Source organism: Alosa pseudoharengus, unplaced genomic scaffold (genome assembly GCF_046254945.1).
Source record: "Alosa pseudoharengus isolate Yale_2024_CS ecotype anadromous, Long Island Sound unplaced genomic scaffold, YU_APseudo_1.1 YU_APseudo_1.1_scf_14, whole genome shotgun sequence".
In the NCBI taxonomy this organism is placed as follows: Eukaryota; Metazoa; Chordata; class Actinopteri; order Clupeiformes; family Clupeidae; genus Alosa; species Alosa pseudoharengus.
The window spans coordinates 21,212,802-21,284,890 of NW_027468609.1; the positions used below are offsets into that span (position 1 = coordinate 21,212,802).

A 72,089-nucleotide genomic window follows, 5' to 3' on the forward strand; every position below is an offset into this window, starting at 1 on the left:
AGCACATGGGTGGCGTGCGATGGCAGGCACGCCACCTCGATCTGGTTCGCCCGACAGAAGTCGACCACTCTTGTCCCAACATGAGTGTCATGTTGGTCCATGAAGAGGAGGAGTGGTCGCTCCTGCCGGGCATATTTCACGAAGTGCTCCAGCCACTTCAAAAACAGCTCACTGTCCATGTACCCCGTATCCGACACACCGTAGAGCGCATTCGTGGGCCCCTCCAGACCGTAGGCTGTGCTGGGGAGGCACTTTGCGAAGATGACAAATGGTGGTATGGCCTCCCCAGCAGCGTTTACGCAGCAGTGCACCGTGACGTGTTCTCGGGTTGTCACCTGCTGCGCATACACGGTCTTCTGGCCTTTACCGCAGAGAACACGCTTTCTGGAGGAGCCCTTGTCGCCGAATCCGGTCTCATCGCAGTTATAGATGAGCTCCGGGGTCCCGCGGAATCCGAACCGATCGTACAGGGCCTGGCAGATGTGGAATAGCTCGTCCACCCGTGCCACCGTAGCCCCGTGAATCCTCTCCGTCTCGATGTAATTTGGTCTTCTTGAGGCTACGGTGGGGTGGCGAGCTCGGAAGCGGCTCCACCACATCTGGCTCAGGCCCTTTTCCATGTTCAGGAACGGATTCGTCCGTCCCGACGCCTTGCATACTTCAAAGGCCAGCACTAACGCCACTGATTTAGTTATTGGGAAGGCGTGTGCTGCCATCCAGAAAATATACGCCGTCAGGGCCATCTCCTCACTGGGCAGCAATGCCCGGTTAGGGTGGGGGAGGTGGGAATATTTCCCCTTCCTCCAATCTTGCAGGGTGGTGTGGGGGATGCCGTATTCGGCCGCCACCTTACGGAGGCTCCCTCCCTCCTCCAGGGCCAGCAAGGCCAGCCATAGGTCCTCCTCCGTATATGTCTTGGCACGTGGCATTTTCTATAAAAAGTATTATTTGTTATTTTATTACTATTATTAGATTATATTAAATATATTATGAAAGAAAAAAAAAAGTATAGTTAATTTCCTTTCACTGATTAGTGCACAAAGCAGCACAATAGACACAAATGTCAAACCTGCCTTTTGAAGACAATAATGGCTCTCCCTGGTGGCACTTTTATTTATTCACAGCCTAGAAAACTTGGTCTAACACAGGGGTCGGCAACCTTTTCTTTCCAAAGGGCCATTTTTTGATGGTAAATACAACATTAAATCAGTCTGGGGTCACAAAGACATCAGAGACGTTTAAACACAGATAGTCAGTCCCTAGACTTTACTAAACTACCATTCTATGCTATTATCGTCATGGCTATACTGTATTTTCCATTAATTGCTATCATGAAAATATAAATATAGCCTATTAGTCCGTATACTTCAAGTAAAGCTTGACAATTAAATAAAATTATATAAAAATATTTTATTCATTTTCATATTAAGAAAAAGCTGGGGCCCCTGGTCTAATAGTTAATATAGGCATACTGAAACAGAATAGTTAACTGTGTAGTTTTGGTTCACAGTTTATATTTTAAACTGAAAATATATACTTCTGTGTAACAATATATGGCTATCAAACGACGCTAGTTCAGTCTCTCGTCTCTTCTCGCGACGTATTCTGAAGGACCGTTACAAAAGTAAAAAAACCGTCCTTTAATTTTCACGCTAACATTCTAAACACAACGGAAAAAGTGAATTCAACATGTCTACTCGACTTTTCATCTGTTTGCACTAACACATTTTGCCACAAGTCGTCGCTATAGTTGTTTTAACTCTTCCCCACTTTATTTGAGGACAAACGCCAAACCCGCCCCCGTGGCCATTTTGAGAAGTGTTCAATGTAGAAAAGGTATGTCGCCATACTTACTTCTCTAGTGCAGTCCGTTCTCGTCGGTAGTCCTCCAAACGAAGTCCAGCAGAAAGATGACAAATCAGGGTTTCCAACGGTATTTAAGTTTTTTGTTGACCCGGAAATGATTAATTACATTCGCTGAAAAAAGTAAACTGTACGCAACTGTGTGTTCACGTGAATATCAAAGAATGTTCAGAGACAGCTGTACGTAACACTGTTATAAATTCCTAGTAATATAACGTTGTCTGTAAGCTCCACAGATCGTGGCAGGACAATTGAATTGAGTGTGGACTTCTTGCCGGGCAATAATGAGTAACTTAACTTGAATAGTGATGCGTGGATGTGCATAGTGTCTGTATGAATGCGTGTTTCTCAATGTAATAATCTATACAACTGTACACATGACTGTGTTTGAATGGAGCTAGCTGGGCATAGAACTGGGCTGAATGGATTGGGAAAATACTTTATTTATTTATTTTTTTAATGACCTATATGAACATGGTTTGGCTTTAAAAAAAAGAGGAGACAGCGCTTCGTGCTGGCAAGGCATTGAACTGGGCTTCATTCGAGGATTCCAACGGTACCTCATTCATGAAAATCGGACATACTGGTCAAAAGTTACATGCACACACCTTCATATACACAGACAGCCCAGCCCAGCCCATTAGAGCTCTGCCAGGTGGCTTAGAACTCTTCCAGGTGCAAGCTTAAGCAATTAGAGCTGTGATGTCACAATCGAAATTTGAATTCTGAACATTCCGCCATTCATTTCAATGGGCCCAAAAAACGCAGAAAAACGGGAATACCGCGAAAACGACAAGGGCCAGCGACACGAAATCAACAAGCAAGTTACACCGGTTCGGGCCTGAATTTTTGGAGTTCGAACCGCGTCGATAGCTCAAACGGTCTAGGAGCAGTAGTTCGACCAAAAAGTGGGTGAACAGGAATAATAAATAACTAGAATTGCGGTTCCGAGGACCTGCAAGAGTGGGTTTGATCAGGGGCATGGAACTCGGCCTTATCCAAGGATTCCAACGGTACCTCATTTATGAAAATCGGACATACGGGTCAAAAGTTACATGCACACACCTTCATATACACAGACAGCCCAGCCCAGCCCATTATAGCTCTGCCAGGTGGCTTAGAACTCTTCCAGGTGCAAGCTTAAGCAATTAGAGCTGTGATGTCACAATCGAAATTTGAATTCTGAACATTCCGCCATTCATTTCAATGGGCCCAAAAAACGCAGAAAAACGTGAATACCGCGAAAACGACAAGGGCCAGCGACACGAAATCAACAAGCAAGTTACACCGGTTCGGGCCTGAATTTTTGGAGTTCGAACCGCGTCGATAGCTCAAACGGTCTAGGAGCAGTAGTTCGGCCAAAAAGTGGGTGAATAGGAAGATATAATAACTAGAATTGCGGTTCCGAGGAACTGCAAGAGTGGGTTTGATCAGGGACATGGAACTCGGCCTTATCCAAGGATTCCAACGGTACCTCATTTATGAAAATCGGACATACGGGTCAAAAGTTACATTCACACACCTTCATATACACAGACAGCCCAGCCCAGCCCATTATAGCTCTGCCAGGTGGCTTAGAACTCTTCCAGGTGCAAGCTTAAGCAATTAGAGCTGTGATGTCACAATCGAAATTTGAATTCTGAACATTCCGCCATGCATTTCAATGGGCCCAAAAAACGCAGAAAAACGGGAATACCGCGAAAACGACAAGGGCCAGCGACACGAAATCAACAAGCAAGTTACACCGGTTCGGGCCTGAATTTTTGGAGTTCGAACCGCGTCGATAGCTCAAACGGTCTAGGAGCAGTAGTTCGGCCAAAAAGTGGGTGAACAGGAATAATAAATAATAAGAAAACTTAAGAAGAACAATAGTGGGCTTGCTCCGCAAGCCCACAGCATGGCAAAGCCATGCTGTGGTCTTGCTGGATCAAACCCACTAATAAGAAAACTTAAGAAGAACAATAGTGGGCTTGCTCCGCAAGCCCACAGCATGGCTTTCAGCCATGCTGTGGGCTTGCTGGATCAAACCCACTAATAATAAGAAAACTTAAGAAGAACAATAGTGGTCTTGCTGGATCAAACCCACTAATAAGTAAACTTAAGAAGAACAATAGTGGGCTTGCTGGATCAAACCCACTAATAATAATAATAAGAAAACTTAAGAAGAACAATAGTGGGCTTGCTGGATCAAACCCACTAATAAGAAAACTTAAGAAGAACAATAGTGGGCTTGCTGGATCAAACCCACTAATAAAGAAATAAAGAAATAAAGAAAACTTAAGAAGAACAATAGTGGTCTTGCTGGATCAAACCCACTAATAATAAGAAAACTTAAGAAGAACAATAGTGGGCTTGCTGGATCAAACCCACTAATAATAAGAAAACTTAAGAAGAACAATAGTGGTCTTGCTGGATCAAACCCACTAATAAGAAAACTTAAGAAGAACAATAGTGGTCTTGCTGGATCAAACCCACTAATAATAAGAAAACTTAAGAAGAACAATAGTGGGCTTGCTGGATCAAACCCACTAATAATAAGAAAACTTAAGAAGAACAATAGTGGTCTTGCTGGATCAAACCCACTAATAAGAAAACTTAAGAAGAACAATAGTGGGCTTGCTCCGCAAGCCCACAGCATGGCAAAGCCATGCTGTGGTCTTGCTGGATCAAACCCACTAATAAGTAAACTTAAGAAGAACAATAGTGGGCTTGCTGGATCAAACCCACTAATAATAATAATAAGAAAACTTAAGAAGAACAATAGTGGGCTTGCTGGATCAAACCCACTAATAAGAAAACTTAAGAAGAACAATAGTGGGCTTGCTGGATCAAACCCACTAATAAAGAAATAAAGAAATAAAGAAAACTTAAGAAGAACAATAGTGGTCTTGCTGGATCAAACCCACTAATAATAAGAAAACTTAAGAAGAACAATAGTGGGCTTGCTGGATCAAACCCACTAATAATAAGAAAACTTAAGAAGAACAATAGTGGTCTTGCTGGATCAAACCCACTAATAAGAAAACTTAAGAAGAACAATAGTGGGCTTGCTCCGCAAGCCCACAGCATGGCAAAGCCATGCTGTGGTCTTGCTGGATCAAACCCACTAATAATAAGAAAACTTAAGAAGAACAATAGTGGGCTTGCTGGATCAAACCCACTAATAATAAGAAAACTTAAGAAGAACAATAGTGGTCTTGCTGGATCAAACCCACTAATAAGTAAACTTAAGAAGAACAATAGTGGGCTTGCTGGATCAAACCCACTAATAATAATAATAAGAAAACTTAAGAAGAACAATAGTGGGCTTGCTGGATCAAACCCACTAATAAGAAAACTTAAGAAGAACAATAGTGGGCTTGCTGGATCAAACCCACTAATAATAAGAAAACTTAAGAAGAACAATAGTGGTCTTGCTGGATCAAACCCACTAATAAGAAAACTTAAGAAGAACAATAGTGGGCTTGCTCCGCAAGCCCACAGCATGGCAAAGCCATGCTGTGGTCTTGCTGGATCAAACCCACTAATAATAAGAAAACTTAAGAAGAACAATAGTGGGCTTGCTGGATCAAACCCACTAATAATAAGAAAACTTAAGAAGAACAATAGTGGTCTTGCTGGATCAAACCCACTAATAAGAAAACTTAAGAAGAACAATAGTGGGCTTGCTCCGCAAGCCCACAGCGTCTTGCTGGATCAAACCCACTAATAAAGTAAACTTAAGAAGAACAATAGTGGGCTTGCTGGATCAAACCCACTAATAATAAGAAAACTTAAGAAGAACAATAGTGGGCTTGCTCCGCAAGTTGCTGGATCAAACCCACTAATAAGAAAACTTAAGAAGAACAATAGTGGTCTTGCTGGATCAAACCCACTAATAAGAAAACTTAAGAAGAACAATAGTGGTCTTGCTGGATCAAACCCACTAATAATAAGAAAACTTAAGAAGAACAATAGTGGTCTTGCTGGATCAAACCCACTAATAACCAGCTTACCTGTCAACATTTAGCTTTCCAAAAACGGGAGATTTTTTTCGGGGGGGGGGCGGGGTTTACCGGATCTGTGGTTGCACATTTAATACGTTTCATACACGTGTTTCAACACTGCATTTCGGTCGTTGTTTTACCTTACCATTACCTTACGCATGCCAGTTATGTATCCACCAGCTGCCTGCCTGCAGCCTACTTCCAAAACTCCAAAGCTGCTGTCAGATTTGGTTCAGAGGGAACAAGTTCAGTGTATCAACAACAATCAATAACAGTTTATGTGATGTGTTAATCAATTAAATTCCCAACAATTTCACAACAGCTAGTTCTGGAGTAGGCCATTCAACTAGCCCGCTTGCTTACAACGAGACGCAGTTGGCACCCGCTTCCTTATTTGGGTTTTGGGTTGCCAGGTTTTGGCCTATGACAAAACGGTTGAAATTGAAACTAAGTGATCGTGTATGTGTAGGGTGTATTTCATACACAATCTGGCAACCTGAATGGATCAATGATTTTAAAATGAAGTTTGATGGCCATGCAAATTACGGGAGTTTTCCGGGAGAAATAACAAAACGGGAGGGTGCTGGGAGATGACCTTGAAATATGGGAGAAACCCGGGAAAAACGGGAGTGTTGACAGGTATGATAACCAGACCTGATAGTGATTCTTTAAATATGCATGTAATTTCAACGAGATTGTGTTATACGTGGCATAGGCATTCAGATGTACTTAGTATTGCAACATCAATGTTACAGGAAGATAACTTTGATATTTAAGACTTAGGATGAACTTCAAGATGAAGACTGAACTCATTCACTCTGAAAGTATCTTGGAGGAGGCAGAACAGCGGCTGGGACTGGAGCGAGACAAGGAGCCGAAACTGGAGCCTGTGAGGAACCAGAATGGGCGCCAAGGCTGGTACTCAAGGGCATCAAGAGGGTCTGACCTTCAGTGTCCCACTTGTCCTCCGTCAACCACTTATCCTCTGACAGGAAGAACATGAACCATCTCAAGCATCGGAACCACCTCAGACATGGGCTAGACATGGTACAAGGCTGTAATATCTCTATGGCAGAGGGCTACTGGGCACAATATTGGCGGTTTTGATCACCAACTGGGTTTCCAGAATGGAAACAGTGACAGGAGCTGGAGACCCAGAAGCAGGCACAGCCTGGAGAGAGCACAACAAGTGCTCTTTCCATTCACTACAGCCAACAAGTGCTTAAATAATAAAGTGTATCTAAAGTGTTATTAATCTTATATCAAGATAAAACAAATCTAGTTGGTATTGTTTTCAATATAAATAGACTTACCTTTCTTGTCAAATATGTTTTACCTTTCTTGTCAAATATGTTTTCTTAATTTAATAAAAGTTTGACTCATTTTAAGACGTCTCATCATGGAAACAAGCAAATTTGTTGAGCACATACTGTATGTCTTGATTAAAATCAGTCAATATCAGATTAATAACATTTGGTTAGATTGTATTTGTAAGCTGAAGTAGTTTAGAACACACTGGGAAATACAATCGTCCTTCAAACTGAACGGAACATAATACACAGTCTCATAATAAATATGACAGCATGGTGTTTCAACTATGGAGATGGAGGCTGGTTGCAAATACTTGAGGAGTCACCATAAAAAAACACACGGCTAGCCTGGGAAAGACTCACAAGTATTTAAATAGTGTCACAGTTTGAAAAAGAACACAAGAAATCATAGTGTTATTATTTGTGATACCTAATTTTAAGCTTTAATTTATTTACTGTGTTGTCCATTTTGCACTTTTGCTAGTGTAGTATGTCCAGGCATCTAGGGAGCTTAGAAGAAGACACTTAACACCAGTAATAAAACTAGTGTGCTCTTCACACAGAGTATTGCCCTAAACTTTACTATTTCAATCACTGCCAAAACAAAACATAGTGTTATGTATGTGTAGTGAGCATTTATAGAGTAGCCTACATTAATATTTGATGGAGATATGAATTACATGCAATTTATTTCAGGGATCCTCCTACAAATCAATGGGAAACAAAATTTAGTAAACTGATATTTACAAACCACTGAAAACTCACATAAAGCTGCCACAAACATCTAAAAACAGACAAGAAAGCCCTTGGCCATAAAAGCAAAAAAAATAATATGCAGACGTATGGGGCAGACATTGCACTATAATTATGATATATGATAACAATTCTATTTGTATTATACTGACATCAAAGTATATACCAACTGAACTATTCTATGTGGATAGTGAAAACATATTTATGGGCAACATTGCTCAATGTGCCCCTTCCATTAACTACTTATTCCATATGTTTCTGCTCAGTTAAAAATAACAACAGATTTGTATCATAATGAGCCTCTCTCCAGATATCAAATGTTTTTTTTTATTAATGATTAAATCCTAATGTATCCCTTAAATAAATCGGTTAACATACACACAAAATCATTTCACAAAATGAGTCACAAAAAAAGCACATATTTTGATTATGGCCCTTACTTTGAGGTAAACCATCTATTTTGCCCTTTTAAGTGACAGTGAGTTTGACGTAATGTTTAAATAGATCCAAACACATCAATCAAACACATCTTGCCTTATTAGAACTCTGCTTAGTTGACAGAAGAGTGTCAATAAAAGGACCTGCTGGGACTATGGAAGGGCTGCAGAAGGGGGGGGTTCCAGTGCACAGTAAGTCTTTCACAGACAGACACAGAAAGGAGGTGGCTCCTATTAGAGAATGTGTCAATTGCAAACTGCATCTCTTCATCTCTAAAGCAACTAATACACTTAAGATTACTACATTATAATTACTGATACTAAAATACTTGTTTCTGTATGTTTATCATTTTTAGATACTCAACAACAACTGTTGAAATTCATCTTCTTTTGAAAATCATCTTCTTTTGGGAGGAAAAGGTAAGGTACATCTGACTTACAGTAGCCTACATCTGATTTATCTGAACAGCTAAACGATTAAAACAACCTTCAAGTAAATCTTTTGGGGGGCATTTACTGATTATTGCTATGGCACAGGTGTAGCTCCTTTTAAGGTCTTATTTGTATAGACATATGCAATCTTTGCAGACAATGTCCAATATACCTGGGGGCAGCCGTGGCCTACTGGTTAGGGCTTTGGGCTTGTAACCGAAGGGATGCCGGTTCGATCCCTGACCCAGTAGGAAAAATGTGGGAGGGGGAAGTGGTTGAGCACTCTCCCGTGCCCACATCCACGGCTGAAATGCCCTTGAGCAAGGCACCTAACCCCTCACTGCTCCCCAAGCACTGCTATAGCTCACTGCTCCGGGTTATTGTGTGTTTCACCTCACTGTGTGTTCACTGTGTGCTGTGTATGTTTCACTAATTCATGGATTGGGATAAATGCAGAGACCAAATTTCCCTCACAGGATTAAAAGAGTATATACTTATACTTACCTACACAATTAATTACCTAATGTCACTAGTTAGGACACTAGTGCATTCATGAATCTTGAATGGAAGCTTATGTTTAAACATCGCCACCCTCCACCATAATTCAGTGATATTTTACCACCTAAAAAGCTTCAACAGGGGAAATTAAAAACGTGTAAAAGTCATCATAGTCAATTAATATGCTTTTAATACGTGTGTATATTCAATGTGTATATTACTATGATGGGGATTGGATTAGATTTTAGGACAATAATGCCGTAAATAAATGGGTTCCATTATTAATTAGATATTAAAAAACTGTGTTGTATTTGACTTTTTAATGAATTGTGGTTTGAGTACCCTATGTAAGAAGCTCCATATGGAGGTCTGGAAAACAAATGTGGTTTTGTCCCCTAATGATTGTCAACCAGTTTATTTACAGTACTGTTAATGTCTGATTGTGTAAAGCATTTATGTTGAAACTGCCTGCTCTACATGTTTATGATTAATGCAGTAACTAGCAACTATGGGGGACGGTGAAATGGCCGTGTTTGGCAAGGCTGCCATCTACCTTCGTAAGCCTGAGAGGGAGAGAATTGAGGCCCAAACCAAGCCCTTTGATGCAAAGACTGCTTGCTTTGTGGTTGATAAAGAGGAGTTGTACGTCAAGGGTTCAATTAAAAAGAAGGAAGGTGGCAAATGCGTTGTTGAAACACTTGAAACCAAGGAGGTACTTTAGCAAGGCAATTGAAATTGTTCTGATGTTAAAATAACATTTTCATGACATTTTCTTGAATACATCTCTTTGTTAAAGCTGTTTTCTACATTGGTTTTAGGAAAAGACAGTGAAGGAAGACGAAGTCTTCCCCTTGAATCCTCCCAAATATGACAAAATTGAGGACATGGCCATGATGACCCACCTTAATGAAGCCTCTGTCCTGTATAACCTCAAAGAGCGTTATGCAGCATGGATGATATACGTAAGCATTACACTTTTGAATATATAATGAAAAACAAAATAGAACAGTTGAAAAGCTGAAAAACTAATCCTCTTTATTTCTTCATTCTAGACCTACTCTGGACTTTTCTGTGTCACTGTGAACCCCTACAAGTGGCTCCCAGTGTACGACACAGAAGTGGTGAATGCCTACAGAGGCAAGAAACGTGTGGAGGCCCCGCCCCACATCTTCTCTGTCTCTGACAATGCCTATCAGTTCATGCAACAAGGTATGCTTTCAGTTTTAAAACCAACACTGAAAAAATACCTTATTTGTTTCATTTATGTAAAATGAACCATTCCTGTAAATCTCTATTTTGCCCCACAGACAGGGAGTGTCAGTCTGTCCTGATCACGTAAGTGTCCATGCATCCCTTAAAACTTTTTACATTATTAAAAGGCTAAACCTTTACATTATCTTCTGTATACTCTTCTGGTACACTTTGTAATTGTGATATAGAAAAATGGCAATATCTTCTGTTTAATACAGCGGAGAATCTGGTGCTGGCAAGACTGTAAACACCAAGCGTGTCATCCAGTACTTTGCAACAATTGCAGTGGCTGGTGGCGACAAGAAGAAGGCAGAACCTGCCCCAGCCTCAGGAAAAATAAAGGTAGGAACCCCTTGCATTTTTATAGGCTAAATACAGCAACAGATATGAACTTCAATAACATAATATATGGACTTGCAGGGATCTCTTGAAGACCAGATTATTGCCGCCAACCCACTACTGGAGGCTTATGGTAATGCCAAGACTGTGAGGAATGACAACTCTTCACGTTTCGTAAGTTTAGTCTCTCATATAAACTCTTACCTCGGTTCTGTAATTTTTAGATAGAATCAACTTCTTAGGGTTTTTCTTTAAACTAAAATGTACTTTGTTGAATATTAGTATTTTTACAAAAATGTCCTCTGGTTTCTTCTTAAACCTCTACACTATCATTTTTTACTTTTTGTATTAGTGAAGGCAGTATTTATTGTTACTCTTAGGTCTATTATTGGATATTTGAATATTTATTGAATACTTGAATATTTTTCCTCACTTGTGAAAGTAATTGTAGGTGAATAATTACTTAATATTAATCTTAGACTGGCGAACTTCAGGAAAAACTCAGGAATCAGGTTTATTCTGTTACAAGCAGAGAGAGTACAAAAAAAGGTCTATGTAGGCCTAGCCCAGGCCAGGCCTAGGTTGGCCTGAAGCCAACTATTCTCTTCCGCTCTACATCCTTAGTCCAAGTCTAGAAAATCTGATCTCACAAACATTGCAGTTTAGTTACTTTTAAATGGTTTAAACAAAGAACAAAGTGGCGCCAAGAACAAGCCCACTTGATTGGTTCTACAGTTGGTATCAGACACACCTACTCACACCCACTTCACACCTATGCATTCTTGTCAGAATAGCATGAGGAGAGATATCTTATATATCAGAAATATCACTTATAGAATGTTCCAAACATTCTCACAATCACATCATTACAATCCTTGTAATGAGACTATCAAAATGATACCAGACATGAATACATTTACATTTCATGATACATGGATACATTATATCAAGGTAGCATCCTTTGTCTTGTGTAAGTGATAGGCCTTAAACCAGCACATTAGCATTCCATTGGGGGAGGGGATAGTGTCTTTGTTTAAAACCAAGATGGGTTACATGGCTAACTAAAAGTAGTCTTGAAGTTAAATTATTATCCATTTTAACCATACATTTTATTGCTATCAATTCCCCCTTTTCAAGTCTGAATGACTTGAAGTTTAAAATAAGATTCCATAACATGAGCCTTCTTGAACAATTTTACAATTTTTTTTTTTGTTGTTTTTTTTATAAAGTCCATAATCAGTCCATAATCAATGTAAGTGTGTGCGTGAGCAAGGAAAGCAGCGTTCAGCATACATCCTTTCTTGCGTTTCTCTTCCGTTGAAGAAGGGTCCTCTTATGAAACTTGAATGTGTCTGCATTGTTTCAGTGTAAGTGTATACGAGTGCAAAGGGTGTGCATGCAGGCCGCGTTCGGCGTGCACCCTTGTGTCAGTCCAAACAGTCCATGAACAATGGGCCATGAGTGTCTTTGATGATGCGGAGTGCGAGGCTGCTTTCGGCACCCCCTTTCGTTGCTTTCAGTCAGTCCAGTTTTGTTGCTTCCAGAGTCATGGCAGTTGCTTCTGCCACTGGTTCCGTTGGACCTGTGGTTCCTGAGCCTCGTCCAGTTTCGTCTCATGACATGGCCTAGCCCCGACCGCTGCTGCTGGCTGTACCTGAGCCCAGGGCAGAGTTGTCTGGTCCATCAAGCTCGTCCAGTGGCATGGCCTGGTCTCCACGGCTGCTGCTCTGGCGTGGTAGCTGAGCCTGGTTGGTGGAGCCATTCGCCATCTTGAAAGGATCTTCTGATATGTTTGCTTAGTGGTAGTCGAAGACAAAGGCATGTCACACCTCCCTTTGTCCCTTCTGGCATGAAAGAGATTCTGAAGAGTGGATTCACAACAACTTGGGAGACATTAGCATGAGTGTAAACAGAGTCAAACAGTGTCTCGTGAATGCAGATTCACAAGTCAACAACAGTATGCTAATGTATTCAGTTTCTCAATTGGAGACAGTCACACCTACAGCATGGGTCTTCTAACATAGCAGGGCTATTTATCTCCAAACAGAGACTACACATTTGCATCTATTGGCAAAAGGCCAATATAAAGAAAATAAATAAACTTTGGTTAAGTTTAGATGTTTAAAAGAAAAATAATCCACAGACTCACGTGGGTAGGGTACCCCTGCATGTCTTTTAAAGAGATTTTGCATTAGAAGTGAGGGTCAGTAAAACAAAACAGTAGGCATTTAAAAAATGACCATTTGAGCAATAAAACCAATAAACTTAGATGGTATTTCAAGTCAATACCATCTATCTCCCCCTTTTTATAGTTTCTTAACTATAACAAAAAAATACAAACTAAAAACAAATAAAAGGTAATTTCAAACAGAAAGAAACTCAAGTTGTGGGTATGAATCCATTCAATTGAACATTTGCCCACATCAAACAAGGCGTAAACATGTAGCAAACATTTCCCATTGGCATACAAGCAAAAATAAAAAAAAATATGTCTTAACATGTTAAACCCAAAAGATGTCCCTCAAATGAAAGAAAGAAAATGGTTGAAATCAACAATGGTTTCCCATTATCACTCCTCTTAGGTTCATATCTCCCCAGTGAAGTTCCTTTTGTGTCCATGGGGGAGAAGCTGGGGGGTTGGTTATAGAATACAGTGCTGCTAGGAACAAAGGCAGTGAGATAGGATAGCAAAAGGTTTGAAAACTTTTGACCCAAGAAAACAAAGAAGGACTTGAAACAAAAAATGGAAACAAACACATATAACGAAATAAACAAATTTCACACACACAGGGCCGGCCCACACGCGCATTCATTCATACTGGACACACAGACACACACAGCTCCATGGAGCTGGAGGACAACTTTAAACGGGCTGCAGGAAGAATTTCCTGCTTAAAAGAACAAAGGAAGTTTAGTCAAGCCTTTTCAGTTAGCTCATATTAGCTCACAAAGACATCTAGACGCCCCTAGCGGCAGCTAGTTAGCTCAGGCGTACTTAAAAGAGGCCTAACCATGCTCTCTTGAGGTTATGCTGTTTGAGCTTATGCTGTTTGCACACTTGAAAAAGATTACGACAAAAATCCTGGATTCATCATCTGAGTGTAGATGTAGCCTAAAACAAAACACCACATCTACTCAAAAACAAAACAAGACTAGTGTTAGCTTGGATTCTAGCCGCTCATACGCTCTTGGTGATAAAAACAAAAAGGGCAGCACCAAGTTCTGTCTAATATTCTGTTTTGGTAGTGAAGGAATAAAATGTTCTGTAAACACAAAGGGGCATAAGCTACGTAGCTTGTTAGGACATGATGTCCCTAAAACCCGCGAAAAATAGATTGCACACGAACCACCGTGTTTAATACTGAGCTGCCTAGCACACTCGCTAATCTATTTACTCCTTATATCCAATAAAGAGGCACCATTGGACTTCAATCCAACACATATATAGACGCTTTACAAAATATGGATTAATTCGTCTTGTGCGACGTTTTGCCAAAATCGGGGAAGCACAAATTTATGTCCACTATTAAATTACGGTTTTGCCAAAATATTGCCAAAATCGGGGAAGCACAATTTTGTGTCCACTATTAAGTTACGGTTTTGCCAAAATGTCTACTCACTCAGAATGCCTTTTCCGATATCTTACCGCCCATTCCAAACTGTGGTTAGTAGGAACCGCCCGGATTTACAGATCCACCTTCGTTCATCACCAAAGAAGAAATGCAGATAAAAAGCGTCCTTAACTTGGGAGCTGTCACCAGAGCGATGAGAAAAAGAAAAAAAAAAAAAAACTGCGGCGTCTTAGAATCAGCGACAAAAGTATATTATCTCGGTGGTTGGAACCTCCATGAAAGTAATTGTAGGTGAATAATTACTTAATATTAATCTTAGACTGGCGAACTTCAGGAAAAACTCAGGAATCAGGTTTATTCTGTTACAAGCAGAGAGAGTACAAAAAAAGGTCTATGTAGGCCTAGCCCAGGCCAGGCCTAGGTTGGCCTGAAGCCAACTATTCTCTTCCGCTCTACATCCTTAGTCCAAGTCTAGAAAATCTGATCTCACAAACATTGCAGTTTAGTTACTTTTAAATGGTTTAAACAAAGAACAAAGTGGCGCCAAGAACAAGCCCACTTGATTGGTTCTACAGTTGGTATCAGACACACCTACTCACACCCACTTCACACCTATGCATTCTTGTCAGAATAGCATGAGGAGAGATATCTTATATATCAGAAATATCACTTATAGAATGTTCCAAACATTCTCACAATCACATCATTACAATCCTTGTAATGAGACTATCAAAATGATACCAGACATGAATACATTTACATTTCATGATACATGGATACATTATATCAAGGTAGCATCCTTTGTCTTGTGTAAGTGATAGGCCTTAAACCAGCACATTAGCATTCCATTGGGGGAGGGGATAGTGTCTTTGTTTAAAACCAAGATGGGTTACATGGCTAACTAAAAGTAGTCTTGAAGTTAAATTATTATCCATTTTAACCATACATTTTATTGCTATCACTTGTAACCTGGTTTGGTAAAAGCATCAGCTACATGCATAAATGCAATTTCAAAATGTAATCTCAAACAGGGTAAATTCATCAGAATTCACTTTGGCACATCTGGAAAACTGGCTAGTGCTGATATTGAGACTTGTAAGTATAATTAATCTTTGTGTTTAAAGAAATGTTTCATTGTTGCCTTAAATGTATCAAATGAAAATGCATGCTTCCCTGCTTAAAAAGACCTGCTTGAGAAGTCCAGAGTGACATTCCAGCTTCCTGATGAAAGAGGCTACCACATATTTTACCAGATGATGACCAACCACAAGCCTGAGCTGATAGGTATGGTTAATATTATCAATCAACGTTCAAAAATCAATACATGTAATTTTGAATTCATAAAATTGCTTTTTAACCCCTACAGAAATGTCCCTCATCACATCCAACCCCTATGACTTCCCAATGTGCAGTCAGGGTCAGATCACTGTGGCCAGTATTGATGACAAAGAGGAGTTGGATGCCACAGATGTAAGTTGTTCAATAATGTGTTTCCCCCTCTTAAATTTCTAGAAAAAAACTTTAAAATAATCAAATAATTTATCATTTCAGGATGCCATTGACATACTGGGTTTCAGTGGAGAGGAGAAAAACACCATTTACAAGCTGACTGGTGCTGTGCTCCATCATGGCAACATGAAATTCAAGCAGAAGCAGCGTGAAGAGCAGGCTGAGCCTGATGGCAATGAGGGTAGGTTACAACACTACTGAATCAGTCAGTTCTAGTAACGACACGGACTGGCAATGGTTAAACATGACTGATATCTAAACACATCTATCAAAAATGTCACAGACTGGCACTGGCAGATTCAGAAAGTGAACCCGGGTCTTGTTGAACCCTGTTTAGTGTTTTTTCAATTATGTCAGCTCCTCTTGTGACTTCCTGCTAGCTTTGTTTACTTCCTGTGTCCTGTTCCATGTGCTCCTTTGTTTACCCTTGCCATGTGTTCTTCATTACCTGTGTCGCCGCCCCTCACCTGTCCCTGATTATTGTTTCAGTGTCACCTGTGTCTTGTTCCCCAGTGTATTTAGTCCTCTTGTTCCCTCAGTTCCTTTGTTCATGTTCGTGTTGTGTTCAGTTCCTAAAGATTCTCATAATTCCAGGTTTGCCTTGCCCTGCGTTTGGGTCTGACACTCCCCTATAAACCGTAATGCTGGGACGATTGTCAAGCAGTAACGTTAACGCTGCTGCACCATGCACAAAATTGATATGCCATCATGTTATTTATATCAACAAATGTGTATATTCATGTATATTTGAATTTCCCTCTGGATTAATAAAATACAATGGTCACTCAGATACCTTTATGTTTTTGCCTTTAACCTAACATTATCTTGGACAAATATTTTGATTTAGGGGGAGGAGATTCAGGTGGACAAACTTTCATATGCTATCCCAAATTTGTTTGGAGCATGGAGTATATTAAATTGGTCATTTTAAATGTTAAATCACCAAACTGCTACACTGTTTTTAGATGCTGACAAAGTCGCATACCTCTTGGGCCTGAACTCCGCTGACATGCTGAAGGCTTTGTGCTACCCAAGAGTGAAAGTCGGAAATGAGTATGTCACCAAGGGTCAGACTGTGCCACAGGTATTATTTCATTCACTAAAAATCACAAACCACTTGGCAGTGTCTGGACAGAATTAATTGTTGTGAAAATTAAATGACCTGCTTTTATTGCATAAGCATTTGACTTTATGGTCTCTGAACATAGCATGACCATTGCTTTATTCTGTTTCAGGTCAATAACTCAGTTGCGGCCTTGTCCAAGTCCATCTATGAGAGGATGTTCTTGTGGATGGTCATCCGTATCAATGAGATGTTGGACACTAAACAGTCAAGGCAGTTCTTCATTGGTGTGCTGGATATTGCTGGCTTTGAGATTTTTGATGTAAGCATAAGTTAACTCCATTTTTCACTCATACCACAATGTAGTATACTTCCAGTTGGGAAGTGACGTTGATTGACGTTGCCCAAAAATAACACACCCGCACGGCCTTGAGTAATTGGCGCGAGACCCTACCTGTCTAACTTCGACAATTATATTACAAACTATTTCTCAATCACAGTACAACAGCATGGAACAGCTATGCATCAACTTCACCAATGAGAAACTGCAACAGTTCTTCAACCACCACATGTTCGTTCTGGAGCAAGAGGAGTACAAGAAAGAGGGCATTGAATGGGAGTTCATTGACTTCGGCATGGATTTAGCCGCTTGCATTGAGCTCATTGAGAAGGTCAGTTTCAATCAGTCAAATGAGCCAAATACTATATTTGTATTGTTTTATAATACCCACTTTAAAAAATAAGCTTATTTCCAACAGCCTATGGGAATCTTTGCCATCCTTGAAGAGGAGTGCATGTTCCCCAAGGCCTCTGACACCACTTTCAAGAACAAGTTGTATGACCAGCATCTTGGCAAAACTAAGGCCTTTGAGAAGCCGAAGCCTGCCAAAGGCAAGGCTGAGGCCCACTTCTCACTGGTGCACTATGCCGGCACTGTGGACTACAATGTTACTGGGTGGCTGGACAAGAACAAGGATCCACTGAACGATTCTGTTGTGCAGCTGTACCAGAAGTCGGGAGTAAAACTCCTGCCTGTCTTGTACCCACCTGTTGTTGAGGGTAACAAAAAACCTATACAAGTCTACAAGCTAATGCAAAAAAATATACTATGTATGAATTTCTATATATGTAACTTAATTACTGAATCCATCATTTTTTTTCAACAGAGGCTGCTGGTAGTAAGCAGAAGAAGAAGAAGGGTGGCTCCATGCAGACTGTGTCATCACAGTTCAGGGTATGTATATTAAACCAATAACAAAACAAATCAATCATCCTAAAGAAAGGTGAGGGGATGTTTTAATTGAATTCTTATCTCAACAGGAGAACTTGGGCAAACTGATGACCAACTTAAGGAGCACCCATCCTCACTTTGTGCGTTGTCTGATTCCAAATGAAATAAAGAAACCAGGTAAAGGGTGTTTGGTAGTGAATAAAGATATATATATATATATATATGTGTGTGTGTGTGTGTATGTGTTATATTACATTGAGAATATGAGATCTCATGACCTGTTTTTGACATGCAGGTTATATGCAGAACTTCCTGGTCATCCATCAGCTCAGGTGCAATGGTGTGCTAGAGGGTATCAGAATCTGCAGAAAGGGTTTCCCAAGTAGAATCCTCTATGGCGACTTCAAGCAGAGGTGAACTGTGAAAGCCAATGAAGTATCATATATATTCAATACTGCATTTAGAGAGGAAAAAGTAATGCTCTATGTGTTTATTCTGTTCAGATACAAAGTGCTGAATGCCAGTGTAATCCCTGAGGGTCAGTTCATTGATAACAAGAAGGCTGCTGAGAAGCTCTTGGGTTCCATTGATGTTGATCATACTCAATACAAGTTTGGACACACAAAGGTAGATACATTTCATGCAATCTATTACCTGTTTCACCTTTTACCCGAGTACAAACTAGAGCACAGCTTTCTCTGTGTCAATGCTTATATTCAATGCTTGTATTCATTCTTATATTTTCGTTTATCCCTCAGGTGTTCTTCAAAGCTGGTCTGCTGGGTACCCTTGAGGAGCTGCGAGATGAGAAACTGTCTAACCTAGTCACAATGACTCAGGCTCTCTGCCGTGCCTTCCTGATGAGGAGGGAGTTTCTAAAGATGATGGAAAGGAGGTAAATGTGTATATCAAAAGAACTCAGAAGTCTGAAAGATTGAGTAGGCTAGTATTAATAGTATAGTCCGCCTCTGTATCCATCTGAATTGATAATGCATTGCTGTTTGCTAAAGGAAATGTGTTTGTCTAAAGTATGTCTGAGAAGATTACACTTTACACTATTACACTTTCTATAAGGGATGTAACCATAGACAGTAAAATATATGGACATAGACATCCCATAGACTTCGAACGAGACGAGTGAAGCAAATTTGAACCCATTTCCTGTTGGTCGACTTCAGTTCTCGCGCATACTCAGTCCAGGCGAGTGAGAAACGTGTGACGTTAAGCAACGGACCGAAACGATAGGCTTGTTCGACTTGATGCACATCTGCGCAGATCTGACTTGGTGTGATGCATGCTGGGTTGAACACAATGCATACTAGGATGGACGCAATGCATACTGGTTAGAAATCCTGTCCGATGCGAATGCCCCTTGTGGCTCGAGAGAAACGCAAAAGCACTTGTTGAAATTGAAATAGGCGAAATTGAGTTACTAAAAAAAGTTTTTATTATTAATTCACATTGACCATACCCAACAAGGGAGAATGAGGGACATGTTCTCGTGTTCTAGGCCAATGTCCAGCTGCTGCCCTGGTGGCGTCCATGTTCTTCCCAAAAAGACTACAAACCCCAGCGTTCGCGCTAGCAACTCATTTGTACATGTTGTACGTGTGGGCGTACAAGATTTACGAGTCAAATGGAAAACGCCATCATTGTTATTGTTTTGTGCTACATGTAGCCTCTGGCTAACCTGCTGGATAACAAATCGTTACATTGTATTGCATGCACAGCAAGACCATGCAATGCATGAATTGGTGACCAGGTTGAAGCAGCAATTTAATCTAGTGTGTAAGAGCATTGCATCGACATTAAAATGACCAACACAGTACAAATGCAAAGAAAATACATGTCATCTCATCTCAACTATGGGCGCAGCCATGTTTGTCGTAAGGTCGTACGGCCACCTCGGGGTACCCTCAAGAACTCCGAGGTAAAGGGGCGTGCCTGCATAAAATGCTGCAAGAAAACTGGGTAATTTACACTTTCCAACTTGGGCGGCGGATTTACGAGACAAATAGAAAAGGCCAAAAGTCAGACACAGTTCAATTGAACAAGCCTATTGTTAATTTCACGATATTGTGATAACAAAAGTGTCGGTATCGTCGTGCACATGCAGTGTTGCCATAGTTACCTTGAAAAAGTAATCTGATTACCAGAGGTGGGACCAAGTCACTGTTTGGCAAGTCACAAGTAAGTCCCAAGTCTTAGCAGTCAAGTCCAAGTCAAGTCCCAAGTAAATACAGAGAAGGGCAAGTCGAGTCCAAGTCCAAGTCACATCAAAGCCAAGTCGAGTCCAAGTCCAAGTCCCAATCTTTTTCAAGTCCTAAACAAGTCATCAGGTACTCTTCACTTAATAATGCCATTATTAGACTATCGATCATAATTTTAGCACTTACATCTAATCCACAGTATTTTTTTTATAAATACAGATTAAAACATGTTCAATGTTTCTGTCTTGCAATCTTTTACGACATGCGCATACCTGTGTAATATACACATGTGCATACCTGAGTAATCTGTACAAAACGTATAGCTACATGACACTCAGCACAGCTGCAAATATATATATTGTTTTTCCAAATTGCGTAGCCCACTGTAAGGATGAGTAATAATTTGACTGATGGCATTTCACTGCGCTATGCCACAGATTTGCCTGCAAACAATTATTATTATTATTATTATTATTATATTATTATTATCGGTATTATATTATTATTAGGCTGTCTGCCAGTGGCGACTCATAAGGGAAGCCAAGGTCAACACTTTTATATTATTTAAAAGATAATAATGACAGTAATTTTGTTTTAAAGTATTAATTTATTAAGAAATAATACACATTTGATGCTGTTTATCTCATTTGTAAATGGTGCACTGTCACTTTAAGCCCATTGTGCCACTGTCCACACGTTCTCATAATGATCTTTTTTTACCAGCTCCATTCAGCCTATGGCTAGTCCACAAACTCAAACATTGTTTGTGCCACATGTATAGCACAATATTAACAATGATGAGCATTATATTAAGTTGGCACAAACAACTTTCATTCCTTTGGAAAGAGAAGCATGTATGACATGACGCTTGCTTGACATTTTCTGTTTGCAATTAAAAGTGAATTAGCCTATGAGCCTGGTAGCCAGTAGCCACCTAGCTACAGTAGCTGAGTGGAATGCGTTTCAATCTGCATATCATGTGCTTCATGTAAATAAATTATAGAATACTTCAAGACTCACCAGTTCCATTACACAAAGGCAAAGACAACTCTTCTTGTCCACTTTCCAAATCACAGTGAGTGCAGAGTATGTCATAGTGACCTGGATCTCATAGTTTATAACAGTAGGCTAGTGAGAACCGGATAAATTCGCAATCTCCTCTAATCTCTTATTTGTTGCCTTCACGATTTCCTTTTATACGTTTCTTATATTTAAAAGAAAATATCAATTATCATCAACAATGACAAGCCAGCTGGAACCTACTCGTTTTCTCTCCCTCTCGTGCGTGCTTAGATGCGTTCTCAATTAAATGCAGTAGGCTAGCATAAGTTCAAGTTGGATCTTCATGGAGAGAGGTCTCGAAAGTATCATCTTTATGTAACATGCTGTTGGTACATTTTAACATTAAACGTTCTCTAACAAGAGTGCAAATTAGTTTGCAGTAAAGCTACTATTTATTGGCTAAATGTTGGTCCTTCCTCTGGTGCCCTACACACAGTGCATAACACGTGTGGGGGTAGCGGCAGCACTGAACTGTGCTCTGGCCACTTGTCTCCGCTATTTTTATTTTTAGTCGCGGAGGGAAAGCGTCTTTGGGGTGACTGGTCCACGATCAGGAAATTTAGTTTTTGATTCGAGACATGTCAAGTCATCACAAGTCAAAGAGGCAAAGTCCGAGTCAAGTCTCGAGTGAATAGTATTCAAGTCCAAGTCGAGTCGCAAGTCATGCAGAATTTTATCAAGTCAAGTCTGAAGTCATTAAAATCATGACTCGAGTCTGACTCGAGTCCAAGTCATGTGACTCGAGTCCACATGTCTGCTGATTACTGATTACTTTACTGATTACTTGATTTTAAAAGTAACTAAGTTAGATTACAAGTTACTTTATTAGTTACTTTCAACAGCTGCCGACAACACCCCCACCGCCTCAACATAAAAAGGATAACCGGTTTGGCCAATACTCAGTATACTGGAAGTGCATTTTAACAGTAATGTCAACTATGTATAGCAAACATCCCAACCTAGCCTACTTAGATACTGAAATTCAGATTTTTGTTCAATAATGTCTAGTCAGTACACCAGATAAGGAAGGCCTATTGATATAAATTGTGATAGTAAAATATGTAGATTTTGGTAGTTTGGCCTTTTCATGTAGCCTTGGCAACTAGCCATCTAGTATAAGCCTGAGTAATATGCAAATTAAATTACACTTGTTAAACTCACCTCAACAAGTCTTTTGCAATAATTTAACCCGCTGTGAGCAATGCTAAAGTCACTGTTACAAACAGTGCAGTGTGCAAGACTATCATTATGTTTTACTCTTATGAGACAATTGGGTACACTTTTGTGTAGTCTGATGTGAAATGGGTCTTAAATGTTCCTTTTTGGGGGCACTGACTCTGCCATGACGTTCCTGTTCCTAGATACACTGACTGAACTGATTAATTAAGTTCGGGAGAAAAAAGATATAAGCCCACCTACTCTGAAAACTGATTGGTTGATTTAGCAAAACAAACCAGGATGCTCTCTGTCTTGGATGCGCTTCAGGCACATGCACCACTCCTCTCTCTCTCTCCCTCCCTCTCTGTTCTGTGCGCGTTAAACTCAGATGCACACGCAATTTGAAGTCTGGTCTGGCTTGCGTGCTCTTGTTCGCTCTAGGTTCCGGGAGATTTTATGTAATTTGCGGGCGTCAGGAAGCCGCTAGCAATATGTGGGAGACTCCCAAAACTTCTGGAGACTTGAGATGTCTAGCTAGACAGCACTTTGTCGCCAGCACAGAATGTACAATGTACCTTAATGTTGTCATGTTTAGCTGACACAAACTCAAAATAATGACTGTGTAGTCCCTCCATTGTTGTTTACGTTTGTGTCGCTGCGTGGTTTTACACGTGAGTTGTCCTCATGCTGAAAACGTGAGCATAGCCTACATGACCTTAATCCCCGAGACAAGAAGAAAGCAAAAAATAAATCTTTTTACTAAGAAAAATGACAAAAATAGTAACACACAGTGACTTAGATAAGTAACTTTAATCTGATTACTGGTTTGTAAATAGTAGCGCGTTAGATTACTCCTTACCGTAAAAAAGTGGTCAAAATAGACCGTTACTAAGTAACGCATTACTGGCATCACTGCATGTGATGGTATCAAACAATAGGTCTTCAGGGCAAAAAACTGTAGTTCTGTTTTAGCTGCCGTGCAGCAGAGCGGAGGGAAAATACATAGATATTAGAAAGCTAGATACTGCATTGGGCACGAGTTCTATTAGGTGGCATACTTAAACGCGACCGCTACTTGGGGCAGCATGTTTATTGTCTATGGGGGAGTGACAGCAACACTTGCTCCAGCTATAGACCTCTGAAGTTCGCCTACAAAAAAGATCCAAAACGTCCATCTTTGCCCATATAAGGAGATCCGGTTGTTAATTGAAGCTAACTACCTATGGCAAATTGCATTGCAAGTTAGCTCTGGAGTAGCAAACATCTAAGTGTGCCGCCTTCACTTACCGGAGATCACAGTATCCACTCGAAGGCAGAGGACAAAAGCGTATTTAGGAAAACGTCTGCATTTCAGACTTTTTTGTTCCCGCGGGAGTTTAACAGGTGTGATAATTCCAAATCCCCATGTTATTTTCCCATAGGAAAAATCAGATACCTGATCTAAAAAAAATCTCAAAGATCTCAAAGATGGCAACTTTTTTGTAGGCGAACTTCAGAGGTCTATAAGAATTACAGAGACCATCATCCTATGCGTGCCTATAATCTTTTTTTCAGTCTGTGCGATCCTCCGGTCTATATTTGATTAGCCCTGTTATAGTTGATCTGAACATTTTCATCATGTACAAGCTACACACACACCTTATGCAACTATGCAGTGCCTCCAAACAAAACTTTCAATTCACAGAGATGTTTTATTTATCAACCGAACGACTAAATTGGTCTATGGACACACCATAAGGCTACCATGAGCTTTTTTTGGCAGTTTGCAAACAGAGTGCATTACCACCATCTGCTGGACTGAAGTGTGATGGCAAGTGTACCCTGCAGCCTCATTCTGGCCGTGGGGGGAATAAGGTGAATTGGAGACTTAGTTCATAGCCTATAAAGAAAATAGGAGTAGCCAAAGTAGCCCAATAAAAGTTAGGACTGCGAAGAAAATAATAACCTAATCTTAAATAAATATAGCCTATTGCCCATTTCAATATGCATAAATTCAATGATGTATTAAGCTGCCTTATGAACATGACCTTAAATAGGTCTTTCAAAGGACATCAATGAATTTTTTATTTAGAGGCAAGACTGAGGGAGAGAAACTGGCAGTTTTCCTTTATGAATAATATCATGTAAATATCAGACATGGCATTTAATGACCAATCTTTGTCTATTTATACCAATAACTTAGCATCCATATTATGTCACGTAATAAGTATAAGTAAGTATATATACTCTTTTGATCCCGTGAGGGAAATTTGGTCTCTGCTTTTATCCCAATCCGTGAATTAGTGAAACACACTCAGCACACAGTGAGGTGAAGCACACACTAATCCTGGCGCAGTGAGCTGCCTGCAACAACGGTGGTGCTCAGGGAGCAGTGAGGGGTTAGGTGCCTTGCTCAAGGGCACTTCAGCCGTGCCTACTGGTCGGGGTGCGAACCGGCAACCCTCTGGTTACAAGTCCGAAGCGCTAACCAGTAGGCCACGGCTGCCCCCTAATGACCTAAGACCAAATGTAACTTTGGTAGTAAATGTTTTAATTTTCCAAGTCTTAAAGTTAATTTGCCTTTCTTTTTTAAAAATCACAATAAATATTTTACCGTTGACTTGTTACCGAGGTATATTGTGAATGATATTGTTACATCTCTACAATATTGCAATAAATGTTTTAACATGGACTTGTTATTGAGGTACTGTATTATTCTATTGTGAGATTTTGGTATGGTTACATCCCTACTTTCTACACATTTCATGTACCGGTATTCATAATTCTACATACAATATTTAAGGATAGATTTCACCACCCTTCTTGTGTAGGGAGGCTATCTACAGCATCCAGTACAATATACGGTCATTCATGAATGTCAAGACTTGGCCTTGGATGAAAGTTTACTACAAAATCAAGCCTCTGCTGAAGAGTGCTGAAACTGAGAAGGAGCTGGCCAACATGAAAGAGAACTATGACAAACTCAAAGAGGACTGTGCAAAGACAACAGCCAGGAAGAAGGAGCTAGAGGAGAAGATGGTGGCTCTAGTGCAAGAGAGGAATGACCTGGCACTGCAAGTGGCATCTGTAAGTGTATACTGTACCATTTCAATATTCACAATTACCCAGTCCCAACATTGTGTTTTCAATAATTCCATCTTATATTTATAATAGGGATCTGAGGGTCTCAATGATGCTGAGGAGAGGTGTGAGGGTCTTATCAAAAGTAAGATCCAGCTCGAGGCTAAGCTCAAAGAGACAACCGAGAGACTGGAGGATGAAGAGGAAATCAATGCTGAGCTGACTGCCAAGAAGAGGAAACTGGAGGATGAGTGCTCTGAGCTCAAGAAGGACATTGATGATCTGGAGCTCACCTTGGCCAAAGTGGAGAAGGAGAAACATGCTACCGAGAACAAGGTTGGGATTTATAAAGGGCGGATCAATGTAGTTTGTTAAAAATAAAGTATCTAAGTTACACTATAATATACTAATGTAAAGTTTTCTATGTGCAGGTCAAGAACCTAACTGAGGAGATGGCCTCACAGGATGAGTCCCTTGCTAAGCTGACAAAGGAGAAAAAAGCCCTCCAAGAGGCCCACCAGCAGACTCTTGATGATCTTCAAGCAGAGGAAGATAAAGTCAACACTCTGACTAAATTCAAGACTAAGCTTGAACAGCAAGTGGATGATGTAAGTACAAAAACATTTCAACATTTCACCACTTCCCAAACTGAAATTAGACCATTTCCCACATACTCACCTCCAGGGCTGTAGTGGAGGCTAAACACAAGTAAACACAGTTTATCCACCTCTGAAATTTCAGAAATAGAGTTTATCACCAATTGCAACTTTTAACATGCAAAAATCACACTGTATTATCCACATTTATAATATGTACTCTCATCAACACTCTAGGAACCATTAATACCACTGGTATCGTTATAAACATGGGACAATAACCTCCACCATCATTAAACATTTTCTGATCCGATACCGCATGGCGCAGTTCACCTTACCCTGTTCACATCATAGTTTATCCAACTCATATTTTGCCACTACACCCCTGCTCACCTCACATTTCATATTGGCAGCTTGAGGGTTCCCTGGAGCAAGAAAAGAAGCTCCGCATGGACCTTGAGAGAGCCAAGCGAAAGCTTGAGGGTGACCTAAAGCTGGCCCAAGAGTCCATCATGGATCTGGAGAATGACAAGCAGCAGTCTGATGAGAAGATAAAGAAGTAAAGGCATTATCTATTACAAAATATCTCTGTTCAATTCCCATGTATGCAGCCAACTTCAGAAATTATTTTTTCTTTTTTTTAATCAGGAAGGACTTCGAAACAAGTCAACTTCTAAATAAGATTGAAGATGAACAAACACTTGGTGCTCAACTGCAGAAGAAGATCAAGGAGCTTCAGGTTTAATTATTCTCCAACAACTCAAACTCTGAGCGTTTTTCACAATTTTCTGTCTTACTAATATGATATAATATGGTTTTCCCCCAATAGGCCCGCATAGAGGAATTGGAGGAAGAGATTGAGTCTGAACGTGCAGCTAGAGCCAAGGTTGAGAAGCAGAGAGCTGATCTCTCCAGGGAACTTGAGGAGATCAGTGAGAGGCTTGAGGAAGCTGGTGGTGCCACTGCATGTCAAATTGAGATGAACAAAAAGCGTGAGGCTGAGTTCCAGAAGCTGCGTCGTGACCTTGAGGAGTCCACCCTGCAGCATGAAGCCACTGCTGCAGCTCTCCGCAAGAAGCAGGCCGACAGTGTGGCTGAGCTGGGAGAGCAGATTGACAACCTTCAGCGTGTCAAGCAGAAGCTTGAGAAGGAAAAGAGTGAATACAAGATGGAAATTGATGATCTCGCCAGCAATATGGAGGCTGTTGCTAAAGCTAAGGTTGGTGAGATATTTACCCATCTTTAAATCAACTTAAAATAATTGTATTCACTTTTTGCTACTAATGGATATTATCATAAACAGGGAAATCTGGAGAAGATGTGCCGCACCCTTGAAGACCAACTCAGTGAAACCAAGGCCAAGAGTGATGAGGGTGCCCGCCAGGTCAATGACCTCAGTGCTCAGAGAGCAAGACTTCAGACTGAAAATGGTGAGCTTGGCCGCCAGGTTGAGGAGAAAGATGCTCTTGTGTCTCAGCTGACCAGAAGCAAGCAGGCCTTCACTCAGCAAGTTGAGGAGCTGAAGAGACTGAATGAAGAGGAAGTCAAGGTACTGATATCTATGCATGAAATGAAGATATTGGATTACATAAATCACATTTGGGGAAATGCTTTCATAAACACCGTTACTTGTTAACAAACAGGCCAAGAATGCCCTGGCCCATGCTGTTCAGTCTGCTCGTCACGACTGTGACCTTTTAAGGGAGCAGTTTGAGGAAGAGCAGGAAGCAAAGGCTGAGCTTCAACGTGGCATGTCCAAGGCCAACAGCGAGGTTGCTCAGTGGAGGACCAAGTACGAAACTGATGCCATCCAGCGCACTGAGGAGCTTGAGGAGTCCAAGTATGTGTTAAAGATGCAAAAACATAATTTAGATATGAATTTGGCCATTTAAACCTTATATTTTCTTTCTATTTTCTAAAAACCATCATGATTTCTGGCTTAAATTAAGGGGCAGCCGTGGCCTACTGGTTAGCGCTTCAGACTTGTAACCGGAGGGTTGCCGGTTCGAACCCCAACCAGAAGGAACGGCTGAAGTGCCCTTGAGCAAGGCACCTAACCCCTCACTACTCCCCGAGTGCCGCTGTAGCAGGCAGCTCACTGCGTCGGGGGGGTTCAAAAGAGTATATATGGGCTCCCCGAGTGCCGCTGTAGCAGGCAGCTCACTGCGTCGGGATGGGATCAAAAGAGTATATATACTTATACATACTTAAATCTGGTGTTTTCTCTTTCAGAAAAAAGCTTGCCCAGCGACTCCAGGAGGCTGAGGAGCAAATCGAGGCAACCAACTCAAAATGTGCCTCTCTGGATAAGACCAAGCAGAGACTACAGGGTGAGGTTGAGGACCTCATGATTGATGTGGAGAGAGCCAATGGTCTAGCTGCCAACCTTGACAAGAAGCAAAGAAACTTTGACAAGGTAATACCTCCAAAACATCATTCAGATGTGGAATGTAGGTGAATAAGACTCACAACAACAACTGTTTCTAAAAGGTCCTGGCAGAGTGGAAGCAGAAGTACGAGGAGGGTCAGGCAGAGTTGGAGGGTGCCCAGAAAGAGGCTCGTTCTCTCAGCACTGAGCTGTTCAAGATGAAGAACTCCTATGAGGAGTCTCTTGACCACCTTGAGACCCTGAAGAGGGAGAACAAGAATTTGCAACGTGAGTCAAAATAGCCCAACCCATATCCCACTCAAAAAATATTTTCAGATAATATGTTTACTCTAATATAACCACATATTTGCAGAGGAGATTTCTGACCTGACTGAGCAGCTTGGTGAGACTGGAAAGAGCATCCATGAGCTGGAGAAGGCCAAGAAGACTGTTGAGACTGAGAAGTCCGAGATCCAAACCGCCCTGGAAGAGGCTGAGGTAGAAATTCAGACAGGCTTTCCTACACAGTGAGTAACGGAAATTATGATGTCTTATATATTTTAAAATTCTTAATTTTCTTGTTTAGGGAACTCTTGAGCATGAGGAGTCCAAGATTCTTCGTGTCCAACTTGAACTCAACCAGATCAAGGGTGAGATTGACAGGAAGCTTGCAGAGAAGGATGAGGAGATGGAGCAGATCAAGAGGAACAGCCAGAGGATAATCGACTCCATGCAGAGCACTTTAGACTCTGAGATCAGGAGCAGAAATGATGCCCTGAGAATCAAGAAGAAGATGGAGGGAGACCTCAATGAGATGGAGGTTCAGCTGAGCCATGCTAACCGCCAGGCTTCTGAGTCCCAGAAACAACTGAGAAATGTGCAGGGTCAACTCAAGGTCAGTTATGCAATAAAATAGTACAAGGATCCTATCCTACCACAATTACTATTTGGTTAATATTTTATTTATAATAATTTATGTCCATAAATCATTATATGATTTTGTCTGAACTCTCTCTTGGTAGAATGGCACATCTTTTGTCATTCCATGTGTTTTTTATTAGGATGCCCAACTGCACCTTGATGATGCTGTAAGAGGACAGGAAGACATGAAGGAACAGGTTGCCATGGTGGAGCGCCGGAACACCCTGATGGTGGCTGAGATTGAGGAGCTCAGAGTTGCTCTGGAGCAGACAGAGAGAGGCCGCAAAGTGGCTGAACAGGAGCTGGTTGATGCCAGTGAACGTGTTGGCCTCCTGCACTCTCAGGTGGGGATATATTTTTCTCACAAAAAAATCTTTTCAATTGTACCCGCAGTTCTTTCAAAATATTTTCCACCATATAACATATTTGAAATTATTTCTGAATGTTAGAACACAAGTCTGATTAACACCAAGAAGAAGCTTGAGGCTGACTTGGTTCAGATCCAAGGTGAGGTTGATGACATCGTCCAGGAGGCTAGAAATGCTGAGGACAAGGCCAAGAAAGCCATCACTGATGTAAGCAATGTTTTCTTTTGCACTTTAGTACTGCATATTATGAGCTAAATACTGTACGTAACTACTGTGATCTAAAACACAATTTCCCATTATTCAGGCTGCCATGATGGCGGAGGAGCTGAAGAAGGAGCAGGACACCAGTTCTCATCTGGAGAGGATGAAGAAGAACCTGGAGGTCACTGTGAAGGATCTGCAGCACCGCCTGGATGAGGCTGAGAATCTGGCCATGAAGGGTGGCAAGAAACAACTCCAGAAACTGGAGTCCAGGGTAAGTGACTAAACTTGGGTGAAATATTCAGAATGTAATAAATAAAATGAAGATATTGTGAAATGAAGATCTTGCTTATGTAAAGGTTCGTGAGCTGGAAAGTGAGATTGAGAATGAACAACGACGTGGTATTGAGGCTGTCAAGGGAGTCCGCAAATACGAAAGGAGAGTGAAGGAGCTTACCTACCAGGTATAACGTTTCTTTAACCACTATTGAACATAATTTATCTCGAGGAGGACAATGTTAGACAGATTGTTTTTCTTTTCAGACTGAGGAGGACAAGAAAAACGTCACCAGACTGCAGGACCTAGTTGACAAGCTGCAATTGAAGGTCAAATCCTACAAGAGACAGGCTGAGGAGGCTGTAAGTAGTTCCTTGTGTTACCTATATGGTCAAATATCTTGCCTTTCATATTAATAAAAATTATAGTTTAATAGGACTAAAAAGTGTAAAAGATAAACAACTTTTCGGTTCATCCAAACTTGCATCATCAGTTGTAATGAATGTAACAGGAAGGATGAACACCAAAACAGTTTGTATCTCTGTATCTAGTCCTTTCAGTCCAGTGTTTTTAAAAGAAATGCTATCACCTGGACCCTAAATGAATCTCCATAGATAAAAATTATTGGTTTGCTTCAAAACAGAAGCCTCTGCACTCAAACATACTTTCTCAATATTAGGAGGAGCAATCCAACTCCCACCTGTCTAAGTTCAGGAAGGTTCAGCATGAGCTGGAGGAGGCTGAGGAGCGTGCTGACATTGCTGAATCCCAGGTCAACAAGATGAGAGCAAAGAGCCGTGATTCTGGAAAGGTATGTCTAATTTGCCATATTTTAACGTATTATAAGCCATCATATGTTCATACTCAATTTAATTTCATTCCTCAATTTCTCTTTCTCAGGGCAAGGAGGCTGAGTAAATCCTGTGAAATCTTCTGACCAGCCACTCATTTGGATTAATATCCTGATTACTGTGGTCATTCTGTAAATCCTACATAATAAAAGCCTCTTCAGAATATGAGAATATTGTTTTTAATTAGAATCAGAATTAATTGTGATCACAATTTGTAAAATGTTTCGACTTCCCTATTTGCATTTAAAATCACTTTAAGATGTCCTGGTCTGTTGGCTAAAACATACTTGTTTGCCAATAACAAATGATGCGGTAACACTTTCTATGAAGGTCACTGTTATAATGAGTTATGCATACATAACACCTTTTAATGTGATCATAAGTAATTATAATAATAATTAAAATAGTTCACAAGCAAGCATGAGACTCTTTAGCAATCCTCATAATGCATTCTGAACTGTTGTTTTAATGCATTATATGGACCAAAAATCTAATTTTGTATAATGCATTATCCTCCGACCCTGCCTACTCATAACCAAACATTGTGGGCACTGTACTGATGCATTAGAACAACTTTTGCTTAGGGATTTCATGCATGAATGTATGCATAACTGACATAAAGGATATACCATACCGGTAATTGAGTATATCCTTGATAACCTTGATGTTCCCATGGACTAGCAACTGCTCTTTCTCTATGTCTGTTTTGTAGCCCCATGGGAATTTAGGGTATTTCCTAAAACCACTCTTTTTATTTTGGTTATTTTCTTGTAAAATGTACATTTCATGTTGTTAAGAATGTGTTAAAAAATGTTTACATGTATTAAAAATTACGTTGGTTAAAATTCACTTTCCTGGAAGAAAGATCCAATCAGGAGTCGGGGTGAGAGGTTGCGAAGAAGCAGGAAGATGTACGTTGGGGGAACGACATGAAAAAAATAATCCATTTCATAAACTAGACATATCAAAAATATAAAAAACATGATTGGGTGGAGGTATCTCAAAAACTAGGCCATTTGGCCCTGGACTAATAGGGTATTCTATTTGTCCATTCTATTGGCTCCATTCTATTTTGAAGACTTGTGCTGGCCACATAAGTCTAATTTAAGGCTCTCACAAATAAATAGTATGGCTATATTGTATATATTGTACATTTCCTGAATCACCAGAGTGCCTTGAGTATTGAAGTTGTTGAGTTTTGTGTCCCTGGTGTTCTTTCAAGCCACAGGGATAATAGAAAGCATACAGTTTAGGTGGAAATTGTGAGAAAATGTGTGTTATTTCTGGTTTAAAGAAGTCATGTGACGTCTGTGTTTGTCAGACAGATTCAGCACTGGGCTTAAATGAAAGCCTAAAAGGTCCCCTTTCCAATGATACCAAACACCATATTATAGAATATTGACAATATCCCTACCATGAGCACAAACAAGATACACCAGATTTTAAAAACGGAATTGATCTTAGGGGTAGTAACTTCATGAGCTGAACAAAGTGATTTCGCTACCACCCCTGCACTGCTATTGTGATTTTTTTTAGTACTAGGGGTGTATACCTTGCCAAAAAACAATGATAGCATTTGTCCCCCCAGATGATACCGATGGCCCAAATTTGGGGCCCTGGCCCATGGACTAGAGCAGTGGTTCTCAAACTTTTTCTTTCATTCCCCACTTTGATCAAGGGGGCATTCTCGAGCCCCACCTGTCCCTCATCACTCTAAGAGGTAGGTCAAGCTTAAAATTGTCAAATTTATTGAAATAATGACAAGTTCTAAATATATCCTCTTCAACAGAGTTAAAATCAGCTGGTGCTGCAGATATAATAATAAATAAATAGGCCTACATAACACACATATTTCTGTTTTCCAGCAAGATATTAGGAAGCATAAGCCATTTTACAGCATTGTACAATATATTCAATGAAATACCAACATGCTGAATTAAATGGATCCATAATCCAGTCATACTGAGCACTGCTGGTTGGGAAATATTTTTGAAATAAACTTTGCAGGGATGTGATGTAGGCCTACTGTTTAATACATGGGATCACAAGAGTGCCTCCCAATCAGAAGTTTCAGCGATTTCGCTCAGAAATCTCAAAGGCATAATACTATCGCTATCGAGGCGCCTGTCCCATACTCAAGTGTTCTCAAGTAATCTTATTTGCTAGGTGAGGTAGGTGCTTGTCTTTGCCTTGTAACTGGACATTTAGAACATCAGTAGTTTAATTCAAAGTCATATTGATGCATGATATTTCATTTGTTATTGATTACCCTGGTAATATAGCTATTTAAAAGGCTAAAGACAGAAGACATTTATATAAATAGTGATGTTACAGAAGACATTTGAACACATTTAGAGTTGCTTTAATTTAGCTTTATACTAGCCTTATACTTTATTGACTTTTGCATAAGGGGTAGAGGTTAATGGGAGCTAATTTGCTATAGCCTATATATTGCTATGCTTACAGGTAATAATTAGTGAATTACATTAGTGCATTAATTAACATTAGAGAGAGAGAGATCTCTCGCTATCAGAAGAATTCGGTGTTGGTTCAGTGTCCATAGAACCAACAAGCCTCCTGAGATGATAGATTGATGGATGGATTAATAGATAGATAGATAGATAGATAGATAGATAGATAGATACTTTATTCATCCCATGGGAAATTTAGGATCTTCAATCATGGCCTACTGATGGCATTTGGTCAAATTAGGACAGGCTTTGGGACATGGTCTTTAGGGGAAATGATCTCATGGGAAACTACCCTAATGTGCCTTGTTTCATGAGACACTACATGAATGAAATCACTTGCCATCCCCTGGATAAGATACTGTAGAGCTCAAGCTTTCACACAATGAATACGATGAGGTAGGTATCAGCACACCTGTGAATACACCTCCCCAGTGTCACTGTCAATGGCCCATCCTGTTGAAGACAAAGGCCCTGGAATATCGCTGCAGCTATATAACCCCCAACAATCAAGCTTGGTTTTTGTTTTCCCCCTCGACGGTGGAGTAGACAGACACCTTGTGTGTCTTTCCATTTGAAAAAAAAAAAAAACAAGAGGTCCTTCCATTCTCCAGGCAACAGATCAAAGAACAACAAAGAGAGCAACAGTGCCCCATAGTGGTATCAGGCCTGAACTGATACCATAAATTGTTAAGAGACTCAACAGCCATCTGCAAAGACAGACACAGGGGTGTTCGACTCGTTGGTGATAGTGAATAAGACCCTGGGTTCAAATTACTCCAGAATAACACTTTAACCCTTATTAGCCTCCTAGCTCCTGAATCTGCCAACTGGTTGCTTTAGAAATGTTAAAGAGGACTAATTTATCACAAAGCTGCATTATATAGGATTAGGCCGGCAAACAAATCCTAACACAGGTGCTTGGAGATGACATCACACAGAGATGACTTCCCATTGGTGGCAAGTTACTGCAGCCATATTTTATATGTAGAACAATATAGGCTGCGCTGATAGATCTGTGGCCATATGTTACAATATTGTGGTGTGTAGGAAATGTTCAGTATCCTCACCTTTACTGATAAGCTACTGTTATTATGAATGTGTAACTCATGCTTATTACTTTGACAGGCGCTTTGATGTGCTAACTGTCGCCTAGGTGGTGTTTATAAATAAGTGTCTTTTTTAACTTGAGTACCTGCCTCCCAATATCTTTGCACGGCTACATGACTGAGCCTTATCGTATCGTCACCTTACAATAACTAACTTTTAGAGATAGTTCCCTCTGAAAAATATGCATTATCTCGGAATCTATTGTTCTTTCTGAACTATTATTATTATAAACCAAAATGACATGATACTGTAGACATGATACTGTATTCATTGTTATTAATTAGTGTAAGGATTAATTTAACAGGGGGATGAAAACATTTTTAAGACACTGCATATCAGTGGGACTCATCCAAATGGGTCGAAGGGACAGTGCCCCACCAAAAGATTTATTCACTTAATAGATGTTAAAAATAAATGTCAATCATGTTTTATTTGTTAATGTACAGTAGGTCCATTCTGGCTCAAGAACCACTATCAGTTGCCCCCGTAAAGGTCTGATCCTAGAACTGGCCCTGCAGTGCATGGGTGCTGTCAGAGCCTGAAGAGCACACATTCACTGCAATTTTTGGCAGAAACCAATATCTTGGAGAAGGGGGTGTATGATTTTGAGATAGTTATTGCTATTATGTCATATATCCTATGTTTGAAATAATTATATGTTAAAATAATCAAAAAGACACATTACAAAGATGGCGGTATACAATAAATAAAAGAGAATTTTTAAAATATGTGTGGGAACATGCCCAGTTAACTTCAATGGCACTACGCCTTATAGGGCTATAACATTTCATCTCACCAAGATTTATATTCTGATGGCCCAGCCACTGATTTTGCAAATGTTACAGCTGTCAGAAATAAATATAGCAGCCACAGCAAAAATGTTGTTGTCAAAGCTGCCATGTTTAGATGTGTGTCTGAATAAGTAACTTGATCAGACACACTCCATATTACCTTGTATGGGACAGGGTCTTAGTGATAGTTACAATTTGGCTAGGAGCTGCTGGCAGCCAACGTAACCTCAAAGCGGGACAACTTTACGATCCAAGGGGTAAGAAAATGTCTTTTGAAATATCTTATTGAATTATTTATATACTTGCATGCACACTGGTGAAATAATTTGGCAGAATCTGTGGGACATTTCAATAAGTACTTGTGTAAAGGTTGCTACACGATTTATCTAATCCAGTAACTTTGAGATCTCAGTAGCCATATGCTTGCAGATTAATAAATGATTAACAAACTGGCTCAGAGAGCTACTAGGAGACAATTGTCAGTAGGCCTAATAACTTCCAACAGATGATCTTTTGAAGTGTGTGTGAGTTAAGTCAAAAAAGGAGAGTAACAAAGGCACTTTGTTGGAAAAATATATGAAAAAACCTTCAATTAAACATGGCAACGTGTTTTTTTAATAGTTGGCATGTTTAAATAAAGACTGTTTCATACATTTTTGCAGTGATGGGCAGTAGCTTCACTACTTGTAGCGAAGCTACTAGCTATACATTTCTCAGTAGCTTGGTGGTAGCGTAGCTATTTTCTGAAGCAGATAGCTTTTCAATAGCTTAGCTGTTTTTTTGACCATGTAGAGTGCAGTAGCTTTTACAGAAGCTAAATTTTTCAGAGCACTTGTGGAGCTCACAGTAGAGCTTCCTTCTGGCCGCCCATACATGTAGGCTATATTATGTATAAACTTGAAAGACAAACTGATTTTCCATGCCAGAGATGAAGCAACGCAATTGTGCTTGCAAAGATGTTGGTAGTCTACTTTGTGGCTTTGTTGAGCAAAGTCTATAAAATAGAATGTCAAATTTGTTTGTATTAGTTTTAACTTGCACATGGTAAAGATAAACTGAATGGGTAATTGTACTTTTAAATGTAGCACCCACATTTCAGCCAAGTGGAATGAAACTGGGATAATCAAGAGGTGAAGCTTTTACAAGTGAAAATCCACCCACCAATGAAGATGCAAACATGCAGGCACAGCTACATAGTGCATCCCTTTGCTACTGTACTTTGAATATAGTGTTAGGCTTAAGAACATGAGTTACATTAAAAAGTTACCTTGCAGTTTATCCTGCAAACTTAAGAAATGGGCAAATCTAAATTGGGCCACACATGTACACTTTCTCAGTAGGCCCTACCTTCCTTTTGCTATTACGTGGAGTAAAATGGCCAAATCTAAATTGGGCCACACACGGGGGCAGCCGTGGCCTACTGGTTAGCGCTTCGGACTTGTAACCGGAGGGTTGCCAGTTCGAACCCCGACCATTAGGCACGGCTGAAGTGCCCTTGAGCAAGGCACTGGGATTAGTGTGTGCTTCACCTCACTGTGTGTTCACTGTGTGCTGAGTGTGTTTCACTAATTCACGGATTGGGATAAATGCAGAGACCAAATTTCCCTCACGGGATCAAAAGAGTATACTTAGGGCCCGTCCCAATACCTCCCCTACCCCTAGATTTTTGCCCTAACCCTCGTTTTTGCGCATGCACGTGTAGGGCTAAGGGGTCCCATTACTTTAGGGAGCAAGGGGAAGTGCTATTTTCCCCTTAAAATCAACCCTCAAAATATAGCCAGGACCGATGCAGGCTTAAAACGAAGTGGGAGATGAAATTACCCAGGATACCGTGCGAGCTCAGCGAGCCGGCCAAATTTTGTATATATGTTCGCAAATAAGCATATTAAAATTTCAAAATATGTTGGAATATGTTAGTTTGATGCACATCTGATGGACTGTTGAGTTTTGAATACTAATGTTAGAAAATATCTCACGAAGCTATCTGACGATGTTCATGATATCTGCTGAGTGCTTTGAGAGAGTCTGCCCATCAAATAATGTTATATATCTGATCTGGGTAGATTCGTCAATATTTAAGGTGTGTGTTCTGGCGTTCATATGAACACAAATATCTTTGTTGATTAACCAGACGTAGATAAACCAGCACAGCCCACACAACAATGACCGCTGGAACGGGTATGTTCCTGAATGAAAATAGTAGCAGGCTACTACCGGTAGACACGTCGGCGCTGCGCATGACGTAGGTGAGCACGTTCGCTACGCTAATTTGCTTATAGTGGTGTCCCAATTCATAGGGAAAGATCTTTTACTTTCAGTACTTGAGTAGTAGATTTTAAAATAAACTACTTGCAATACTTAAGTACAAAACATATTTAATACTTTAGTACTTCCACTTAAGTGTGGTGCTTAAAGAGCACTTCAACTTCTACTCAAGTAGTTTTTTTGATAGAGCACTTGTCTCTAGTACTTTATACATGTCTGCTTTTGGGGCATGTTTCAACCGACACAGGGGGAAAAATGCCTCTGCACTCAATTGGATAGACCTAACCCAGGGGTGTCCAAACATTTTGACTCAAGAGCCGCCACATTGGGTTTTGAAAATTGGCCGGCGGGCCACACAACAAAAAAATAATGTGTAATATACTGTATATATATAATGTTTTGTATCATTTAAATGACAAAGTAATTTTGTTGTAGGAAATACATTTCTTAAGAAATACTGTTCATTTGATGTTGTTTAATTCATTTATAAATGGTGCACTGTCACTTTAAGACTCTTTTGCCAGCTCCACTAGCCTATGGCTCACAGTTTATAAATGGTCAGTAGTGGGAACTACTGTTGCCATCGCAATTTCCTTTTAAAAGTTTCTCATAAAAAGTAGATATCAATTATTAACAATTACAAGCCAGCTGGAACCTGTCACACTCTCTCCCTCTCGTGCACGCTCAAATGCGTTCCCAATTAAATGGAGTAGCATAACGTAGTTAGATCTGCTGCAATGGAGATACTATGTATCTCGATGTAACAAGCTGTTTTGACATGGTAACGCTATCTAAGAAGAGTGTAAAGCAGTTTGCAGTGGCCTAAAGTTAATCACAATGTCGTCTATGCTGGAGAAAAATAGCAAGCGGCCTATGATAACCTAATTAATTAAATGCAGGGAAGGCTGGACTAAAGTGCGTGCCGGGCCGCAGTTGGCCTGCGGGCCATAGTTTGGACACCCCTGACCTAACCAGTCAGACCAACGAAATAGCCTACCGTGAATCCTGAACCAAAATATTATTTTTCTCACTGTTTAGTTTCATTTAGTTTTCAATCATTTTTTAAAGTCAATAAGTCAAATCTTTTAGCCTACAAAAGATGTGACAGTGACATCTAAATGTAGGTTAAAGCTTCTCTAGCGACAACAACTTTTTTGTGTAAAAATCAACCGACCTGTTAGACTAGGCATTGTTGCTACAATTTGATTGGTTCGAACTGCTCTCATTCAGGCATAGTTGCTTCTCAATGGAACAGGTCCAGACTGAACTTCCCGACCTCAAAATTTGTGGGCGGGATTAAGTTGGGGCTGGCTTTCCAAGCTAGATCAAGCCTAAAAGAAATGTTTTGATAGTATTTATAAATGAGGTCAAGCATTGGTCTGAAACTAAGCACCAGGTCTGCTGAGCTCTCTGGTGTCTACTTGGAAATGTCCCTTGCACATGTTCTGTAGTTTGAGATTAGTAAGCATTTTCCAAACGGGACCACAAAATATCCCAAGAGTGGTCTGAAGATAGCTTAGCAAACATAAAGTGGAGGCATAGACCCCGTTCACACTGCAAGTCTTAATGCTCAATTCAGATATTTTGCTTAGATTTTTTTCACATTGAGTCTGTCTCAATTGGTGTACTTACGTGAGTACACTTTCGTGTAGTACCCTATGTGCACTGTGTGCTTACTGGCGGAGTGCGCAAATTTTAACAGAATAGTATTGTCTCATATCAAGCACTAACTCCGTGCAGTTTAAAGAAATGACGATCGCAAGATTTTAATATAACTTTATTGCCGTCCTCAATTCGACAGTGACATGGTCATACTGTGTCAAAAACATGAACCATTGATGTTATAACTTGCTTGTACCTCTGTAAAGTCTGTTTTCCACTGCTGCTGCTTCAGCTTTCTCAACCTCGATTACCACGAGTTTGAAAACGTTCCCTCCCCTTCCGCTATTTGGCCAAGATGGCGTCCGTTAAGGGCGAAAAGTGTCCAGCGTTGCACACTCAGCTTTTTGACCGTTATGAGTGCACCATCCGGGAACTTGCAGCGCCCTTTGTGTCGTTGGAATTTTCAGTGTGAACACCCTCATGCACTCAAATTATTGTCAAGGTATTGTAAGTGCAGAAGTACGCGATTTGAGACAGTCATTAACTTTTAAAATGTGGCCTATCAGATTCCAGTGTGAACTGTTCGCGGTTTCAAACTGACCCGCATGCGCAAAAGAACAAAGTAACTCCCACGGCGCATAATTGTGACAAATGTCGATGGAGATTGACGTAAAAGTCACATCAAATCTGCCTTGGTTGTTCAAACTGCAGCTGCAGTGAAAAAAATCAGACCTGGGTCTGATTCAGGACCACATATGGAAGTGGTCTAAATCTGATTTGAAAAAATCAGATCTGGGCAAGATTTGAGTGTTCACACTACTTCTGAAGAAGTCTGACCTGGTCACTTCATTTCTTACTTCCAGTAACTATATGCATGTGACAATAAACTTCCTTGTATCCTTGTACCTGGTCACTTGGAAAATCAGATTTGGGCCACTTTTGCTTGCAGTGTGAACAGGGTCACATATGCAGACAACAACTAAGCCCACATCATGTCTATTGGATCCAATACCTACTAGTCTGTTTAAAGAACTGTTGCCTGTTTTACTTAGCTCCTGTCTCCACATTGTTAATGAATCATTTGCATTAGGCTCTGTAGGCCTACCATCTGCTTTTAAAACCGTAATTATCAAACCACATAGGCCTACTCAGAAAAATCTAACTTGGACCCACAAGTTCTCGTTATGACCCTCTCTGTCTCTGGCTGTCTGTGTACCGCAGAGCCTTGGCATTCAATCAGCTAACCAATATTTTTACCCCTTCCCAAACGTTCTCCAACGGAAAGTTCGCAGATGGATATGCGGAGCAAATACGAAGCAATCCATCTGGCGGAGTCAGGTTAAGCCCTCCTTACACTGACTTGGAAAAAGATTTGGAAAAGATTTTTGAAAGACTACAGTCTCAGACCCTCTCACATCTAAAGACAAGTAGTAGAGTTGTAAGTCACAGACTATGATTTTGCAATGACTAGGGATCTTGTAGGGTCACTATTTACAAGACTGCAACTAGATTCCTTTAAACTAGATGTACCGCAGAGCGGTACAAAATATGACCGCCGCCCAGTCCAGCACATGTTTTCCACAAAAATAAGTCACGCTGAAAGGCATATATGATTCTAACTGTCTCACTGAATTGCATTATGCACACTCAATTCTCACTGGTATCTGCTAGACAACAAGTACCAAAACATGATTAGTTCATAGATTTCATATGTAATATACATTTTATACAACCCCACCCCCATCTTGCCTGCTCATAATTCTGAGAAATTCTTGAATTGTGTGCATGTGTGCGTGTACATGTTTATGTTTATGTGTGTGTGGGTGGGTGTGTGTGCGTGCATGTGTGTGTTTGCCTGTTTATGTGCCTGTGTGTGTGCATGCGTATATATGTCTACTGTGTGAGTATGTGTCATACGTAGGATTACTGTGAATGTATGTGTGTGCGTGTGTATCTGTTTATGCACATGTGTGCATATGGAATGGGTTTACATGACCCCTGGAGGCAAACATACGCAAAAAATTGGTCATCCAAGGCCCTACGGTTCTCAAGATATTCACAGAAAACCGTGTCTGCCCTACCCTCCTTTCGGGGGGTCCAGTCCAGCGGGGGGGCTACAGATCAAAACGAAAAGCGATGGTTCCATGCTATCCATGTGGGATTACATGCCCACCAAGTTTCGTGTACCCTGGTCTTTCAGTGTCCCGGGAATCCTTGTTGGTGTACGGTCACTAAATGTACACATAAATTATTTTATTGTAAGGCCCCCCATGAACGAAAGTCCACGAAACTTGGCATGCATTCGGAGGGTGTCATAATGATCCTACACTTTCAATTTCGTGCAGTTTTGACCATGTCAGCCAGAGATATTGTGATGAAAACACCTAATGTTTTGCTTTTTAATTTTTAACTAGGTGGCGCTACACAATAAGTGGTAATGGGATAGGTTGACATGCCCCCTTAAGACCAACATACAAAAAAAAGGTGGACCTCCTAGGCCAGCGGTTCCCAAACTTTTCCCGCGTACCCCCACCATCCGACACATAAACACATGAAAACGTAACGCATTCAATACCCCCCCCCCCCCCGCGTTGACAATATTTGTCCGTTTCCCGGTTTTAGGTGCGTGCATTTGGTCAGTTAAAAAGTTACATCCACATACAATAGCTATCTTATAATAGGCCTACAACAACGCCTGACAAGGATGTATTAGTTTGGACAACATATAGCCTAGAAAGGCTAAACTTAGGCTACCTTTAGTTTGTTAAATGTAAAGCCTATGTTACCTTTCTTGCCCATCTGAAATAACTCCTAGCTTTGCTCCTTCCCTCCTTTCTGTTTTTGTTGTTTTCAAAAACCTGTTATATCCGCGAAACTTTCCCCCCACGGACCACGGACCATCCAACGCATTCAAAAGTAACACATTCTATTAGCTATTCCAGGCGTCATGTTTAATAAGCTGCCCTTTTTTTGATGAACACATACAGAGTTTATAAATGATATCCTTTAATTTCATGTTTCCATATCATTATGACCTGATTCGAAATTGTGTATTTATTCATGAATTAATCACAAAAGATTTAAAATTTTAATTTTACACCTGTCCGCCATAGCCCTTTTCATCTCGCGTACCCCCTAGAAGCAGCTCGCGTACCACAGTTTGGGAATCCCTGTCCTAGGCCCTACGGTTCTTGAAATATTCACAGAAAACTGTCTCCGGCCACCTACAGGACAGTTGGTGTATAGTAACATAAATGCACATGTGTGTGTGTGTGGTTGTGTGTGTGTGAGAGAGAAAAAGTGTGTGAGAGAGAGAGAATGTGTGTGTGTGTGTGTGAGAGAGAGACAGAGCGAGACAGAAAAAGAGATTGAGAGAAAGAATGTATGTGAGAGACAGAGAAAGATAGAGAGAGAATGAGAGTGTGAGGGTGAGAGAGAGAGAGAGAAGAAGAAGATCAAGTGATAGAGAGAGAGTATGAATGTAAGTGTGAGTTTTGTGTTTCTGCCCCAGTCTGACCCATGCAAATGGCAAGACTGACAGAAAGATTTGAGGGGCACTGAGGCACATACCATGCCTGGACACAGGAGTCGGGGGAACTCTTGGAGGGCCTCGGCAATTGATTTTCCAGTGTTCTTCCGGAACCACTCTGCACGGTAAACAACAGTCGCCTCCATATAGTTTGACAACTGATTGTTTGGTGCAGAGTTATGCCTTAGCCATTCGATCATCTCCTCCACTCTCTCCTGGGGTATAGGTGAGGCTGCAATGTCCATATGAAAGAGATATAAAAATGAAATCATATTAAATGGGGAAAAAAGAGCCCAGCACATTTTTTTAAATATATTTTTTGCCTTTAATCAGATAGGATAGAGAATAATAGGAAGCAAGTTGGAGAGTGGAGAAGTTAGGAGCTGTGTCGCTGGAGTGGTAAGCTGGTGCCCTAACCGCTAGGCCAACTAGGGCCCCCACCACATTTTTAAGAAGAAAATTACATTTAAAGTATTGCAGTACACAATGGTAGACAGAGGTGGCTACACTATACATTTTGTAAGGTTAATCTCATTGTAGTACAATAGTCTACCAGCAACACAGTTAAGTCGAACATTAGTGTGTGTATGTGTGCATGTGTGTGTTGTATGTTTCCGTATGTTGCGCAGCCTTTCCTCCAGGAAGCCAGTTGATGGCATGGCCTTCCTGCCCTTCGCAAACCATGAGTTCTTCACAAGGAAAAAATAAAACACAATTATCGTCTTAATTGTTAATGAGCTCAGCTATCACATTCCTATGAATAGGGCTGGAACAGATTACTGGTTACAATGATCATTTTTTACATCCATTTTTTAACATATAAGTCATAGGGTCCTCATTGAACTTATTTATTGGTTTAGATCTTGGATCTCAAACTTAACACTGACCCAAAATATAACAACATAAAAGTAAGGTTCTCACCCTGCCAGTGTCAGAGGAATCCCTTAGACATGGGAATGTCTGGATCAACGAATTAGCAAGGGCAATTTTTGTGTTGGTTGAGGGTCTGTTAAATAACAATAAAAAATAATGCCAGGGATGAAGCCAAACAATCATTTTCACAAGTTGCTACCATATAATTTACAAATACACTTACAATACAGGTACAGTACATGTACAACACAAAGCAACACATTCGAAAAGGTTTGAAAAGGGCAAAGCAAATGTTCATCCACTAACAATATGAATTGCATACTAAATGTCAAGTTGAAAATGAGGTATTAAAGAACGCTATTCACATACTTACGTTTCAATAAATGTCTCAATTAAGTGAGAAACTAAAATTCTCACTAGGCATCTTCTCTCCTTAGTGAGCAATTGACCAGTATGGCCTAAGTTGGTGAGAATTGCCCTGCCATCTGAGGTGGCTGCCATTATCGGTCTAATATCCTTGAAAATAGAGAATTCACAAAAAATACATTACATTTATACATTTTCTTAAAGGAGAATTCCGGTGTGATTTTGACCTAAAGTGTTTTGAAACATGATACCGAGTGTGAACGTATGTCTCATAGCCCATCTCGGCTTGTCCCCTGCACTCGAAATCTGGCGCTAGTTAGCCGATGCTACCAACAAGGCGGTCAATGGTGGTGCCTCGGGCATCGGCATAGCCATGCAAATAAATCACTTTTTTTTTAGATTTCGGAGTGCAGGGGACAAGCTGAGATGGGCTATGAGACATACGTTCACACTCGGTATCATGTTTCAAAACACTTTAGGTCAAAATCACACCGGAATTCTCCTTTAAGGCAAATAATAGTCTTTTTTAACAAAAGTTAACAAAAGTTAGTCAGTCCATATACCACCTAAAAGAGATTTTCAATTTACTTTTAAAACCAGCAGGTGCATGGTTGTGGATAGACAGGAGTGGGGATTTTCTGGTCAGAGAGGTCAGTGGGGCATGGTTGTGTGGGGCCTTGTATGCCAGGAGCATTTTAACAATAGGCCACTGGAAGCCAGTGTGGTTGCAAAGGTTTTATATGGCTAGTAAATTTGGAACTTGTTATACAGTATAACCGGCAATCAAGATGTTAAAATGGGACTTACAAACACAGGAATGACTTCAAAAACAAGTCGAAGGGAATTCACAGTTTCCTCATTGACTGCAGAATTGTGTGGGTCTTCTGTCAGTGGTGCACGGGCTGCTGTTAGCACAGCACTATTAGTCTGGAAAGATGATAAAGAGGTAAACATCAATGACAACATTCATTTGCTGATGATAAATCCTGGTGATATGGTAGACTTCTACTTGTGTACCCCTCTTTACCTCTACTTACCTGTACATGATGTGTTGTTTTGTAAATTTGTACCAAGGAGTGTGGAGGAGGAGGAGGATAATTTGAAATCCAGAACAAAACAAAAAATAGAACCAATAGAACTATATACATCAGCAATGGCAATTTTGGCAACTTTAAAAGATTCTATAGCGGAGAGAAATGAACAGTCTGTCGTCATTCTCTCTGTACGACTTGACAGCATGCAGAGGGTGGTGATCAAGTAAATCCTCAATGTTTGTAGCTATTAAGCTTGAGGTGGGGACAACAGTGTATGCAAAGAAGTGCCTCTCAAAACCTGTTGTCTGCCATTTTTGAATTACCACCTTAATTGTGGGTGATTTTGTGGTTTCATTGAGCACCAGCAGAGTTTTAATCAACCCAAACTGTGGATCACCTTCAGAGTCACAGGAGAGGTGTACCATCATCCCTGATCTGTACTCAGTGCCCTTATGTTTTACCCATGCTGGAAGATAGGCCTCACTGAAAAGAGGGACATCTAAGGCACCCTGGATATCTTTTATGCCCTCAATGCTGGCAAGAAATGAGCTTTGCCCTGGCCCAATCTCTTGAATGTGTGACAACACCGAGTTCGACATGAAGTGGTAACATTGCATAATTTGATGCCGGAACGTTACATGGCTGATACGTTTAAAAAACCCATGTTTGGCCTCAAACCCAATACTGCCTTAATGGCCCCAACTGTTTGATGGCCATGGGGTAGTGAAGCATGAAGTGATGCTTTGGCCTCAAGTGCAAGTCAGGGAAAAGCTCAAGGAAGAGGCTGTGGTGTTCCTCTATGATTTTCTCAAGAAACAGTATCCCTGGTGGGGTAATGGATGGTGAGAAAATGAATTCCATGCAATTGAGGAGCATCAGTAGAAGCTCCCAATGTTGATTGCCCTCTGGTATTAAGTCCCCAATTAGTAGAGGTAACAATCTGAGTAAGCACCAGGTTTGTGCTGCTGACTGCCACATGGATTTATCAACGTTTTTAAGATCATGTCTACTCAGCAGGGAAGGCTTGTTCACCCGGTCTGAAAAACCGTAATCAAAGCTGGTAAGTCTATAATTGAGCTGATCTAGACTCATAACTTTTTGATCTATCAGGGCATTCAAGATCAGCTTCATTTCATACGGTCCAACACCCTCCAAAATGTCATGCATTATATCGGGTGCAACATTGTGAGTGACATGATAAAATGACAATTGGTTCAGTACACTGTCCCTCTTGAGACCTGTCATAGATGGATTTGCCAGATCTAAGTCTCTCTGATGGGTAATGACTGTGCGTGTAAGCTCAGGTTCCAAAACAGTCTGGACTCGCTGTGTCTCTCGGTGCACTTTGCACCACCTGCACACATAGTTGCCGGAAAAGCTCTCGTTGTACCCGAGCATTAGCCTGGCCTTGGCCTGTCTACGTACTTCCGGTCGATTTTTTTCCCCCTACAGTACTCCGTCTGGAATAGGTTGATCCGCTTTCGTTTACTTCGGCAGTTGGGCTGCCGACCAACCAGCGAACAGTGGGCGTCCCTGAGAGCGATTACGTACCCAGGCATGGTGTTTCAATTACTACGTCCCCGCCCCTGAAGCAGATCGCTTGGAATACATCAGCATAGGGAGCGAAAATGACTTATAGCCTACTTATGAAATCTTTGAGCAAATGTAAGTAATACTTTAGCCTATTAACAGGAGTGTCATGAACGAAGTCACAGTGGAGTAGGATGTTATATCGTCAGCTAAACTTTAGTCATAGATTTTGTCACTTGAAATAGGCTACGAACGTACCCGAGTCAAACTGTAGTTTAGTAGGCTACATGGTCGGGTCAAAATCGCTATTTTTCAAACACTAAGGGCTATATTTTGGGGCACCAGCGCATGGCGTACAGTTCGTTTTTTCAGTCGCGCGAAGTTGAATTCGGTATTTTGCACCTTTATTTTTTAAGCATTGTGCCCAGGGGTGTGGCAATAAACAACCTAGGGCGGGCCCTGGCGCGTTGTCTAAAAATCGCTATCATACAGCACACCAGCGCACGTCCATGCAAAGCATTACAAATTGCACGATTACAATGGTAAACATAATTAGAATAAAGATATTACGAAATACTGTACATCTCATGATGAGTAGTTATTCACCATCATTTGCAAATTGGTAATGACGGTTAAAAGTGATTAGGGGAGAGGCGAGAGACACGTATGGAGCACAGCTGAAGACGCACTGTCACGAGATATAATCAACTCCTCTGCAGGATAAATGTTGTTTTATTCAGTCATTTGAGCAACATTAGGGTAAGTGTTGCTTTTTCCAGCCTATGTTTTCGATGGTAACCCATTGTCAGTCAATAGTGAAAGTAACTGCAACTAACTTGACTCCTTGGTGAAGTTAGTTTCACTTTGCCAATGAGTTCAAATAATAGACGAGTGCAAATGTGTGAAGGCTATGCTAAGTTTTAGTAAAGCATGGTTTAAGAATGACTATTCCATACGGTCTCGCAAGCAGCCTCCTTCAAATGCGCCGTTGAATGCCAAAATACCGATGCATTTATTTGACATATCGCGCGTTGCGCCGTTAAAGGGAATGACAGATGTCATTCTCATTGGTTTAAAATGATGTTACGCCCCAAACACACCCATATGACTGATTAAAAGACCTAGGAACACCTTGTTACGCCATGCGCTCCACTTTTGATAATGAAACCCCTCCCAATGTGAATTGGACATCCTACTAAATTTGAATAGACTTTTGACGAGTGACGATGCACTTTAGAATGTCATGATAGGGCCCTAAGAAGGCTCGACATAACTTGAAAATTTAATCGAAGCATCATCAGTGTCTCTACATATGAACTCGAGCATTAAGAACATTGTTCGTGTACACATAGTTTACTAAAAAGAAAGATTTCCTTGCAAAATGGCAGCGAGCAGAAAAAACAAGTGAGTTTGACTTGGGTACATTCACAAAACACTATATGATGCATTTTGGCGAGAGTTACGCAGATGAAACGTGTGATTGTTTGCTGATAAGATGCACCCGTGCTTGTTGGGGGCGTGCTGCAGAGAAACTTCTCTGTATGACGAAACGCCGGTTGTTAGTGATTGGTTCAAAGGAACGCCAATGATTTTAAACCTCAAACTGTGCCCTCCCACCCGGAAATAAATGAATGGCTATGGATCTAGGCCAGACTCTCTGCGAAGTCAGGTTTCCAGGCTACCCGAGCATAGCATTGAGTCCTAGATTATCCCCCAACATCTGAACAACTGTGAACTTCACCACACCCCTATAATGATCTGTGTTCAGCACAATTCCTTCTTGCTCTAAATGTTGGATCTCATCGACAATGGGCCGCAATACAGCATCAATACCGTACTGTTTTGAGTCATCTGATTTAGAAACTGCTAATAGAAATAGTGACCGCAAATTAGACAGTAGGCCGCTTGGCAGGCTTTTTATTGCAAAGTATATAAATCCTAATTTATGTATGCCTGTTTTTGAGCCTAATGGATTTACAGTTTCACAGTCGTCGGCATATAGTATAAGGGGGATGGAAAACTCTCTTGAGAAGAGAGGATGACTTCTACAGTACTCTCCATCATATAGATCCTGCAGGGCATCCCTTTGTTGATGCTGCCAATCAATTATAGAATTCATAATTCCAGGTATTCCAAGCAACTTTGTTAGAAGGGGCTGGAGAGGGACATGTTGGAATGTATCCTTCACAGCCACCTGTCTTACGGTACCTGATTCACCGTCTGTTCTCTGAACATATGACTGTCCCTGGAATTCCTCCTCAATCGGCTCGATAAAATGGCCTGACTGTGAAATATTGGATTTGTTTAAAATCACTTTCAAGCCCTTTAGAGGGCTGACGGCACATGACAAAGTCCTGATTGAGCGCTTCAATTTCAGGGTCCTGCCCATGGCCAAACTTGGCAAAAAGGGCCATGGTTTTGGCTTGTAATGTTTGAACAATGTCGTCAATTAATTCTGAGGTGTGGTGTACGACGTTGTTCACTGATGACAGTGTGTTAGAAGACGATTTGAGGTTTGCCAGAAACATGGCTACTCTGTCTTGCAACCCCTTACTATCAATGGTGTCTTCTCCACCCCCTTCTGCTGCATCCTGTGTTACCTCTTCAGCCTCATGATGGCTGACATACCCCATTTCAACATCATCATTTTCATTAGGGTATTCATCAGTCTGGTCATTGCCACTGTGGCTAAGGAGATGTCTCCTGTAGGACCGTATGTAGGAAAATGTCCGTCCACAGCCATTTTCACAACACTGAAAGAACTTAAATGATGCATTGACACTATGGACTGCCCTAAGGTGCCTAAAGATGCCCCCCACTCTAGCTTTACATTTAAAACAAATATAGGCCATTTTCGGTACTCACAACAAATTCTCTGAATTTTTTTTTAAACTTGAGCCTCAAGCCGACCCTAGGTACAAGGGCTGCAATCGTTGCCTCGTCTAAAAGTTGAAAACTCTCTTGATCAATAGCCTCATCTGAAAAGAAAATATAGATTTTGTATTTTTTACAAAGATAACCAACTTCATTACATAGACAGAGACAGGCTGGTAGCGGGGGTTTTCTAAGCAGGGTTCCCACTCGAAGTTAAATGTAAAATGTCATATCTTTCCCCTGAATGAATGGTACAATATACCGACCATTGATTTCAGAGCAGCTGCGTAGTGTTAAAGAATAATTTTTATGATCTTCAATTCAATTTAATGAATTGAATTGAAGATAATAAAAACTATCACTTTTATTATGATCATTATGATATCAATGATTATTATCATTTTCATTATTCTATACATACTTTTTTAGAGCGAGAGATGAATAAATGGGCATTGAATAAACAAAGTTGGGCTATTCAAGCAAGCAGTATAGCTAAGAACCAGATATATACCAGTTCTGCATGGAAATATGTGCATGAATGTATTACGTGAAAGACACTTCATACCAAAACAATCAAACATTATCAAAGTTATCATGACGTGTTGTCACAAACACTTACTCCTATTAGAAAATCAAAACCAAATCATGTAAAACCATCTCATTGACACCTGTAATAAGGATAATGTGATTTCGTAATGTAAAATGTATGTGCCCCCCCCAAAAAAAAACCCTGTATTAATCCTCCCTAAACTGTAATAATCATACTCATTTTTAATATTGACATATTCAACAATATTAATAATAGGCATATAACAATATCACATATTTACCTGCAAAAGTGTCAATTAGCTCTGGAAGTTGCCATTCAGTTATTAACTTTCCTTTTACAAACTCATCCATATTAAATTGCTATAGGGGAGAAGAAAAATATCTGTTAATGTTCAATTAATGTACAGAAGTGTATTTTGCAGTCTATCTATCTATCTATCTATCTATGTATGTATCTATCATGTGAAAATAACGAAGTTGCAGTAATCTAGTGCCATCTAGCGGCCTTTTATAATATTTCATAGTGAATTTGTCTCGTGATTTGCCTCAGAAACGTGAATGGTCACTGGTTACCTAGTAACTATTTGTAGTGAACGGCCATAGATATATACACTAGATGTCGCCTTGACTACTGCTGTTCATTGGAACGAATGCGTCAATCGAGACGCCATTTTGCTTCAGTGATCCACTCCTCTATAATGCATTAGTTTCAATCTGGGCAAAGATCTAGCGAAAATAAAATCACCATAAATCGTCAAAATCTCAAGCAATCATCTAGTTTTTTGGGTTGTTCCAACTGACAGGCATGTATTTATGGTTGAGTCTAGAGTAAACTAAGCTTAAGACGATAATAAAGATACATTTTACCCGTCTAGCCCCATAGACTCCCATTCATTCTGCACTAGCTAGCGGCGGCCCCTAGAGGAACAATGAGTAAACTGCAACCAGGTTCGATACAATGAAAGTAAACAGGCTCTTCGTAGACATGCTCTGGTTGAGGCCACATACCCCTCGTCTCGTTTACTCATGTAAGTTGTAATCTCACCAGAAGTTGCTGTAGATCTGTAGAACATTTACCTCTGCTACTACATAGGCTACGCCAGTCGTTACTTTTATAATCATCGGTCAGTGCCATGGGCAAACGAGATGTAGCTGAATTCATAAATGACAAAGCCATGAGAAAGGTGATTTTCTTACGTTTCAACAACAAAGAAGCCGATCTGCCATCGTTGTGAGAAGTTCCCAAATTTGTCGCTAATCGCTAAAAAGATTTTCTATCGCTGGGGATGGCCAAACGTCGCTAAATAGGTAACGCTGACAATACAGGAGAACTAGTTTAGGGCTTCAGATCCCTGTACCAAGATGGCGGCGGTGTTGACGCATGCTGAGAAGCAGAAGGCGACATCTAGTGTATATATCTATGGTGAACGGCACTGTTTTTGTGTTACTCCCTCAGAGAGTCTTAGGTATCGTCAGAGAATGTCGTATTGTCAGAGACGGTATCATGCTACAACATTAGCCAACTAGCATTAGCTATGTTGCATGAAATGAACCTGCACTTGCGCTACCCTACAGGAATCATAGTTAGCTAGCACTAGCTAGAAATCACTGTTGCTAAATGGATTATCAGAGCTAGAATGCTTCTCGTATCCGACAATGCTGACTAAGTGTGGATATTAACGTTACAACCACCACGAATCAAGATCAAGTAAGTAACCAGTAACCAGAGCTAAAGTTTGACTGCAAACAATGTGGTAGGCTCCTTGCTAGCTTGCTAACGTTAGCTATTTGCTCGGTACATTTGTAATAACATTAAATTGGAGGAGGCAGAAACGCGATTGCTTTCGGCAAGTTCTACAGGCTGTCCCGTTATGAAAATAACTAGCAAGTTAATAACTGAGGTAATGTTCTTAAAAATGAGAAATGACAAACCTTGAATGTTTCCAAATGTGGTTTCCCGCCTCACTGGCAAAGAAAAAGACCGTTGGAGCTGGAGTAGGAACCTAAACTTGCATGTAACCAAAGCACTGGGTTGCAATAACCATTGATTGGGTTATTCACAGTCCTCAACTATTAACCCAACAACTGGGTTACTGAAAGTAACCCAATATGGGTTGAATATACATAATACAGGGTTAAACAGCCTCGACCCAGTGGTTGGGTTATTAAAACCCAGTATTTTTTAGAGTGTATGTGTATAAGAAATTACAGATTACAGATAGGCACCTTACACTTAACGATCTAGTTGACGGGAGCGCGCCGCGATTCCAGTACAACTCCCATGATTTCTGTCCGACTTTGAAAATGTAATCGCCGACTGTGAAAACAGACCAAAATCGCACAATGTAAGGCCGCCATTAGATAAGTATGGGGTTGAGCTCAGTAGCGAGATCAAGAAGTTAAAGCCAACAATCCTGAGTCACCTTAAAAGCAAATGAATTGAAGGTGGTGTTCTGGTAGTGAAACCTGTTGTGCCTAGCAGTCCTGGGGAATCAGATGTATTGGGTGAGAGTCAGGCCAGTGAGATTAGGATAAGGGAGTTGGCAGTAAATGCAGCTTGAAGCAGCAAAACTTCAAGCAAATCGAGAAGCTCTAGCAGCAAAAGAAAAGCAAATGGATAAGGAACTAGAGCAAAAGTGTAACACCAAATTCTTGCCGATCAACCAATTGCCAGACACCAAAGAAGAGTCAGAGGGCGAGATTAATCAGTTACAATTTTATTGAATTTGTCAGTTGTCAGAATCAAAGGAGGAGTTGGGGGTGGCTGCTCACTTCCAGGGTTTAAGGCACACTTGAACTTGAGCACACAGTGAATACACCACAAAGACACTACCAGCATTAAAAGACTCAGGTAATCAAGATTCAAACCCACTCTGATCACAGCAACTCAAAATAAGCCTGGAAACAAGCAGTCATCCCCCTGCTACAGCCAGTGGTCCTTAACACGAAATAAGCACTGAATAAGACTGTTGCATTTGGCTACCGCATGTACTGGAAGTTAACTGAGCCAACACTAAACATCCACAGTTACCAGACTATTATGGTGGCCTTGTTCTACTACTAGACATCAACCAAGGACTAAAGTCACACATTAACAGCACAACACATGGTATAACAGCAACCAAACAACACAGCTTAACAAACAAACAAACCAAACCAACTGCATGCCATCCACCTTACCCACAGAGCACATAGGAGACCAACAAGAAGGGGCAGGGCAATTATTGCCACCATTATATAAGGCTGTCTTCTTCACCCCTAATGGCTTAGGCACTTCCTATCTGAGTGCACTGGCTCCCCCCAAAGCACTGGTCGCAATACTACACCCAGGGGGTCAGGATTTGAAGGGTTAGCTTCAGCCACTTAGCATGGCATTTGGCCGCCGACATTTTTGAAAACATGGCGTTACATGGTTGCAACTTCCGGCACCAGTTTTTACATGCTGATTGGTAGATGACAGCTCATGCACGAGTTTAGTGTTGGGCACGAGCGTCCTCGCGCGTCCATGTTGGTTTGCATTTCTGGAAGACGACAAATAAAACAACTAACTACTTGGATTAAGCTACTGATACTTGACTTAATGCCTACATTGTTTAGGCTTATTATACCAGACTTTGTGGTAAATAAAATAAAAAAGTAAATGTTGTCATATACTATTATTTGCCTTATTTGTGGGTTGACAAGGTAACTGACTATGACAATACATGTATGCATAGCAATGACCTATATCCAATTATTAGCCTACTCATTGCGTTGTGTATATGAAATATTTTAAAACGCTGTAGTAGCCTACCTGTAGTCCATGACAAGGCAACGTCGGGATCATGTAACCTCCCCAAGTCATTTAAAACGAAGCTTATTTAGTTTGCTTTCTTGCAACATTGACATGATTAGGCCATGCATTTGATTTAAATGGCCAGGCTGCCAGTCGAAGCAAAAGCCAAATATCCAACAACAGTTGCAGACTCTTGAAATGCCTGCTCGAACCTCAATACCCGAGGGATTTGCGCTTCTATCGGTAAGTTTAATTTGCGTTGCCTTCATTTCGTCTGCATGCAAATGTAGCCTAGGTTTAACAAGCTGCAAATTCACACTGGGTGCAGCAAAAATCCCAGCTATCCACAAGTTTCTTCGTCCCATGTCTACATAATTACAGTAATTTTCGTTGAATAGCTTATTGCGCAATTAGTATACAGCCTGTCCAAATATACATTTAGGGATCATTATTTGTGTAGCCATGAGTCAATATTGATTCGCATTGTTTATTATCACATATGAACATCACATTAAATAACCTAGGACTTCAGAGACAGGGCAAACTTCTACCACCATTCCCAAAATGTTATCCCAACCAATGAAATACATTTGCGATTATAACGAGGTGAAGTGAAGCGCGTTCACGAACAACTTATTTTCCTCTGAGGGAATGTCCAATCTTCATCAACGACATTCCGTTGTACCTTACGTTGTCTCTGTCTGTAACGTGGAATCTAATAGGCTAATTCTACCTGGTGCCGAAAACGAACACCCATGAAACGCCATTTTCATAAAGATGGCTGCGGTCAATTTCAAACTTTTTTGGCTGAAGTAGCTAGCCTAGCATGGGCCATTGAAATGAATGGGGGCGGGACTTAGTCACTCTCTCCAGTTATATATAATACCTCCATGACTACACCCCACTCCCACAGTCCATCCCACTGGTCACAATACTACACCCCATGCACACAGTCCATCCTGTTACACAAGAAATTAGAGTTTCAGCGTGAGCGTGAGTGGGAAGAACGCACTGAACGTGAGCACGTTTGTGAACATGAGATTGTCCAGAGAAAATGGGAATTCAAAGAGCATGAGAGGCAATTTGAATTGAGGTAGAGCTAGAGCTGGCTGCTAAAGGTACCCCTCTCCCATCACCATCTCCCTCGCCTGATGCGTCCCCTGCTGCTCCTGTGTTTGACGTAGGGCGGCACATCAGAATGGTGCCCCCCTTTTCAGAGCGAGAGGTAGAGAAGTACTTTCCCCACTTTGAGCGAGTAGCTATTTCTATGCAGTGGCCGAAAGAGCATTTGGACTCTACTCTTACAGTGTGTCTTGGTGGGTAGGGCTCAAGATGTGTATGCTTCATTGACTTTTGAGCAGTCTTGCTGCTATGATACCGTCAAATGTGACATCCTGCGGGCTTACGAACTTGTACCCGAGGCCTACCGCCAGCGTTTTCGTCATTACCAGAAGTACGACCACCAGACATATGTAGAGTTTGCTCGGGAAAAACGAGATCTATTTGATAGGTGGTGTAGCTCACTAAAGGTGTAGCTCACTAGTGTCGGGAATGGTAGAAGTTGGAGTATGTCCGTCCTTACCTGTTCCTGGGGTTGAGTTAATTTTAGGAAATTACCTAGCATGTGGAAGAGTGTGGCAAAGTCCTAACAATGCTTCATCACCTGTAGCAGGGAATGTGCTACTGGATTCTGTTGGTTCAGGTGAGAGGTGTGAGAACTGCCCTGCCACAGTTCCTGTGTGTAAGACCCATGTCCAAGGTACCCAGATACCGGAGGTGGAGGAGGAATTGAATCTTGTCTCTACTTTTGTTCACCTGCCTGACGAGGGCAAGACTAACCATGTTGCAGTTCAGGTTGAAAGTCTGTCTGTCCAGTGTCCCAAGATGGCTGACTGCGTGGTTGTGAGGTCTGAATGTCTCTTGGAACCTGAACCTGCTGGGCTTGTTCAAGATTGTGACGGGGCGCCTAGCTACCGCCACCGCAGCGACACGCTGCTTACATTAACTGAGACTGACCGCGAACGTCAGCTTACGTGTTTGTTATGTCTGTCTTCCATGTCATTCATCTGCTTATGTGTTTCATATCTGTTAACCACGTCATTCATCATACAATTTCAGTAATTCCCGTTGCTGTTAATTAGACGTCTTATAACATTCAACACAACGGTGAATTTGCCTGGGCTACTTTTATCCATTACAACTCTGTACAGTTTAAAATCATACATTTCCACTCATTGTCATTTACGTTAAAATAAGCACTCGTCAAACTTGTCTTGTCACACCAATGTTGTGTTTATTTTAAGTTAAAACCATACAGCAGAAAAGTCATATTGCAAAATGTTTGTCTCACCAGCGTTCAGCGTCTCGTCTTCTGTTTGTTTTGGTAAGATTTTCCTTGTGCCTAGTTCCGGGTTTTATTAACGCGGTGACTTCCGGGTTCACCGGAAGTGAACCCGTGTTTTAATAAATTAATTTGTATAGGCTGTTAAAAGAATGTTGGCTATGCCGACTTGGAGTAAGATGTTTACAAATATGTTATTACAATTGTCCAGATATTTGGAGAGTGTTTTCTAGTAGTTTTAGCACATTTATTGTTAGCTCACTGGCGTTACCCCCTGTATTTTTGACAGTGTTGGTATGATCCAATTTCGAGGGGCACTTGGGCCTAATTTAAGCCTCCCCAGTGAGTTGGTAGAGAGAGCAGGTCATGGACAGACGTGAGTCTTGTAGCTCTCCTATCTAAGGTATTGTTGACTGGTGCAAAGTCTGTGTTGATTATTGTCTAGACATTTTTTTGACTATCATGTCAGTTTATTTTCTTTATTGAAAAAGTTTTTGTTTTCCATATTTTTTATTTTTTTGCTTTGTTATTATTTAATGATGAATTAATTGCCTACGGGCCTTATTTTGGGAAAAATAAAATTCCCATCTTCCACAAAAATCACCTTGAGTCCTTCCTGAGAGTGTTCCACCTTTTGCTCAGCCCGCCTCGACACACTTACCCTTAACATTTGGTGGCAGCGCATAAGGGAAACCAGTGGCCACGAGCAGCTCTCAGTGAGTATGGATCCGAGAGGGGGTTCAGTGCCCCCTGGAGGAGGCCCGTCGAAAGATCTAGGGACGAGGCCAAGGTCTGCGGCACCCAGAGCTCCTACTCCAGTGGTGGAAGACCGCATGGACCGTGTTGAACGCCTCATGAAGGCTGTGGCCGAGTCGCAGCGGCGTCAGCAGGACCAGTTGAACACCGAGGCGCAGCGACAAGACCAGAGGTGGAAGGCAATGGAGCATCAGTTCCAGCAGCTTCAGAGAGTGGTGAGAGATGGACCGGCTCCCGCGCAGGCAGCACGACAGCCAATGGCCGACCTACAGCAGGACAACCCGCTCAACTCCCGCCTCTCTTCAGCTCAGGGCCTGCTTCTCCAAGGTCCCTTTCTGGATATACCGACGCCACAGCCCCATCACGGACAAGGTACAGCCCCGGCGCCCAGACTTCATAGTTCCCTGGACTCCACATCTTTCGGCCTGGGCCTACCCACCAATCACCCGCCAGGGTGGAAACCTCCAAGAATGGTGGCGTATGAAGAAGATGAAGATATTGAACATTATCTTACCACATTTGAAAGACTTGCAACAGCCTGTCAGTGGCCTTTTGATGCCTGGGCTTTGTCTCTCATGCCCTTGCTCAGAGGGAAGGCCAGAGCAGCTTTTGTTGCCATGAATTCAGAAGACACACGGGACTACCTCAAGGTGAAGCAGGCCATTCTTCGTAAATTTGAGATCAGACCGGAGACGTATCGCATGAGGTTCCGCTCCAAGACCATCCTGGAGGGTGAGACGGCAAGGGAGCTTCACGACAGGCTCAAAGATCTCCTGGAGAAGTGGCTCGAACCTGAGACGAGGACGAAGGACCAGATCTGTGACCAGATCATCCTGGAGCAGTTCCTGTGGATGCTCAACCACGACCTGCAGGTATGGGTGAGGGAGCACACCCCATGCTCCTCAGCCGAAGCTGCAGACCTGGTGGAGACTTTTGTGGCCGCCAGACCGTCCAGACGGTGGTACCAGTTGGGTCCACACGACACGATCAGAAGACCTCAATACCCAGTCCAGCAGGAACCACAGAGGACTTCAGCCAGTAAGTCTGTGGGTGGTACTAGTCGTGTGTTCAGGCCCTCCAACAGCCCCAATAGACCTAGCCCCAGTGACCAGTCTGTTAGTACACTTCCAGCTAGTACGTACAAGGTCCCTATATGTCACGGCTGTGGTCAGTCCGGCCACATCAAGCCTAATTGCCCTGTTAAAACCGTTAACAATAGACTGTGTTACCTCCCTGGCCTTAGTAACCACTCATCGTTCACCCCTGCTGATGTAACTGTGTCTGTAAAGTTAGGAGGGAAGACTGTGCAAGCGCTAGTTGACTCTGGTAGCAGTCAATCTTTCATTCTTCAGTCGGGTTTACCTCCCAGTTGTCAGCCTGTGGGTAGAGTTAGGGTCCGATGCATCCATGGTGATGAGTCTGAGCACCAGACTAGCGAGGTCCCCATTGAGATAAATGGTCAGAAGTACTTGTTGACTGTTGGCCTTTTAGATAAATGCCCGTATCCAGTGATTCTAGGCCAGGATGTGCCCATTCTTACTGAGTTGCTACAGAGTGCTAACACAGCTACTGGTTATGTTTTAACTAGAGCACAGGCCAGAGAGAAAGCAGACCCTGATTACTTGTCAGAGCTAGCTTTTAGTTGTCAGGGTGGCAAACCCAGAAAGTCCAGAGCAGAACGACGCAGAGCTAAAGTAGCAGGTACGGCAGTGCAGGAGAATCTCCATTTTCCATCTCTAGAGGGCGTGAAGACATTGCAGCCAATTTTGGCAACCTGCAGCAGGAAGACCCCACCATTAGCTCTTGTGTTTCTAATATAAAGTCTCCAGATGAGGCAGCGGAAGCCATAAAGGAGGGAGAGGTATGTTTTGTCCTCCGTAATGGGAAGCTCTATAGGGTGAGTGCAGAAAGAGAGCAGTTGGTGGTTCCAGAAGCCCTCCGAGCAAAAGTCTTGCATCTCGGGCATAGTATTCCTTGGTCAGGCCACTTAGGAAAGGAGAAGACCGAGAGCAGAATTGTGAAAGAAAGGTTTTATTGGCCAGGGTTTCATAGCGATATTGCAGAATATTGTAAATCCTGTCCAGAATGTCAACTGTCCGCTCGCTCTAGTAGGGGCTTGAAGGCTCCTCTCATCAGCCTCCCCATTATTGACATTCCATTCAGTCGCATCGCCATGGATGTAGTGGGGCCCCTAGAAAGGAGTAGGGCTGGTCACCGCTATATTCTGGTCATTGGCGACTACGCAACAAGATACCCCGAGGCTTTCCCCCTCAGAGATATTAAGGCTAGACAAATTGCTAACTGTTTGATTCAGTTATTTTCACGGGTGGGCATCCCCAAGGAGGTCCTGACAGATCAGGGAACTAATTTCATGAGCAAGACGCTCAAACAAGTCTACTCCCTGTTAGGGATCAGGGGCATTAAGACCACACCCTACCACCCACAGACGGACGGCATGGTGGAAAGGTTTAATCAAACCTTGAAGACCATGCTACGGAAATTTGTGTCTGACTCCGGAGCCGACTGGGACCAGTGGCTCCCCTTTCTGCTCTTTGCCTACAGAGAGGTTCCGCAGGCATCCACTGGGTTCTCCCCCTTCGAGCTCTTGTACGGGCGGGAGGTGAGAGGCCCGCTGGACATCCTCTGGGAGAGCTGGGAGGGGGACTCTCCTCGCCAACGGGTGAACATTGCGAGTTATGTTCTCAGGATGCGGGAGAAGCTGGACCAGCTGAGCTCCATGGCCCACGACCATCTGGCCAGCGCGCAGACAAGACAGAAGTCGTGGTACGACAAGTCTGCACGCAGCCGCTCCTTCACCCCAGGGCAGAAGGTGTTGCTGCTGCTACCATCATCGGAAAGTAGTCTGTTGGCAAAATGGCAAGGACCATACGAGGTGCTTCGCAAGGCCAGTGAGGTGACCTACGAAATTGCCATGCCAGACAGACGACGCATGAAACAACTCTTTCACGTCAACCTGCTGAAGCAGTGGACGGACCGTCCACCTTCCGTCCAGAACCAGTTGTGGGCACGGACTGTGGAGCAGGAGGAGGAGCTGGTTGAGCAGTACTTTCCAACTGCTGGCGGCGAGTCCCTCTACCCATCCGTCTCCCACTTGACATCGCAACAGCAGGAGGACCTGTTAAGCATCATCCCCAGAGGCCTGTTCAGAGACCAGCCAGGGCGGACAAACATACTCACCCATGACATCCAGCTCACGTCTCCAGGTCCCATCCGGCATACCAGTACCAGAGTTCCAGCGCGCCTGATCAACGCACTGAAGCAAGAGGTGCAGGCCATGTTGGAGATGGGGGTGATAGAACCGTCACACAGTGAGCGGTGCAGTCCCGTCGTTCTTGTTCCGAAGAAGGAGGGAGGACTCCGATTTTGCATTGACTTTTCCAGACTGAACAGCATCTCGGCATTTGACCCATATCCCATGCCCCGCGTGGACGAGATGGTGGAGCGCCTAGGGAAGGCAAAATTCCTCAGCACCTTGGACTTGTGCAAGGGGTATTGGCAGGTGCCACTTACGCCCCGGGCACAGGAACTGACCGCCTTCCGAGCTCCATCAGGCCTCTACCAGTTTCGGGTCATGCCATTTGGCCTCCATGGCGCTGCAGCCACCTTTCAGCGTCTCATGGACGAGGTGTTGAGGGGTGCTGAGGATTACGCCGCGGCCTATATTGACAACATGATTATTCATAGCTCCACTTGGGCGGAGCATCTCCACCATCTACGGGACATCTTCCAAAGGATCCACCGAGCTGGCCTGGTGGTGAACAGCAGCAAATGCCAACTCGCTAGCTCAGAGGTGTGCTACCTGGGCTATATCCTGGGTGGTGGCACCATCCGACCCCAGATTAGCAAGGTGGAGTCCATCCTCAACGCCCAGTCTCCCTCTACCAAGAAGGGGGTGAGATCGTTCCTGGGGTTGGTCGGTTGGTACAGACGGTTTATCCCCAATTTCTCCAGCCGAGCTGCTCCCCTCACAGACCTCACTCGTAAGAACAGCCCCAACAAGGTGGTCTGGACTGTTGAGTGTGGGGCCGCATTCCAGGACTTGAAGGAGTGTATGTGTTTTGAACCGGTGCTCCAGAGCCCCGATTTCTCCCTGCCCTTTACCGTGCAGACAGACGCCTCAGGCCTAGGCTTGGGGGCGGTGTTGTTGCAAGGTGAGGGAGAGGATAAAAGACCTATCCAATATGTGAGCCGTAAGTTGTTCCCTCGTGAGACGCGCTACTCGACCATCGAGAAAGAGTGTCTTGCTATTAAGTGGGCTCTGGACACAATTAAGTACTATCTTGTGGGCAAAGACTTTGTCCTTGAGACTGACCACAGGGCCCTGCAGTGGCTACATCGTATGAGAGACTTCAATTCACGGATTACCCGTTGGCACCTATCGCTGCAGCCTTACAGGTTCACTGTGAGATACAAGGCCGGCAAGGACAATGTTATTGCGGACTTTCTCTCGCGTCATGATATGGACGCTCCCACTTAAGGGGGGGGTGTGTGACGGGGCGCCTAGCTACCGCCACCGCAGCGACACGCTGCTTACATTAACTGAGACTGACCGTGAACGTCAGCTTACGTGTTTGTTATGTCTGTCTACCACGTCATTCATCATACAATTTCAGTAATTCCCGTTGCTGTTAATTAGACGTCTTATAACATTCAACACAACGGTGAATTTGCCTGGGCTACTTTTATCCATTACAACTCTGTACAGTTTAAAATCATACATTTCCACTCATTGTCATTTACGTTAAAATAAGCACTCGTCAAACTTGTCTTGTCACACCAATGTTGTGTTTATTTTAAGTTAAAACCATACAGCAGAAAAGTCATATTGCAAAATGTTTGTCTCACCAGCGTTCAGCGTCTCGTCTTCTGTTTGTTTTGGTAAGATTTTCCTTGTGCCTAGTTCCGGGTTTTATTAACGCGGTGACTTCCGGGTTCACCGGAAGTGAACCCGTGTTTTAATAAATTAATTTGTATAGGCTGTTAAAAGAATGTTGGCTATGCCGACTTGGAGTAAGATGTTTACAAATATGTTATTACAATTGTCCAGATATTTGGAGAGTGTTTTCTAGTAGTTTTAGCACATTTATTGTTAGCTCACTGGCGTTACCCCCTGTATTTTTGACAGTGTTGGTATGATCCAATTTCGAGGGGCACTTGGGCCTAATTTAAGCCTCCCCAGTGAGTTGGTAGAGAGAGCAGGTCATGGACAGACGTGAGTCTTGTAGCTCTCCTATCTAAGGTATTGTTGACTGGTGCAAAGTCTGTGTTGATTATTGTCTAGACATTTTTTTGACTATCATGTCAGTTTATTTTCTTTATTGAAAAAGTTTTTGTTTTCCATATTTTTTATTTTTTTGCTTTGTTATTATTTAATGATGAATTAATTGCCTACGGGCCTTATTTTGGGAAAAATAAAATTCCCATCTTCCACAAAAACCACCTTGAGTCCTTCCTGAGAGTGTTCCACCTTTTGCTCAGCCCGCCTCGACACACTTACCCTTAACAAAGATGAAGCAGTATTTGAGACCTTGGAAGAATTTGAAAGCGATATGGTGGATCATAGCTCCTTGGTAGATGTTAAGGTCTGTGATTTGTTTGGGACAGAATGGAACACTGATGAACTTAAAGCTACCTTGTGTAAGAACTTCTCCCATCTAGCGGTGAAATTCTATATGACAACCAACTGAATATTATTTTCTAGCCCCTCCCATTCCGAGCGCATTTTAACTCCTACGGTGGCCGTTTCATGCCAAGGTTAACATGGCTTCCAGTACTACGACGTCCAGTGTTCCTTCCAGTGATGAGGTTACTTTATTTAGTTATATAGCCAGTAAACAAGTTGGTTATGACCTCTATGTAAAGTGAATAATAGTTTTACGTTTTCGTTATTATGGTAGGCTACTATTTCATTGCTAGCATCAGCTATCAGGTTCCCAATCGAATGCGTGCTAATGCACGGAATGCATGTGAATGCACACCCTGAAGAAGGCTGCTTGTGCCGCTACGCGTGGGTTGCTTCTCCCTATGTTTTTAAACGTTCTATGATGAATTAGCCAGTTAAATAAAGGCTTTTTATATTTTTGAAGAAGAGTGCCTTGGACCCCCTTTTTTCTATTTTACAAATGCATGCTAATGTTAGTACAATATCAGGGCTATCGTTATTCTGTATGTACGAGATTAATAGTGTAAGGCAATGTTTACAGCGTAGCCTACTATTTTTCTCAGTGAGCAGTCAGAGATCAGTCGATGCTACGGAGGTGCGAGGGAAAGGTAAAGAAAAGCCAAAAGACAGAGCCAGTGGCAGAGGATCGGTGAGACCTCCTAGGCAAAGAAAAAGTAAGACTCTCCAAAGATGACGAGGAGAGAGTGGAAGAACTTCAAAGACAAAGGAGAGAAGCAACGGGGGTTTGTGTTTTTAATATATTTCTCTGAACAGTATCAATGTCAATGACACCGAAATTAGCTCGGAAGCTGGACCAGGCACGTTCGTTTGCATTGCGTCTGCTGCAACTACACCAGAAAAAAAATAGACCATTCTTCTAAAATTGATTTTACGCGTTGCGTAACGCTTCAGTTACGCGCTTGGTGTAGCTTCCCTGTTTGTACCTCCATTGTTTATATGTAGCAATTTCTAGCTGTTGCCAGTCAACTGCATGATGTGAGTTGTCTGCCAGTGAAATCACGACACATATGATTACGTTATGGTCTATAGAAAATGTTACACAACAACATTTTCACCTTTTCATTGTCCATACACATAGTATTCATCATTTTTTGTAAACACTTACGGTGTACTATTACTACTACTCTGCTAACAATCTAACTTTGTTACCTAAACAAGCCTATCTGATCTTATTTCTTGTGTCTTATTTCTTCAGACTTGTGGATGGAATGAGTCTGCAAGAGCACAGGGACCTCACCACACAGTTGCTAGTGAGGCAGCCAGGTCTGGTGTTTGATGCATTGATGATGCATCAGTGCAGACATGTCGTCCCCCCACCTGTGCCAGGGATGCCTTGGTGTACACACTGCAGAGACATGCCAACCGATCGGGAGAGAAAATGCTGTGGACAAAACCCAGCCACCTGTGTGAGCCTTCTGCCTCACTTCACACAGTACTGCCTAGATCAGGGGTATTCAATGAATCTTCAGCGAGGTCCAGTTACGGAAAATTTCCTCAAGCAAAGGTCCGGAGCATCATAATGTTTAACGTGCGTGTTTAGACTATGTGTATGTATGTATGTATAATATTAGGATGGATGGATGGAGCCTAGTTGTAGATAGATAGATAGATAGATAGTAGGGGTGTGAATCTTTCATGTAAAAGACGATACGATTTGCATCTAGATACATGGGTACGATTCGATACAAGAAAAGATACATGTTTATAAAAAACGATTCAGTACGATTCGATGCAATTCGATGCAGTTCAACCATGGAAAGCATTCTGAAAGATTTTTTATAATTTGCTCATGGTTGTCAATTAGGCAACAAAATGTGTGAATATGATTGTCTAAACTGAGGTTTGTTTCATATACTGTATTGAAATGAAAAAAGAATAGTCTACATTTCAGTCAAGCACAGCAGCCAAATACAACATAAAAATACATTTTTATAGACTTTACAGATTTTATAGTTATATCTGATTGTTTTCATGGAGCTGTAGCCTTGTTGAGGTAAGACAATACCGAAATAAAATAAAACAGTGCTTAAGACACTCTTGGCCTTTTCTCATATAGGCCTAGCCCAGGCACGGCGCCAGGATTCCAGTTTTGGATGGGCCAGACCAATTGTGGGTGGGCCTTAAAAAAAACTTTATCAAATCACTGTTTAACCTAATAAAAATGACTGGCTAATATACTGTTATATTATTTGTGCTTTCATAATAGAGATTTGAATAGCTTGATGCTCTTTAAATAGTTTGTTGCATTGTAAAAAGGACGGACGTACCTATCCTCGATCACTGTCCTTGGTTCTGACCAAATAAGAGCGCTTTGGAATCTCCATTACGCACCATACCTGCTGGCTGTGCTTTAGCGCATCTCTCGAATAGACCTAAGGCCGGCTGTAAAAGTGGGAATCTAATATTTCCCCCAAACTTAGTTCTGCTTGTATAACAAGAGGTCGAATATTTAATTTGTTTTAGGTTTTCAACAATACAGATCAATCACACTGCCCGACAGTTTCAATCAATATGCAGGGCAGTTGAAAACATTCGGGGCTTAGCCCATAGAGTCTAAACGGTTTTCATAATTCCCATTTTGCCTGACTTGCTGCTCACTTTTCATAAATTTATCCACTGACTCAAGCCTCGATTGCACCACATTTATTGAATATTATGGACAATAATATTTTGACAATTAGAGGATGTAATGACATTTAGCTATCTTTTTCTAACATTTTCTGTTTGCTATTAGAAACTAACTATATAGCCACCTAGCAGAGTGGCTTTTAAATAGCAATATGCATTATATGGTTTGTCATGCTTAGCTTAGGGAGAAGGGAACATTGAAGACTCACTAATTCGATTCGACAACTAGGCAAAGTAGGCCATCACTGTTTGGCCAGCTCCAGACTGTAGGCTAGAGGCTGATAACAACCTAAACTTGTAGGCTAGTCTAAATGACGAGAACAGGATAACTCCACCACTACCTTGTTATTGATGACTTCATGATTTCCTTGTTACGTAGGCCTATATCAAATATCAAATGCAAACAATGACATGACCAACCTCGCGTGCGCACGTAGCCTACCTTCCAAATTATGTGTTATGGAAGGTAACGTTCATGTTAAATCTGCTGCATGAAGAAGAGTGAGTTCACCCGTGTCCGCTTGTATGTTAAATACGTCCATCTCATCTCAAAGTTTCAATGCGCGATCGGAATAATGTTTTCATATTTGTTAGTCAACTGTACAAAATACATTCGGGGTTGAAGCCCTGGCAAAATCAGCTGGCGACTACCCCTCGGGCACAGAACTTGTTAATTGACAACGTCATCTGTCATGTAAAACATGCTCCAAGAGAGCTCATAAAGATCAATCAAACCCATTAGGCCCTTTAATGCAAATCGGATCAACGATCACAATATCAACGTTTGCTGCATTGCAAAAAAAAGCATTTCAGAAGCCATTATTAAGCCATAGAGATGTGCTAGGTGTTATGGATCTCAGCTCTCCTTCATCTCCTGGTTGCAGCGATACAACGAGACCGTTTGTGCACGTTTAAAGCAACACCAAAGAACTTTTCCTCTGTTGCACGCACGCTATTTGTTTATCCAGCAACGGCTTTGCAAATTACGATGTCCATAGACACGGTAGAATATGTTGCATGATTTTATGAAAGTATTATGTATTGCAACATCATGCAAGTCAAATGTGTAGTTTTTTATGTCTCATTCCATCGAACTACAAGCCCGCTACCCGATCTGGCAAACTTACATAGTGCGGTTATAGCCAATAGAGGGCCGCGAAGCGAATGCAGAAGTGCCGTTCACCCTGTTACGAGTTGATGAACCACGGAAACAATTTTGGAAACATTATTTTAAGGTACAAAAAATTCTTTGGTGTTGCTTTAAGGTACCTAAACAACGACTGTTGCAGCACTGTCCTTTACTGGAAATTATTTTCACACTTTCAGATCACTTGGAGCTAGCCTAGCATACCGACAAGCTAGATCCGACCCAGAACCTCCCGTATCTGGCACTGCTGAACTTGCACAGAAACATCACCAGCTTTTTAAAATAGTTTTAAAAACTAAACATTTAGACTATTTTACCACAGATTATGAGATTATTTGCCGCTTTTTAATAATCCTTGACAAAATTAAAATATATGAAAAGTTTTTTTTTTTTTTTTTAAGAAAAGTTTTGGGTGGGCCTGTTGAAATGTGGGTGGGCCTAGGCCCGTCCAGGCCCACCCGTAGCGCCGTGCCTGGCCTAGCCTACCCTACAAGAATAAAATAGGCCTACAGGCCTACAAATCAATGAACTCTCTGGGCTTATTTTGTTCCAACAGTAGACCTAATGCAGAAACCTAAATTGCCACAAGTCTGAGTGAATATGAACAAAATCATTGGCTAATATGTTATGCGTCGTTTTAGCAGCAAGGGCCAAATTATTATTTAACATTAAGGAAATCCCTTCATCAAAGGTAAGGCTACTCTACAGACTATCGCTGTTTAGAAATGCTATAAGTGCTTAATTTTGCGCTGGATTTCGAAAAACAAAAGCCAACCGAGTGCAAGTTGTCACATGGTTAGATTGCAATAGATGTATGGGTAATGAGGTCATTTGACAACTTTGGGCAATGAATGTAACCAAAAACAAACTGCATTACCCACAATTCCGTCCCTTTTTCGGGATGAATTCCCCCATTCATCCTGAAAAAAGTCATATAACCATTCCAATGACTGTGAAGCTGTTAAATGAAGGTAAATTAAGCGAAAAAACGTGCATATTAAGCTATAAAACCTGCATAGTGTGCCTTTAACTAGATTGTGGTGGATCAATCATATTGCCTTCTTAAATCGTAAAATATTCTGTGGTCTCAGTTCACTGTTGAATGGGTCTAGCCTACCCTATGCTTGCTCAAAATGTATGCTTTGTCTAGTAGAGGTGCTTCAAATTGGCGCTTAAAATTGCCTGTCTCAGAATATATAGAAGAGGTCCAGGGCAATTCCGCACAAAACTGTCACATCCATATTTAGTTGCCGTTACGGACGTGACAGTTTTGCGTGGTATTGCCCCCGTATCAGGGCCGTAGTCACCATAGACATTGAGGGGGACGTGTCCCCCCCAATATTCAAATATGACCAAAATGTCCCCCCCCCAATATTCGGACATAGAAAAATAAAGAAAGAATAAATCGCTATACTAGGCCTACAGGAAACCAACACGTATCTGAAATGTAATCAAACGTAAATAACGCACAAATTAGTGACCTATGGTTCCAGAGTAGCCTACACCCCTGGGTGGTTTGTCCTGGTGATTTTCCGTTTTTCGTTAGTGGCGTGCGCTATCAAAAGCTTCCATTTACTGCACCCTACTGCAATGAGGTAGGGCTGTCAACAATATCGCAAAAGCTACCGGTACAATTTTCACAAAACTTCTTGGAAAGGTGTAGCACAGGCTAAGGAAATCCCATACATGTTTGGAGCCGATCAGACTGAAAGGGAACATTTTCCATATTGTAGCCTATTCTCGCAATGATAGCGAAAGTGAAACGTTTTATTTTAAATGATGAATTTGTGCAAGCCTGTGTCATTTCTTTCACATCTTTCAACATAAATAATGCATTCATATGCTAGTAGTAATGCCAGAAATTACCATGTATAGGCCTCTTAGAAATTATTGTTGCATCTTGCATATTATTTAGATGGGCACTCAATCGCGCATCCATGCAGGCAAAACGTGATCAAATGTGGTGACGTTTACAATACGTGATGGCCTACAGTTAATGTGAATCGCGGACAATAACCAAAGAAAGGAATTTGCACCTCCATTCACCAATTAAAGGCTGTAGTAGGCCTAGTGTTTCTACATGTTGGCACAAAACGTCATTCTGTCAGAAGCCAGTCTATAATGCATACAGGGGTAACATGAGGTGAGTCAGACAGAAGAGGGGCCTGTCTTAGTAGCCTATTCCTGAATCCTGTCCCTTTCAAACTACGTTAAAATTGTGTGATTAGCCGCCAGCATAATAAAATCTAAATTAAAAGACAAAATCTTATTAGGCTCCAAACCTATGAGTCTAAGGCTTCAGGTGTAAGTAATAAGTCAAAGAACCACATTCTGTGTAATATAGAGGTTATCATAAGATATTTAAGATGGACCAGTTAAGTTGCTTCTTCTCCACCCTTCTCTTTTCACAAAACTCACGGGGGGGGGCGGGGGGGCATCTGTGTCCGTCAAAAGTTTGGAATAACCGAATTGACTGACCTAACTAACGACTTGGTTGTGATTTTTAATAATATTTTTGCATGGTAGGAAATGTATTGAAATTCTGTTTGGGGGTCCCTCAGACCCCACCACAGATTTGGTCCCCCCCAATGTTGACATCATGACTACGGCCTTGCCCCGTATCATTATATAAAGCTCTGTTCTCGCTGCCTAGCTTTCTCCTCTTTGAGCAATCGATGATTTGAAAATAACTTACTTATCGTTAACTTAGATATCCATCTGATTGTTTCTCGTCCCGTCTCCTCTCCTCCCTCGTTTCAGGCTATCAGTCTCTTCTCCATAGTAGGCTACTTTACTCACTGACTCGACTTTATCAAAATTCACAGATTTCACTGGCTGAGTAGCAGCAAGCTAAATGATGGTTCCTGAAGCTCCTGAAGTAAATGTTGTTATCCTAACCAACGAAACATTTAGCGCAGCTTTGAAATCTTACGTGAAAATCTAAATTAGGCTATGGTCTGGGTCCGGACAGGATCACGCCACGGTCCGGACTCGGACCGCGGTCCACCATTTGGTGATGGCTGCTCTATTGCGTAGCCTGTTAAAAACGTCGCCAGATAGTATTAAATCGGCAACAACATTGTTTTCTGAAGAAGCCTACCCAAGGCTACAGATTAATTCTGAACAGTTATTTCTCTACTGGCTCAATTATCACAGCACTGTTTTGATTTGCGTAGTTGCGTTACCCCCAACACTGACAATAATGTAGACAGCAAATTTCGATTTCGATTTTCGTTACCACCGTGTAGTCAAGCCTTAAGCCATACCCAAGTAGCCTAAATCGAGGTAATGTTTAATTATGCATGATTTATTTTGTTATTGAAATAATATATTAAATATTATTAATAATATTATTAATATTATATAATATATATATATATATATATATATATATATATATATATATATATATATATATATATATATTAATATATAATATTATTAATAATATTAAATATTTAATAATTGCTTGCAGAATGGTCAGTGTGTGGGATTCTTTCTAATCTCTTGATCTGCCACCTTTGGTCGTATCCAACGCACCTGCTTGATGCTTGACAAAAGAGGTGTGCAAAAAACGTCCAGGCAACATAGCCTAATTTGGCTCATTTAAACAAAATTAAACAACCATTTGATTGGATAATTCTTCAGCAGGGGTGTGAACCCAGAGATGGGAAGTAACAAAGTACAAATACTTACTGTACTCAAGTAGATTTTTCAGATATTTTTACTTTACTTTACTATTTATTTTTGAGGCGACTTTTTACTTTTACTCCTTACATTTTAACACAAATATCGGTACTTTCTACTCCTTACATTTTACAAAACTGACTCGTTACTTTACAAATTACAAATAATTTCAGTAGCCTACCATTATTATTTTTCGCGTCATCATAGCGGATGGGAATATACGTTGCACTTGACGCACCACTAGGCCTACAAGATGACTCGATTTGGGCAGCATTCATTCGTAGCAAATCATTGCAGCTTGATGGCAGTAACGTTAACATTAGCACGTAGTAGTAGCCTATGTCTCAATTAAATTTAGTCAAATTTAGTTAATACTAACTTCTAGCTGCAGTGTAGCCTATATCCTTAGCAGTATAGGCTAGATGCAGCATTGGGTCTTGAACAGGGATGTAGTGGAGGCTGCTAAACGCAAGTAGGCAAAACGCAATTTAGCCTAGCCACCATTGAAATTTCAGAAATAGTTTCTCCACCTCTTGTTAGAGTTTATCCACCTCTCAAAAGAGTTAATTCACCAATTACAACTGTTAGCATTTAAAAATCACACTGTGTTATCCACAATAACAATATGTACACTCATCAACACTCTATGAACCACTTAATGCCACTTGTATTATTGGACAATAACCTCCACCATCATCAAACATGTTCTTACTGTGATCGCAGAATTCATAGTTTACCCACCTCTTATTTACCACTACATTTCTGGTCTTGAAATATTCACAGGAATCCATAGGAATTAAATATTCATGTTGTTTTATCCAATATTAGTTGTGCAGATGTATAGCCCATCTTATACACCCATGAAGCCAACAAAGAAAATGCATAAATAGAGACTTATGTAATTCCATTTTGTGTAGTCATTCTATATCAGAACCTGACACACAATCCAAATAGTCTACAAGAAACCTCAGAAATGCATACTTTTATTGTCAGTATGCATTTTGGGTAACCAAAAGTCCTATGAGGAGTTTCCATAAGGCATTACAAAATGCATGACCATACCTTGGCAAATAATGGTCTAAAATACTGATTTTTTTATTCTATATTGATCTACTTTTGCACACAGCTTCGCAAGACCTGGTGCTAGGGCTCAATTGTGTTTCTAAAATCATATCAAGAGACCTAGAGGACTGAAATTTTGTCAGTTCAGAGATGCTTGTTATCCGGCAGAAAGAAAAAACAATATTCTAGGCTCTGTAACTGTGCCAGTGCTTCCTAAGAAACTACAGGATCTTAACTTTCTAAAGATGTCCAGCATTAAATGGTAGGCCAAAAGAACACACTGCCCTCTGAAGTAGGCAGTGCAATGTTGGGGGGGGGGGGGGGGGGACAGTTTCTGGGAAGATTTAAAAAGAGAGACTGGCACTCTTGCACTCTGGTAACATTTGTGTGGTCCAGGTACCGTTGCATAAAAAATGGTTGTTATTCATAAGACTTTTACTTTTATACTTTAAGTACATTTCCAAGCCTGTACTTTGTTACTTTTACTTGAGTAAAGAAGTTAAACCAGTACTTCTACTTTTACCAGAGTATTTTTTAACACAAGTATTTGTACTTCTACTTTAGTATGGAAAGTGAGTACTTTTGCCATCTCTGTGTGAACCCCAGTATCCAATGCAACGGCAAGAAAAAGGTCACGACTCACAGTCATTTTGCTTCCTCATTCATGATTTCCCTTGTGAAA

General features: G+C 41.4%; 2 protein-coding genes across 4 annotated transcripts; one reads left to right on the forward strand and one right to left on the reverse strand.

The window, feature by feature from the left end:
• Positions 1 to 8,380: 8,380 nt before the first annotated feature.
• LOC143123049 (myosin heavy chain, fast skeletal muscle-like) lies at positions 8,381 to 31,479 on the forward strand. The gene is made up of 40 exons (XM_076284159.1): positions 8,381 to 8,541; positions 8,706 to 8,769; positions 9,776 to 9,991; positions 10,098 to 10,241; positions 10,332 to 10,488; positions 10,587 to 10,614; positions 10,749 to 10,872; positions 10,951 to 11,043; positions 15,473 to 15,536; positions 15,627 to 15,725; positions 15,808 to 15,911; positions 15,993 to 16,131; positions 16,916 to 17,034; positions 17,186 to 17,335; positions 17,514 to 17,684; positions 17,772 to 18,072; positions 18,180 to 18,247; positions 18,334 to 18,421; positions 18,540 to 18,657; positions 18,748 to 18,871; positions 19,003 to 19,139; positions 25,485 to 25,740; positions 25,828 to 26,070; positions 26,166 to 26,342; positions 26,744 to 26,889; positions 26,979 to 27,069; positions 27,160 to 27,549; positions 27,634 to 27,879; positions 27,974 to 28,170; positions 28,563 to 28,746; positions 28,821 to 28,986; positions 29,072 to 29,196; positions 29,285 to 29,593; positions 29,760 to 29,963; positions 30,069 to 30,194; positions 30,292 to 30,462; positions 30,548 to 30,652; positions 30,732 to 30,827; positions 31,145 to 31,276; positions 31,366 to 31,479. The coding sequence occupies exons 3-40, from the start codon at positions 9,788 to 9,790 to the stop codon at positions 31,381 to 31,383; spliced, it is 5,814 nt and encodes a 1,937-aa protein (XP_076140274.1). The 5' UTR covers positions 8,381 to 8,541; positions 8,706 to 8,769; positions 9,776 to 9,787; the 3' UTR covers positions 31,384 to 31,479.
• On the reverse strand, positions 18,569 to 50,679 carry LOC143123050 (uncharacterized). 3 transcript variants are annotated; one of them, XM_076284161.1, is made up of 7 exons: positions 50,589 to 50,679; positions 49,750 to 49,862; positions 45,128 to 45,247; positions 44,328 to 44,470; positions 44,003 to 44,087; positions 43,123 to 43,770; positions 18,569 to 18,662 (listed from the first exon to the last, which is right to left on the reverse strand). In XM_076284161.1, the coding sequence occupies exons 1-6, from the start codon at positions 50,656 to 50,658 to the stop codon at positions 43,585 to 43,587; spliced, it is 717 nt and encodes a 238-aa protein (XP_076140276.1). In that variant the 5' UTR covers positions 50,659 to 50,679; the 3' UTR covers positions 18,569 to 18,662; positions 43,123 to 43,584. The 3 variants fall into 3 exon arrangements, 2 of the variants coding, with proteins under 2 accessions (XP_076140276.1, XP_076140277.1); XM_076284162.1 differs by lacking the exon at positions 18,569 to 18,662 and adding an exon at positions 18,797 to 19,119; XR_012986784.1 differs by lacking the exon at positions 49,750 to 49,862 and having other exon boundaries at positions 50,589 to 50,668.
• Positions 50,680 to 72,089: the final 21,410 nt, after the last annotated feature.

Bases quoted from the DNA above. Each gene is read 5' to 3' on its own strand.
- LOC143123050 (XM_076284161.1), bottom strand. From the start codon at position 50,658: ATGGATGAGTTTGTAAAAGGAAAGTTAATAACTGAATGGCAACTTCCA. The intron at 49,863-50,588 runs GTAAATATGTGA...TTTTCTTTTCAG, and splicing joins GCTAATTGACACTTTTGCAG to ATGAGGCTATTGATCAAGAG. The intron at 45,248-49,749 runs GTGAGTACCGAA...TCATCTTTCCAG, and splicing joins AAAAATTCAGAGAATTTGTT to ACTAATAGTGCTGTGCTAAC.
- LOC143123049 (XM_076284159.1), top strand. From the start codon at position 9,788: ATGGGGGACGGTGAAATGGCCGTGTTTGGCAAGGCTGCCATCTACCTT. The intron at 28,747-28,820 runs GTAATACCTCCA...TGTTTCTAAAAG, and splicing joins AGCAAAGAAACTTTGACAAG to GTCCTGGCAGAGTGGAAGCA. The intron at 30,195-30,291 runs GTAAGCAATGTT...CCCATTATTCAG, and splicing joins CCAAGAAAGCCATCACTGAT to GCTGCCATGATGGCGGAGGA.